We start from the raw sequence: 63776 nt of genomic DNA, 5'->3' as shown, positions 1-63776 counted from the left end.
ACAAGGTATGTTAACATAAAAGCAGATTTCTCTGGAGATAATTCAAACCCTAGAGGCTGATTTAGTCTCAGTGTCTGCTTAGCATACAGTAAACCTTGCCTTTGGTATCAGTTCAAATACTCATGTGGGATTTCTGAGAACTCCTTGGGAGAATGCTGACCACCTTCCTCCTTTGGTAGGTACCTGACTGCCTTATCCAAGCACCTCCATTGCAACTACAAAATTCTTTTGACAGAAAGGCACAATGAAAAAAGCCTGCACTCCAAAGGAAGGGCACTGGCACTCAGGAATCACTAATCATAACATTGGCCAGCCTGTCATTCGTGATAGAAATGCACCCAAAGGCCAGGAAGGGGCTTCAAGAGATGTTGTCTGCAGAGTGCATTGTGCAAGAAACAGTTCACAAAGTGTCTGTTCCTGGTAAAGCATGAAGGAAGTTCCTAAACTGACTTTTGGTTTTGCCACATCAGAATTCCTATATGCCATTCTGGCCTTTAATTTCTGTGCAACATGAGAAAGTGAACAAATAATTTTCATAGAACATCAATGAACTTTTTTCTAACAAAAGTATTGAAAAATGTTGCTATAGGGAACTATAGAACGGCTTGCAAACAGAAGTTGATTATATCCTGAATAGTATTGCTAATTCTAAAAATAATGTTTATGATCTTGAAAATATTAGCAGTGATTGAAGTTACACTCTAACATGTTCAGCTGTTTAAAATACGTAGTTGCTCCAGACACATCTTCAGTGCTATATACCCAATTAAGTCGTGAATTAAAGTGCCTATTTATCACATCCTAAAAGAGCTGTTTTCAGTGCATTTTCTTTCATCTTTCCTCTATTGGGCATTTATTGGTTTTGACTCATTCCAGCATATTATAGCTATCAACACCTGTGCCCATTTAGGAATGAATTCCAGTACAAATCATAGTGAATTGAATAGACATCTCAAAGATGCATCACAATTGTTGCAATATATTTAGAAACTCAAACAAGGAAACAAACAAATTCTGTAAAAGTGATTTAAATAACAAATAAGTTATCTTTATAAACAGCTTATCTCCTTGAGAACAAAGAATAAACAAGGCAACAAGAGCTGGGTTTTCTTCCATTATTAACTCAGATCACAATATGAATGGGTGAAATGTCAAGAATAATTGGAGAAAATGACAGTATAATCTTCAGCAAAAACATCTGATTTATTTAAATTGTCACTGTTTTTTTCTTAACCTTGCTATGCAAGGCAGCATATAAAAACTTCTCATTTGGATCTATTCGGACATCTTCTACTTAAATGAATAAGCCCCCTGCAATGCTGTGAACCTTCTATACACTCACCAGCTGAAATGCCACCATGCACTGGACTGCACATCCCAGGAACTCGCTGTCCTTTGGCTGTAAGGACTTGGCAAAAGTAGGTTTTGGTGTTGACCTAAACAAACAGGACTTTCAAGTACACTTCTGTAGATTACCATGGTTTATGTCCTGTAACAGGCATAGATCCATTCTGTGGTACATTTGTACCCTTCGTTTCCTGTACCTGTGCCTTTGCCCGCCTTCAAAAATGTGGCATTGAAACTGTGTAGAAATTACATTGGCACGTGTTCAACCCTGCTGCATTATTACTCTGCCAGCTAGCCCAAAGTGGCCTGTAACAGGAATAAAAAAGGAATAAAAATAAGAGGTAAAATCAAACCACTCCAGGTGCCTTCTCTGGCCTCTGGTGGTATAACTGCACTGTTTTTAGAAATTTGGATGTGCTTAAACCTGTGGGGATGGATGTGTCCAAGAGTCTTTGGGTCTCTTCCAGAACCATTCTGAGTTTCTGCAGAAGGAGGGATGGGTTTACCTGACTGCAGGGCTCCAAGATATTCCCACCATGGGAAATATCTTTGTTCCCAAACACAAAGGCACTTTTGATATAGAACTGACCATTTAGCCTACTCTGCAAAAATTGATTTTGCCAGTAGTTTTCGTCAATGCAGTTTCCATCAAAAGTCATTTTCCTGGGATTATGTCAAGACACTGGTGGTAGACTTGATATTAACCTCATCTATTTTGAGTTAGTCAAATACGCTGTTAAAACTCCACATTGCTTATAAAGCCTCAGGTTAACAAAGCTGTAAAAACGTTCCCAAAATTATGGACTTACAGCCCTTTTCACTATCTGTTTACCATTTGCATATCAGTCAGCTCAAATAGCTCAATGTGTTAGAAATTTACTGCAGTATTTCAGCTACACAGCATCTCTCAGAATAGGAGTTCACAGTAAATGGATGTATATACAAATGTAGACATTACAAATTATGTTTAGAAGCTTAATATTACTATCTTGCAGGCAGGAGCACAATGCAGACATTCAAACATCGTGTTTCAAAGCACTGGCAGCTACTGCAGGGATCAGGAAGTCATTTTTCCACACAAGGCATTTCACAATTAGTTCAATGCCTTGTGGGTTTTGCCTTATCCTGAGTCAGCATTCCCCACAAGTTCTAACAAAATATGCCTATGCTGTCTAAAATGTGCTAACCTGGGCACTTGTCAGAAAGGCTGGAGAGTCTTAACTGGATAATGGAGAGATTTGGTTCCCTTTCCTGTTAAATGTGACTCTTTCTTTCAAAAAACAAAGAAAGAAACAAAAAACTACTGGAGAAGTATTACTACCCAAAATTCCAGAAGTAATCATCCATTAATATTGCTTGTATCAGTTTGTGCTGTGAGACTCTGGTATCCATTTTGCCACTTGAAGTTATGCCAGACAATCTTTGTGTCGTGGTTTAATAAACAAGGTGTAATAACAAATCACGGAGTACCTGATTGTTAAAGAATTTATGTTCACTAGGATTTTCACTGATATGATAGAATATGCTGACTTGGAAGGGACCCAAAAGGATCATTGAGTCCAGTTCTAAATGCTTGACCTGATCTTTGAACCTACAAACACAGCTGACCTCTCTCCCTTCACATTTGAAATTTGGCCCAAAGTGCATGTCAGAAACAGAATTAAAACTTTATTTTCTGGCTTTATGCCCACCTTCATGCTGAGAAATGAACCTTTCTAGCATGAGGAAACAACTACCTATAGCATAACTCTAGTCTCATGATCACAAAAAAAACCCTGCAAATGATTCAAAGTAAACAAATGCATTTTCTGAGGATTGGAAGGAAACAAAGACGTTTGAAGGACTCTGCTTTTCCCCTACCTTCATTCCTTCCCCCTTGCCTCATTAGCCAGTGTGGCATTTATGCTTTCTTGTGATGTAAAGGGGGCTCTAGTCAAGAAGCTGGGCGTCTTCCCCTTCATCTCCTAGGTTAGGATGTATTTGACTTCAGTGGGAAAACCAGAGATGGGACACCTCATCAAATCACTGCAACCCCTTTATATACCCATGCTGTTGACAAGTGGGGACTAAAACAGTCACTCCCTGTAGCCTCCACAAAGCTCTCCACCACCAGTCATCCCTGACAGGAAAAGCAGACAGAACAGTGGCACTGAGAAGGTGTGCTGTGAGAAAAGCATTCCGCTTAAGCCTCTCTCTTAATAGCTACCCAGCATGAGAACAAATTCTTTATTCAGCACAGACACAACAACTTCCCAAATGTACAGTACCGGACACTTTTTTGTTGCTTTGAACAGATAATGAAACCAGGCTTGGCCAGGAGACAGAAAACATAGTTGAGACAACACCAGTGCTCTGTTTCTATTTCACATTTGCAGTCAGATGGGGCAGCATAGGTTGTGTAACAAACAAAAGCTTTTCCAGATGCATATGTAATCTCAGTAGAGTTAATGAGTTTTTCTTGCCTTGCAGCACGACCAGTTGAATAACTAGTATAACTCAGGTGAATCTCCCCTTCATTCCTGTTTTGTAAAACTCGTGTCAGCCTCATTTCTGTTTATAATTATAAAGTGAATAGTTGGCAACTATTAGTGGGAGAAAGGAAGGCACTCTAGTATGTGGGAGAAATAACTCTGAAGGACTGATGACAAGGAAATTCACAGAAAAGTTACCAAGCAAATCACCCATGGTGTACTGGTTACGGGGATGAACTATTTTTGAACTTTGGGATCATCTCTGCTTTCTGATTACCTTTTTATTAACACAGACAGCTGCTAACTAAACTAGCCTGATGTTAACTTTGTGTCTCTCAGATGTGATTTGTGGGCAGCCTGCCATTTTACCTACTGCCTACATAGATTTTAGGAAAAAATATCACCAGTTTTCACACAGTCTCATTCAACCTGGATAGTAAAGGAACATTACTAGAACTCTTTCATAAGAAAAGATGGAAGGAAAATTATATATGCATTTAATTATTGGAGGGGTACTTTTAACAGGTATTTAAAAAGTCTGAAGTCTTCCAAGATGATAGAAAAATTTAGAAGTAATAGCTGATTGACACAAATTCAATTCACTGACGTTCTAGGTAAACATTGCACTACTTGCGTAAATACTTCTTCTATCATAACATACCACTTACTTAATCAGATAATGAGAAATAAAGACCTTATGTCTTGGAAGGGGACAATTCTGTCAGCTCTGCTTCTCCCTTTCTCTCACTCTCTTTCTTGCTCTTTCAAGTCATTTTAATAACTTACTCTATAAGCACTATTTTCCTTTCCTATCTTTTAACAATTCTTTCGTTTTGCAAGCTCTGAGGACATAAAATCTCATCCCGTTGGTATTATTATTAAATGTGTATAATTTGTTAAAATTGCAGCAAGTTTTAAAAGGTTTAAGGCTACTACAAACAACAGCGTCACGTCGATTGCAGCTCGGGTCAGTGACTAAAGACTTTGTTTTCAACACAAAGCTTTTGGTGGGCATCTCCACCAGCCTACGTTTGCAGCGGGCTGATTCCTTTTGCATAAGACCTTGCATTTACAGCATTTCCCACCCAGTCTTTTCAATCCCCGAAGAATGAGGATGTGCGGGAAGAGCAGAGCCACCCCCATCCCCCTCCCAAATCCCCCGCCTCCGCCACCCGCACCCGGCCGAAGGGGCGGGCGGGCCTGACAAATCAGCGCGCTCAGCCAGCGCGGCGCGCTCCCAGCGCCCGCCGGGACCTGTAGTTCAGAAGGCGCAACGGCCGCGCCAGGACTGAGCAATTGGCGCGCTCCGAGAACTACACCACCCAGCGTGCCTTGCGGACGCCGGGTGCGGGTGCGCGTTGCCGGTCAGTCAGCTGGGCGCAGGGCGGGCGGTCGGGCGGCGCGGGTGGCGGCGGCAGCGGCAGCGGCGCTCGGGGCTCGGTCGCTGGCTCAGGGGAGAAGGCGCCCGCTCCGCCATGGCCGAGACGATCGCAGACACCCGGCGGCTGATCAGCAAGCCGCAGAACCTCAACGACGCCTACGGGCCGCCCAGCAACTTCCTGGAGATCGACGTGGGCAACCCGCAGACGGTGGGGGTGGGCCGCGGCCGCTTCACCACCTACGAGATCCGCGTCAAGGTGAGGCAGCGCCGGCCCGGCCCGGGAGCCGCGTTGGCGGTGTCGGGCTCTCGTCTCGCCCGGGGCTGGCCGGGGTGGCGGTGACGGGCTCCCGCCGCCGTGTCCTTCAGCACCCGTGTCACGGCTCCTGCGGTGCGGGGCGCTGGGGGCGGTGGCAGAGCCGCAGTGGACTCTCCATCCTCGGCGTGGTGTTGATAACTCTGTGACGGGCTCCTGGGAGCTAAGGCGGTGCAGCTCGTTTCAGATAACCGAAGGACAAGTGCTCTTTCGGCTCTGCTGTGTACAGCTACAGCTTGTCCTCAGACTGAAATGTCGCTGTACTGTGAGCAGTTTCTTGTCTGTCTCCAGGTAAATAGAGGCGAGCAAACTCTCCACTCTCTGAGATGGAGTAATATGGGTAGATCTGCCCTGAGAAAGAGGTCAAGTTCAGGATTCCAGCGGCCTCAAAAAGTACATAGAGAAGGTGTAAATAAGTCTAGTGGGCACACGTGCTTAGATCAGAGCCAGCTGAAGTGGTAAGGTGTGTGTGTGTGGAGGAGGGCTTCCTGGTTTTTTGTACCTGAGATAAAATTGTAGTGCCTAATAAATAGGGCTGTTCCTCACGATGTGCTGCTGTCAAATGCTTCTTCCTAGAAACACTAGAATCCTTCCTAGCTGGAAGGGCTGTGTTCAGTGACTTGCCCCAAAGGCTGGTAGTCTAAGCTTCAGAAAAGCTATGTGAAGTCATTACTGTGTTCCCCAGCATTTCTAGTTGCATAAACAGGGCCCAGAGGAATGGTCAAAAAATGCAGTGTCTACAGCACAGTCCTTGCCTGTGTCTGGTAGGGCCTTGAGGCAGGGAACCCTTTCGGTCCACATTGCCAGAAATAAGCTGGATTGAGAAAGCTGGATACTTACAGATGGGGTTTTTTTCTAGTTTGTGGTTGAGTCTGCTACCTTATATAGCTTTGCTCTGTTATAACTGAGCTCCATTATAATTTTGCTGTGTTATATATGATTGAACCTGGTCGGTTGTTACTGTCAGTCAGCAATAAAAGGTGAAGCTTCATTGATTCCCTGCAGACATTCTCTGCAATATGTGTTCTTCACAGCAGAGAAGGATACAGCTGAGGGCTGCTGCCTTGGTCACTAAAATTCACCAGACAAGACTTAACCTTGTGTGAATTTTCTGGTTTTAAAGGTCTAAGTCCCCAGCTTGGTGTAACCTTACTTGAAAAAGAAAAATCACCTGAAATGTAAAGTTACTAGGGAGGATACTTCTTTATTTCTGATGCTTATAATTTGTCGTGTTCAGTAGCTATTTCTGTGTTTCGAGGTGTGTCTGTGGGGCAGGGAGAATAAACTAACCTGCTTGTAGCCTATGTTTGGCCTCAGTGTGAAGTCAAACTAGAACTTGCAGATTTGTGTTGCATTGCACTGCCCTTATGAGAACCCTAGCAATCCACTGAGAAGAAAGATGTAATTCTATCTTGCTGGAAAGTTTCTCCACCTTAAGTTCCTGATGACATTTCTTTCCGTGAGACTGAGCATTTGGAATGGTTGGATCCAGGGAAGATGATCCAAAAGGGACTTGGCCATGATATGGCCTTGGGAATTATGTCAAACTTTGTGTGATTAAAAAAATAACCATTTTTTAAAATACTCAGCTGAAGTTCTTCATCAGAAAGGGAAGCAGAAAAACTTGAGACAGGTTAGTTTTAGCCCACCTGGTGTTTGGGGTAGAAAATTCTGGATTCCTGTTGTAATGAAGCCCAAGAATGATTTGAACAAATGTACACTGTGATAGTACTGTGACCTTCCTCTATTCTTCCTCCCAGACTGACCACTATGTAAACATTGCCTCCTCCACCTTCCTTGCTCACAGCTGTACATGCTGGTATACAGGACTGTCTCTTTGATCGTTCCCTTTCCAGTTGTTCACTGCCATACACATAGTCCATAGCTAGTATGAACTGCAAATTTGAGTTTTATGTCTCTGTGTGCTGGAAGGCTACAGAGCAGGTAATATAAATCATGCGGAATTACGTTCACTGTCTAAACTAGAATCAATTAACTGCTTCTCAGCAGAAAATGGACCATGTTGCTAATACACAAATTTCAGCACAGAGGAAGAATTCAAACACGGATTGCTGTGGTATTGTATTTGTGAAAGATAGGCCTAGTAACATAAGCTGCTCATTGGAGTGTGGCTGATGGTAGTCACCAGTGGCCTCTGTGGTTTGACAAGTGCCTGTGGTCACAGAAAGTAGGAAAGTAGCAGTTGATATGCAGTTTCCTCAACAGTGCTGGTAGCAGCAGCAGAGCAAACCTGAGAAGATGGTGTGAGTTACCTGTATCATATCTGAAGAGCTGTGTCTTCAAGTAACACCAGCAGTAAAACATTAAGTGTGCAGAAATGGGTGGCTTAACTGCTGCCAAATTCTGGTGAAAGCTAAAGGACTGCAGCCTCATGTTACAGCTGGAGAGCATTCTAAGCCAGAAACATTGTCAGAGAGGACGCTGAAATTTAAGTTTGTGTTGAGACAATTACATTTGTACCATTGTCATGGTGTTTACAGACTCTGTAATTCTATCTTTGTCTGAATCTCAAAGCTTCACTTTTGGGGTTTTTTGGAAAGACTGAACTTGCTAGCTGACTCTTGAAGTGATATCTGATAAAAAGTATCTTGCAAAACATATGTGTGTGAAATACTCCAGAGTTTCCCCAAGGCTTTTATTGGCAAGCTTTCTACTGGTACTGCAGTTGAAGCATATCTGTTGACTGGGAAGCGGGAAGTGGAACAACTTCATGCTTTAGTTCTTGTAATGCTGTACTCATCAAGTTCTGGTGGAAGGCAGAAAGCCTGATGGGGAACTCTAAAGATTTGGGTAGACTGCTCAGCAGTACGCTACTGCATAAGTGAGGCAGTAGTGGTTTGGAACTTAGGAAGGTTTCTCACAGTGCCTCTGTGCAGGGTGGCTGTGTGCTGGTGCTTTGACAGGCATTTAAGGAGCCTAGAGAGGAGTGCTGCAGGTAGACCCTATGCAGCACTTCTAGCCGGGCAGCTTACTTCACAGATGGACATTTGGCCAAAGTATTGACTTTCTGAGCCTGAGTCTGTGCATTAAATAACAGTCTGTTCTTGGCAAGCTGGACAAGGTGATGACAGAAAGCTTTCCACTGTAGCAACCACTATAAGGCACACAGTGTGGCAACGTGCCACTACAGAGCAGCCTAGCAATGAAAGTCAAACATCTTGTTCGGAAATAAGTGATAGAAAATGCCATCCTGGTGTGCTAAAATAGCAAATTTGCGTGGGTCGTGTTTTTGACAGCGTACTTGAGAATTTGCTTTCCATCAGCAGCATCAAACAGAGCATTTGTACCATTCTGAGGTGTCCTTTGTGTGTGAAGGCTTAGGGTGAGCTAGACAGGAATAATGCAGCAGGGTATAAAGCTCTAAGTGCTTCATCTAGCGAAATAAAACTTGATAAAGTACTTATCTCATCTGAAGGTATCTGGATGATCGCAATATAGTGATTGTGCAGCATTTAAAACTAACATAATCAATTAGACTGCCTGCTAAAGGAATACAGTAAACTACTTAATTGACTTTCCCTCTGGAGGAAAAATGTGAACCAAGTCAAGTTCTCAGTGTAAATACCCCTGCATGCTGTTTCTCAAAAGTCTTCTCTTCTTATTATTAAACCTTTTCACGGTGGGCTTGTTCAAGTCAACACTCTTGAATGAGGGCATGGGAATACCTTTACTATTTATGGACTAAAAGCCAGTTCTCTCTCAGCATTCCAGGAAGCAAACAGAACAAATTGCAATTATCATATTAGCATCCTACAGCATGTATTTAGTCCTCAGTCCAGTTCCAGGTAACCTTTGTCCTCTACTGTAGTTGAGATGTAGTTTTCTTGATAAGTGGGTCAAAAGGAAGGTCTTTGCTCAAGCAGATTCTGTGCAATAGCTTCAGTTGTTAAATCCTTTAAGGAGACAAGACTTAAGCTTTACAAGCTGACTGATCCAGTGGCTGGTGTCACACGTCACAGCCATACACCCATTGTAAAGCAGTGCCATAGGAGATAAGCACTTTGGTTAGAATACTCCCAATAAAGCATATGGATATCCAGGAACTTGCTGCATTTTGGGAAGTATCCCTTTGGCAGCCCTGAGAATAGCTCAGTTGGTTAGAGCATGGGGCTAAATAATCCCTGTATGGGCTGTTCACTTAAGAGTTGGACTTTATGGTTTTTGTGGATCCCTTCAAACTCAGAGTATTCAGTGATCTGGAAATAAACTGTTAACACTATTTCATCTGGTTTTGTTTCTGTAGAAATTACTTCTGTGCTGCCCATTTTGGTTTGGTTTGTCCCCCAGACTGAAGGGTTAAATCATCTGTTCATGGTTAGTGAGAACTTGCAGAGAAGTCATTGATATTCCAACTGACAGTTAGAAGTATAATAAAATACCTGTTACTGGAGCTATTAGTCCAAATAGTTACTCTTTTTTGTCAAACCAAAGCCAAACTAAAAGCTTTTGTCATCTTAGCTCTGTTCTTTAATGTTCAAAGGCCTCTTGCCTCTAATCAGTATTACTAAATTTGGCCCTAAGGTATACTTTAGCTTTTTGATATTCCATAATGCGGTTGCTTGTCTTATGGCATAGTAAGGGAATGTCTTGGCTGTGCTTCCATTGTGAAATGCAATAGTGGATGCATTTCTACTATTGGAAATGGTGGAAATGCAATAGCTGGATGATTCCAGTGCTCTTTAGGGCACCAGTCAGGTTTCCTGTATGTTCTGCAGACCTGCAGAGGTGCTCAGCTGTGTGGGGAAGGAAATGAATACGCAGGCTGGGAAGTGCCTGCAGTATTAAGAATAGTATTGGTTTCAAGGGATTGGGGAAGTTTATCTGAGTGCTGCTGAACTTGCGTTGCTTTTGAAAATCCTGGTTCTCCCCTTAACCAATTTTTTCAAGACTTAGTTTGCATACAATATTTACGTTTCAGCATGTTTATAGTGGTCTAACTTGTGATTAACTGATTGAAGTCTGACTGCTGTGATCAAGTCAGAGTAAGACAGAAAATGAACTGAAAGTCAAACTTGCTCAGAAAGCACTTGTACCATGCTTTGCTAAGTGGTGTTTTTGAATGTGTTTTTTGAAATGTTTTGTCCTTGAACAGCTCCAAATGTCCTGCCCTTCATGTTTGGCAGGGTTTGAAGCTGCAAATTCTTCCCCCACCACAAAAAGAATCAAATCAGCCATTCCTGTAGTTGACTTCAGCATTGTACAGTTTAGTAGTTGAAGCTTGTGGTGGAGTCATGACTAAAGACTGACTCAGTGGGGATGTGTTTACGGATGCATAATCAGCAGTAATTCTCTGTTTCTCTACTACGACAAATCTTGCGTAACACTGCAAGTCTGCTCTAACTATAGTAAATTGTGCTTTTAAAACCCATTCTAGACACTGCTACCAGTTAGGTATTCTCAGACTCCTCTACAAAGAATAAAAATGCAGTTATTCAGGTGACCATTTTTCTGTTCTACAGCCTGGGTACTGCATTCTCACAAACATTAACTGTTTCTTCAAGCAGTAATTCAGGAGAAGATAACTGGAAGGCTAAGAATTTCCAAGGACACTGATTAGGGAGACAGAGAAGTGGAATGGCTTGGATGAGAGAAACTTCCAAAGCAAGTAAAGGGGATTTACTCTTGAGCAGCTGGTTTTTTGGTTTTTTTTCTGTAGAGGTTTGTAATTAAACTAGGTTCAAGAGGCTGGTCCAAAGGTACTGAACTAGTTTGGCATTGATATCTGTTACTGTGTAAGTGTAATAACCAAGTTTCTGAATACTTCTTCTTATTAATATATTAGTTTAACTGGTGACTTGCACTCCTTTTATTTTAGTGCATACAGTGCAGGCCTTGATTGTCATGTTTTAGGATTGCACTCTAGTACAGTGCAGAACAGACCAAATCAAATGGAACAATGACTAATCTTTATAGGACAGATGGCTGTAGTCCAGGTAGGCATGTGATACCAGGGAGTTTTGATACATGTTTATTTTTAGATGGCTTGCTGAAAGAGTGTCAGCTTGAACTTTAGAGCAGTCTGGTCTCTGCTGCTTTTCTTCTGGGGAAATAAATGATGCAGCAGAGGTTTATGTCCTCTAACAGTAAGGGAAGTGTTTTATTTAAAGTTTTTTCACTTGGTAAAGCAATGCGAGTTGCACTACTGGAAGCTCTTTTAACAAGTGCATAATCCAAATACTCTGTGGAGCTGTAACACTGAGTAAAGGGTCTGAAGTTGCTATTGTTGCTCTAACTTCTAACATAAAAAGGATGGAGAAGCCCTAACCTTCTAGTCAAGATATAAAAACAAGTGTTTTACCAACCGAATACAGGTTCATGAATTGTTCTTTCTATGGTTATTTCTTTAGAATCCAATTCAATATCTGTGTTATACCCCAGAAGATTCTCCCATATGACAGTATAGTTTGTGTTGGCCACAAAGCCTATTTGAAAGTATAACTATAAGCTAGAAGCTAGTGTATAGTAGCTTTACTCTAAAATCCAGGAGAAAATGAAGTTATATATTAAGTGGTTTAGAGCCACCTCGAAACCTGGAAATAAAGCATTAGAGATTATTTCTATAGGCCTAAGCTGTAGCACCCTCTACGTGTTCAGATAGGCTGCAGATAATGAATATGAGTTGGAAGCCTTTCTATGGCTTTTAGAGGCTACTTAAGAGTGTTGTGTTACTGTTCCAGTAAAACTGTAAATATGAAGAGAATTTTTTGCTACTTAGTAGACTCGCTTTTAAGCTAGTTAACTTACTGCTTTTTTTCTTGTGTGTTTGAAGTATAGGCATGCTAGACAGTCTCCAGCTCACAAAGCGTATTAAAGGTTTAGTTTTTGATAAAAAATTAGCAACTTCAGCAATTTACTGAAATTTTTTATCCTCATTTGACTATAGCTGATAAATGTCAGTAATGATGCTAAAGGATCAACTTAATGTGATCCCTTTTCAGTCATTCCTAATGAGGAATGAGTAAGAACATTACAGTAGGTCAAATCAGTAGGTCAGGCTGTTGCACCTTGAATTATGTAAAAGTTGCAATCCCTTCTCTTTCAAATGAATATTTGGTATTTCACAGGAGGCTTTGACTTGCTAACCCCAATCTAGTTACTAGTTCTATCTGGGTGTTGTAAAAGTCTTTGTCCAAATGTGTCCTCAAAGCAGGCTCCAGTTTTTTGTTGGCATACCATAATTCAGCTGTTTATGGTGGTGTTGAACTTGTTCAGGTGATGATAGATGGTTTTTGGCAAAAAATACGGGCATCCCTATGCTCATTTTTCAGAGAGCAACTCTGGACTCGAAGCACTAGATTTGGCAAAGGTTATGATAGTCTCTGTCATTATGTTGCTATTAGGATTTCACTTTCGTAGTCTTCAAGGTAGAAAACCTCCTGGCTCCATAGCTCCCGTACTGCAGAGTGGGAAGCTCAAAAGTTCTTGGTATAGTTTAAGTCAGCATTGTTTAAAACTTGCATGGTCAGATTTTTCAGTGTTCTCTTAACTTTTTTTTTTTTTTTTAATATGACATACCTTTAGTAGATCTGGACACCAAATGGAGAAAAGAGGAGATAGAACTGTTTTAATGAAAAGGACTGAAACTTAAAAAAATAACAGTCTCTAGTCTGGCATTTTGCAGTCAGAAAGAGCTTCCTTCAGTAATATTCCCACCAAAAATCTAAACTTCTAGAAACTGAAGTTTGAAGTATGTTTTCCTTCTTTCTTGCTTTTTATAATTGTAGGAAATTGAGAGGTGGCTGCTTATGTCGAGTCGGGAAGGAAACAAACCACTGGCAAGGTTTCTGCAATAACAGCAGACTGCGGGAGCCAGTTTCTTGTACTAAAGGACAGCAGACTCTTATGTTAAGAAAATCATAATGCTTTTTTTTATCCACCCTGAATGCTATTTATTGTGGTACCTCAGAGCTCCCTTTGACTGTAAATGTAGTCAAAGGGTGTAGGCTCTTGACAAGAGATTACAGCTTGCATGAGACAGTCAAGATGCTTGAATTTAGCTTCTGAGAGTCAAAGCCACAAACTTTTATCAAAAGTGAGCTGTGTGCTTTCTTTCACTCTATTTTAATGGAAATAGAGTTCTCTCAAGGCTACCATAACCTACTTGAAAAGATGACATCAAAGTAGGTGCTGTGGCAACAGTACAGCTTTATTCTCAGTCTGTTGGGAGTGGGAGACATGAGCAATGCAGTGCTGCTGCTGAGTGTTGTGGTGGCACATGAAGAAATTAGCCAAATTTACTTCAAACTGTGCAGAGCAACAACATCTGGGGAGTTTGCTATTGTGGGGGTGGACTGGGTTGCTGTGTCACACAATCTTGTGGAGTGTCAGCATGGTCTTTGAAGGAAACCAAATGCTGTTTGCATTTGATTTATGTCTGGAAACAAATTTTTAGGAGCAAGTCTGACTATTTGCAAGACTTTTTCCACTCAGTGGATAAGCTTGTCTAAAAACTAAGATTTAAAAATACTTAAAATTATTTTATTAATTTAAACTAATTATAAACAAATAAATTAGTGTAGTTTTCCTCCTGCATTTAAGGTAATTTGTTTACCAGAATGGCTGCATTGATGACTGTATCTGAAGCTGAATGGACAGTAATGACTAATACTCAGGCTACTTTCATTCTGCTTGTTAAATTCTCTTCACTTGCATACAGAAGCAATTTTTCACTTTCTAACTGGGCATAGCTTGGGGAGTGACTGTATTAAGAGCTGGAAGACTGTTACCTGGTTATCTAAGCCACTATCTTCGGATTGTCGTTTGCTTCTGAGGTGAACTGGGAATCTCCTGAATTTAGAGTCAGGTTCAAAGTTGAATATGTTATGGTGACATAAATGAAGCTGAAGAAACATGCTTACTGGGAACCTAGATTTTGCCCTGAAGTCTGTTAGTAAGGAACCTCTGCTTCCCATTTCTAGTTTGTCGAGCACTAGCCAAATGACTGTAGAAATTCTGTTTGGCATCTGAGTGGAGAAATGCGGGAGTGACTTAAGGATCTGAGTTTGTCACCTCTTGTTTAATTATGTAATGTAACTTGGCACCAATTTTGACAATATTTATTTTGGTGTACTGGCTGGCCATTAACTGGCCCAGCAGAGTACAGGCTGGGCTGTTTGACAGTTGTCAGAGAAAGCCTGATGGTGTCTACATACAGTCTAATAAAGAGACAGTGCTACACAAAATCTGTCTTGACTTTCTTTGGATTTTGGGCTGTATGTGACTTCCGCAGAACTGGTTTGTTTGTCCTTCTGCAACAATGCTTTATCTGCAGTTCTGACTAGTGTTTTACAGTTGTCTATCATCTTGGGTGATGCATAATCCTTTCAGGTTGAGGGCTTGCATTCAAACTGCTAAGCAGCATGATTTTGGACTAAGAAGCTGTTGAATTTTTAAAATTTTTTTTTCTAGTAAATGGTGTAATTATTACACAGGTGAAGAAAGAATTTTTGCAGAAATTGTGCTGAAATCATTACAGGAATGAGCTGTGCTCCAGGGGCTGTTCCATGTTTCAATGTTTCATGCTGTCATGAGTTTTGTGATAGTAGACTTACCAGCTCAGCAGGCCAGAAAGTTGACATTATAATGCTGAATAAGCATGGGCAGAAATGCTCATAAAAATGAAACTACCCTGACTTCAAGTTTTGTGCCTTACTCTTGTCTCTGTTCTAGCAGACAACCAAAGCACAGGAAGCGCTCAGAATAACTGGTGGCGCCTTAATGACTGAACAAGGATAACTTGACTTAAAATGTCAAGCAGAGAATAACATTTTTGATAGCCTGCATGGTCTTGAAATGACAATTTAATAGAAAATGAAAGTTTCTGTTGGCTCTTTGGGATCGTCTCCTACCAAATTCTTGTCCAGTGAAAGCCCATGCTTCAGGAGGTGTCTGGCTAGCTTAGTGAAAACTGTTGATCCATGGGAGATGGAGGTGGTAGGGCGTGCAGCAGCCCACCCTACTGAAGCAAAGGGTGGTCTGCTCAAACAGGGCAATAATCCTTAGTGATAAAGGCCCATACAGTAACTTCAGATGTGAATATAGCATGAATTAAAAATAGGGACCTAAGATGTGAATAGGTTAAGCAGTATAAAACAGAACTCTCAAATTGCATGTTTAAATAGATTCTTCCTAGCAGCTGTTTACCTTAGGAATACTGTTCTTTCAGTACTTTCTTCTAGAAGAAGGAGAATTGCTGCAGTTTCTGGATTTAAAGAAACTTGAGGTTTAGAAATTGATTTCGGTGGATAGCTCTAGTTCATATCCAGACCAAAGGACAGCAAACATGTACTTTGTTTTACAGTATAGTTGTTAAGTTGTGACTTGCAAGACACTTAATTTGGTCAATGAGTTTTGGCATACTTTTCAATCTGAATATTTATGGTACTTATGATCAAAATTTGAGATGATTTTTCAACTCACAAGGAAAGCAAAGAACTCTGTCCTTTTCTCCAACTTGCTAGCTGTGCTAGCATGTCAAAAGTTGAAAAGGGAATGTAGAAGGTAAAGTGAGCTCAACTGACACTTCTACCCCCACATTGTACTTGTAAGCCTGATATGTTGTTTAGAGATTAACTTTATAGACTTCATGCCTAGAAGCATGAAAAGAGTTCCTGAAGACCTGAGAACTTACATTTTTTAGCTGCTTCCATCCAGTTCTAATCCCTTTTTTAGTAACTTGAAAGGAGAAATGAATGTTTTCTGCAGGTGAGAACCTATATGTTAAATATTTTAAAGGACTTTCTACCTGAGAAACTAACAAAGAGGCGATGTTGTACTATGTAATGGTGAACTTGGTTAAAAAAACAGTAGCTGAAATCAGAGGAGAATAATCCAGTACTTAACTTCTGGGAATCTCTTTCATGCATTCTGGGGAACCTAGCTGTATTCACTCTTGAGTATTCTTACCATCAAGACAAGAGTGTTTATTTATAAAGCCTGATGTCTGACATCAGTCTTAAATGCAATTTTATTATCAGTCCCAAGCACAGTCAACAATATTTTACCTGGGAAAGAGAGCTTGAATGCTTTTAAACATTTAGCAATAAGATACCATAACAAAACATTGTTCCAAACTTTATCAAATGTAAATTATGAACTAACTTGCATTATGTAAAAGTACACAACTAACTTATCAAGTACTATTGTGTGGCAGCCAGTACTGGCTGGCAGCAATACTATGACTCACAGTCATGGACCTGCCTAGTGCAGGAAAATATATCTGCAACTAAACCTGTTTTGAGCAGCCAAAAGTATTCCCTAGTGGTAGCTGAAGCATAACATGCTACAAATGATACTGCACAGGGGTATCTACTCAAACTGTGACCAGATCCTGAGTTAGGTGGCCTACAAGATAAAAACCAAAACATCAAAAAGTAAAAGGCAGTAGCTGAGAATGACTTATGTGCATCTGTCATCAGGAAAGCTGGAGGTAAATGTAGTCCCAAGTGAACATCAGCTTCCTAGAGTGCTCCTCAAGAGGCTTCTTTTAAAGTATACAAAGACTGTTAGTGAATTTGCAGTCTGACAACAGTAGGCATTATTCTGTGACTTCTGGTTGTGTATGGTAATTACAGGCTGATGCTCTTACTTTTAGGAGGTCATAACTCCTAGAAACAATTCTGTAGTGTTCTAGCCAGGACGTCATTAGGAGTGGCTTCTCTTAGTGTCTGCTTTTAAAATAATGTGTGAGTTGGATTGCAAAAGTGGGATAACACTGCACCACAAGAATGAACAGAAGTAATGCAGGCTCTCACACAAATTAGCATAAGGACTTGTAGCAGGGTGCCTGTGTATTTAGCATGGTCTTGTGCAGAATTATAACCTTACTCCCATGTGATGTCCCTTTCAAGGTTGTTAGGTGTGGGTGCTGCCTCCTAGCCTTGCTCAGCAAAGCTCTCCCTAGTCATCCTCTGCTTGGTTTAACTCTGTAGTCAAACAGTCTGATCTCCTCAGCACTGAATGTTGTAATGCATCTGAGCCTTGTTGGCTTCTCTGTAGCTACTCAAACTTGGCAGCTTGTGCTATCAAATCTTCATCAGTCCTGAACAGATTCACTGTAAGACTTACAGGTTTTGCTTTTGAAGATTCTGGAGGCCATGTTGTATCAGGGAGTAGAAAAGCACAGGAAGTTTGGTTAATGTCCTATGCTGAAACATTCCCTTTAATGCAGTAAGAGAAACTTGTCTGGAATAAGAATTTCTTCCCCTTTCCCACCTCCAATTTTGTATATATTGGGAATCCATCTCCTGAGACAGTAAGAATAGCAGATGCTGCTGCAACCTTAGAAACATCTCAAGTGGCCAGAAGATCAGATATTCTGCTTGGTGATATGATGACAGAATACCAGTAATTGGAATACCATATAAATGAGGCTCATAGCTATGCAGTTTGTGGCATAGCTTGCTCATCTAACTTAGAGCCTTATCTCTATTTCTGTATCTTGAATGTTTCTCAGTACAGCTGTTGTTGCTTAAATGGAGCTACTGTGTAACTTAACAGCTTGGTTCTTGCTTCTGCTTATCAAAACTTTTGTCTAATCAATAGCTTGTGTTCTTGTTTTCAGACAAATCTACCTATCTTCAAACTGAAAGAATCTACAGTCAGAAGAAGATATAGTGACTTTGAATGGCTAAGGAATGAACTAGAAAGAGAAAGCAAGGTGAGTAAAGTGAAAAGGAAATACAAGTCTTCATAGACATACAAAGAGTCATGATGCTGAAATGTTTTCATTGTGTTGTAAAGCATGTATCATATAAAGCAGATGCTGTAGTCAAAAATATCAAGAAATAAACCAGTGTGTCAGTCTTTTTATCAAGCCTCAGTGCTGCCAGAGGCTTTTTGTTTTAGTAATTGTGAGTTAATTCAGAGATAAACTACTTGATTTCAGCTTACCTGTGTGGGCAAATACTGTTCTTCTCTGCTCATGTTTTATTACTTCACTAGGAATGTTACCGGTGAGTTGGGTCTTCTAGGAGAAAGAGGTGGATGAACTTGCTTACAGGCTGCACTTAAGGACACTTCTGTAATTCTTTCAGGTTGTGGTACCACCTCTACCAGGAAAAGCTCTTCTCCGCCAGCTCCCCTTCCGAGGAGATGATGGTATATTTGATGATTCCTTCATAGAGGAAAGGAAGCAGGCTCTTGAACAATTCATAAACAAGTAAGTGTTGGATCTAGTTATTTCAAGACAAACCTGGAGCTCAGCCCTGGAAAAACTGAATTGAAGCTGCTAATCCTCCTAAGGATGGTAACTGCACTAGGTTCAGAATATTAACTTTCACATAATCTTGCAGTAGGATGTACTAATGTTACTTAATCCCATGTTTAGTTTGGGTATCTTAGTGCTTACCTGAACAGTTGAAATGACTGTCAGTGTTGTTAATTTATGCAAATTGCTTCTAAAATTATAGTGTTCAAAATAATTCTACTTTATAATTTCTGGATAGATATCTTCCAACTGGGTGAACAGTAGAGCTTACAGTGGACTTACAGCAGTTTACTTTGATTGAAGTTGTGAGGTAGTATCAGTTTGTGTGATGATGCATATTTTCTCTAATCATCTTGAGAATCTTTCTGAAGATTCTGAAGTAAAAACACTACTCAAGGTATGCACACATAGTTTGAAATAGTCACCGTGGATTTTGTCCCTGCCTTTTAAAGGGTGAGCAGAAATTATAGTAACAAAGTCTTATGATTCTTTTTCCACTATCTGACACTGCTAACCACTGTCTGTTCACTGACCTGAGTAGCTGGTTTAGTCTCTTTAACAGTGTAGATCCAAACAGTGGGTAAGGAGTGTTGTCAATTAACCAGCTCTTCTGGTTAATGCTGTTCAGACCAACTGGATTTGGGACTGCTCCCTCAGGGAGTTCAAGCCTGTCCGTTCCCCTGGCATTCTAATCTTGTTCAAATAGTGATGCTGTTTAACAGGAACAGAGGATGCCTGTGAGTTACACCAGAACTTACAAAAATGTACCTCTCTTACTGTTAGTTACTGTTAGTTCAGGCATGGTTCTTGGAGGTGCAAGTAACTAGTTCACTAGAACTGTCTGTCCTGTACAAGTAAGCGTGTCCATATGAAATCCATGAAATTTTTCTTCACATAGTTGCTTCTTAATTCATTTTAGAATGGTTCTGAGCTGGTAAAATGCTTTGGACTGCTCTTTTTGCTGTTCAAAGACAAGTGGCATGAACTTCCAAGGTATCCAGTAGTAAGATGGAATATGTTTGGGTTTGCTGTAAAATCAAGTCAGTCATGACTGCAAAGTACAACCTTTATCCATGCAGACTTGGAACTCTATCTTAAATGGAGAAAAAGCGCACTTACTGAAAGTTCTGTATGCTGAGTCTAGCAATATGCATGGGAGAGGACTATTGGTGTTCTGAAGCAGCTGATGTGAAACAGTATTTTACCCTGTCTCTCTGAAAAACTCTGTATAGCTGACAGAAATGGAATGGCCAGTTTATCAGTATCCATTTTTCAATCCTGCTGCAAGTAATGAATTGATTTTGTGGAAGTGTAAAGCTTCTTGGTTATTTTTTCCTCTTTTGAAACATAAACAGAGATTAATGTAGATACTGATATCATGGCAGTGTTGAGTGCATCTGGAATAAAGCTTTCCAGGCACAAATCATAGCAATTTATCACATCAGTGTATTCTAATGGCATGACTAACTCATTAGGTAAATATTACTAAAGTTTTGAACCATGCTGAAGCTTTAAGGCTTCTGCCAAGTACTCTGGGCACTAGTGAACTTATACCTGAAGGTCCTCTGCATAGTACATTCACATTATTGCATAATCAAAGTTGGTCTTTGCTTCTGGAATTAAAGAGTCCCTCAGATAACTGATACCACTGGAACAAAAAAAATCTTGGTGCACCAATGCTAGTTCTTAATATTCAGGAGTGTGAGATGGATGTTGTTGAGAAGCTTTGTCCCTCTAGATGTAAAATCTGAATCACAACAGTGCAGCTTGAGTCAGTTCTCTTGGCCGGTTGGCTGGCACCACCACCACCACCATACAGTGACATTCACAAGGGTGGTTATGCCTCAACACTCTTGTCTGCCTCAACCTGACTTTGAAACACATGAAAATTCTTGAAGTAGCAGCTATGTGTAAGGGTCACCTTGGTGAAAAATATTGAGGGAAAGCCAATGCAGAGTGAGGTATTCTGAAACCAAGAGCTGAATCAGAGATAGAATCTAGTCTTGCAATTCAGCCACCAATTTTCAAGCCTTCCTGAAAGGAAGAAAGAATTGCTGCTGCCTCATCCTCTCCTATATATATTTTCCTTGAAGTTCAACATCAGTAACTTCATTCTGATGGGGTAAGAAACTCAAACTAGTTACTCTAGACTGTCACCCTTGTGACCTAGTGCTTGAGACTGCTGGCCTTTTTTTAGAACCTGGCAAGATGGATACGTTTTTATAACTGCTCTTGAAATAATCCATCAATACTGACTAGGAGAGCTCAGCTTCCTCATTATAGGTCACCCTCAATGACAAGTGAGTAGTGACAAGTGAGTATGTTCTGTGGTGAAATAAACACTAATAGATAAATTTGGAGAAGATGCACAGAAGTGCTTGAAGTGGTGTTGAGCCACTGGAGCTGAGTATGTTTTGCATGTGTTCAGCCAGATGGGTAGAAATGTTCTGACAGATGTGGAGGCCACAAGGCTTACAGAAGCTGCCCTTGGGACGGTAGGGGACTTTTCTCTCCTAAGAAAGAAGTCTGTCTTGATTGACCAACTGGATGTAGTTTTGTTCAAACCAAACTGCATTAGGTATTCATGTCCATAAATGATGAACTTTCAGCTATCTGATTCTTTTGGATTTTTACCTGCATGGTAAAAATGGTATTTTAAGGGTTCAAGTGCAGTACCTTGTGATTTTCTTCCAAGTTTGTGAGTGTCTCCTAATTCAATTTCAGCTCCTTTACTATTAAAATGATGGTTTTTCAGCTTAAATGAAATCTACGGTGGAGATGCTGGTGTCCCCTAGAACAGTCAAGCTCTGTCTCCTGTGTTTGCAAGCTACCACATGTGCAATGAGCAGAAGGGCCAGTAGCCCCTGGCTGTGTGCAGTGCTGCCCATACAGGCCAGGACATTGGTTAGGGTCCAGTCTCTGGAGCAGTGCCCGAACCATTGGAAAGCCTTCGCACCCCCTGCTGGAGCCAGGCTTCAGCTCTGCTGCAACGAGCTGCTGCTCAGTGACACTGAAAACAGAGGGGATAAGCGGTCTTTAAAAGGCTGTCCCATGGCAAAGGTGTTAAGACCTTTTTTAAAAAAAATCCTCTTGCCTTTCTTAGCTCTAGATTTCCTATTGCTAGAATGAGCACTTACTTGGATAGTCCCATCAATTGCAGGTGACAGATGATGTAACATGCTTCCAGGGGATCAGAGGTAGCTCAGGGTTCCTATGGACTAACTTCGTATGGGGAAGCATGATAAATCTTGCTGCTAGACAGCATTCTAGTTGCCAACAGTGAAGTGAAAGTGGCATCTGTGCCCAAGTGCAGAACAATATGTTATTGGTACAAAACCTTGATCTGTAGGATAGCTGCAAGTAGGCTCAATTGGGTCACACTAATGCTTTTCTTTTTTCTCTCCAGGGTTGCAGGCCACCCACTGGCACAGAATGAGCGTTGTCTTCACATGTTCTTACAAGATGAAGTAATAGATAAAAACTACACACCATCCAAAATAAGACATACTTGAATTTTAAAAGCATCTTCTCAAATATTAGTGGTTCTTATGCTTGGTTTTAAGAGGTTGTAGTTTGTCTTAGCATGCTGAGGATGAACAGGCACGAAGTCTCCACTAACACCAGTACACTGCTTGGTCTTTGCATATGCTTTATAGCATTTAAGAACTCACTTGTCTTCTAGCTAAATCCCTCTGAATCCTTGATTTAAGAGTGTTATACTATGAAACCATCCACCCCCCCCTTGCAATGTCTCACAAACCTTTCCACTATTATTTGCAATGACTTAACAATGTTTACTGACTTGGCCTTACTTGAACTTTCACAACTGTAGTGTCACGTGTTCACTTGTATTTGACTAAACTGCTATGCTGTTTCTGAGGTAGTCACCTGTCTGAATGTCTGTAGAAAGACTGCTTTATTTCTGATATCCTGTATGAGAAACACTTATGCAATTGTCTTCAAGCTTGTAAAACACTTTATACTGAAGTAATGAGGGAATTATCTTTATATTCTGTAAGAGGAAAAAATTGAATTTATATACTAAAGTAACTTGTCTAAAGTTTTGAAATAAAAGTGAAAATGCACTTCAAATGTTTTGTCACTCTTGACCTTGAGTGTGGAGTGTCTCATGCTTTCTGAGGGGGAGGGGCTTGACTATGCTAAGTGAATTGGTGTTACAGCCTCACTGTGATGCTCTTCCACAACTATCACTAACAGCCAGCACTGAATACCCTTAAATGCTGGCACTCACTCTGGAAGTGTTAAAGAACACATAAAGGTATAAAAGGCTGTTCCTGTGTTGTGGAACCAAAGCTGGATTACCTCTCATGAGAGGCAATCAACAGATCTGACTTTAATAACTTTGGGAAAAGAGTACCCTTTCTACCTGGCATGAGAAGCATCAATCCAGCTTCAACTGGGTAGTGAAAACTATGCCATCTTATAGAGAAAGGAATGTTTACATAACTTACATTATGCCATTATTCCTAAATTAAAATAGCTCTGCTCTACAAAGAGAATTAGGAACGTAAAGTCGTACAAGTCTGCTGTAAGATGTGATCGTAGACCGCTTCCCTGAACACTGCAGGAGGGGTGAGCTGTAGCATTGTGCTGGTTGACCGCTGGTGCAATGCAGGTGCTGGATGGCTGAACTGCAGTCACAGGCAGCACTGCTGAAGTTGTCTTTTATACAGGAAGGAAGTGAGCTAGAGAAGCTTCCATAGTCTTCCAAATGTGACATGGAAGTTGCCTATCCAGTTGCTCTGGACAGCAGATTCCAGAATATTCTGGTAGCAATCTGCTCTAGTGTTTCGTGCTATTTAGTAGCTATGTGTTGGCAAAGACTCAGCTCTGCTGCTTTTTTTCCTTCTTATGACACTTATCTCTGTAAAGAGCATCCTACAAACTTTCTGGCAAAATTAGTAGCTTCTTTTAACTAAGACCATTAACCTCATTTATGGAAATCTGAATGTAAAAGACTGAACTGACAAGGCAGTGGTGGCTGGCTGGATTACACATAGTACTAGTGATTAGCTGCACTGAATAGATAGATAGATGTTTGAATAATTGCTCTACATAATTAAAATTTAGGTGGAAACCTCATACTTAACTGAGACTATGCTGATTCTCTCTAACTGTTCTATTCATGAAACCAAGGACCAAAACCGACAGTCCATTTGCAGCCCAGGGCTGTCACTTTTCAAGATGTTTTTGATAATGTAAATAATTTCCAAATTTCCATCTCCTTGTTGAATCACCCCTAAAAGTTGAGTTATTCTTGAAAAGGGGGAAAGAAGGATTAAATATATTGAAGTTTCATTATGTAGGTTTAGGTACAGAGTAAGTAATTTTTCTTTCTCAAATGTTATTTTCTGAGAGAAGCTTCTTTCAGAAATCAAAGTAAATGCCACATCTTAGACCTGAAAGATGATGACACAATCTCTATCATTTGCCATGAAAAAAATGAAAATATTTAGGTTGAGGACAGAAAAACTGCATGCTTGATATGTCAAAGTATTCCTGTTTCCAAAGTGAGGATTTTGGAGCATTAGTCTCTTAGACTGACGAATTTGCCTAGCACTCTGGGATCTCACCTAGCCTTAAGTCCTGCAAGGCTAGCTAGAGACCCTAATTCCAGTGTAGTGTAACTGGTTGTGCTTCAGTGCAATGTGCAGCAGTGGGAGCAAGACACGGTCTGTGATTAGCTGTGCCTAAACCATAGGGATCTGTGCATTGTCCCAGCTTGTGAGTCTGCTCTGCAGCTGGGCCAGATCTTTCAGCTAAGAGGATGAGATAGGGGTGTGGTCCCGTTGCCTTGCCTGCTTTGCCAGTACACTCTGTTTTGTCCTCTAGCCTGGGCCATGTAGGGACTACAGCAAACTGCAGGGTGTGATTGCCTGATTGCCTAGCAGGGTGGGTGTAGTTCATGCTTATTGCTGCTCTGGGACAGCAGCATGAATCTGACTGAAATGAATGTTCTGTGATGGATTCTGTGCAGCACTGGGCTTTACTTCTCTAGCTCATAGACTGATTGTCACAGAGCTGGAGAACCGCAATTGATTTTTCTGCCCTATCAGGATCTTTTTAGTGTAGAGATCAGAAAATAGTTGAAGATTATTACAGGTACTAGAAGAATGGATTATAAACAGTTTGTTGGTTTCTTTCTAAGAATGTGCTCTGCCCTGTGGTAAGTGCATTTTTAAGTGCTCCAAGCTTGTTGGGGTAGAAGATACTTTGAGGTTCCACAGCCTGTGACTCATCTTGTGTATTTATGGTCTGTCTGTCTTGGAAAAGATAGAATGTGAGACACAGCAGACTGCAAATGGAAGAGAGCTGGGGTTAAAACTTTGACCTCTGAAACATGTGAGATTTTTGAGCTTGGAAGTCAGCAGAGCTAGGATTTCACTTGTGACCTGTATTCCTTGACACTGCAAACCAGTGAGCCATCAATGCACACAGGGTATTTCTACCTGTCATTTTAGCATGCATGGTTCTTCAGTTACTCATTGCCATATGAACAATGCATTTCCCTCCTACTATTGCCAAGTTGTTGTGTTGGTTAGGAGGTGTTTCCCTCTTTCTTTGGTGTGATTATGCAGTTAGACACCTTAATAAAACCTCAGTCTTTTTAATTGAAGCAGTGCTTTTGTACTCATCACCTTTTGTTAGCTGCACAGTTCACAGGTACTAAAAGTTGTAATGACATGCAACGGAAGGCACATACTGGGGTAGACCTCTGATGCACTTAGTGTTATATCCTAGAAAAAGCTACCTGTCACCTTCCTGAGAAAGACACCTTGCAGTTGGTATTGATTTGGATTACAGAAAATAGCTGTGTGTAGGATCTCACAAGGCAGGATCACCTAAGCTACTCCTTTAATGTTTGTCTAATCTGTTTTTTAAAAACCTCTGATGATGGAAACTCCACAGGATCTAGGGCAATCCATTTTAGCAAAGAATACTTCTATTCCCTGGTAAGTAGGGGACAGTGAAAGAAGCTGATTAAGGACAACGGTTGAAAGAATAGTGGAAATTAATTTAAATTCAATATATTTTTATTCTTTGTAAATACAATGAGTACAACTTTTTAACTTCACAAATCGGTTAATCCACTTTGTACAGGAAAAGTTTTACTCATTCTATGATAGTTCAAGTGCTGATCTTTCTCAGTGCTAGTTCCTAATAACAAATCAAATTTTGAAAAGTACAGCAGCTATCTTTAAATGTTTTTTTTTCTACATTATTCGTACATCAAATAAGCAGCTTATAACGTTTTTGTGTGTGAGAGGGTATAGGCGAACAAGGCTTCAAAATTAGAACCTGGAGTTTTCTAAAAAGGCATTGGAGACTTTTGGAAATTGTTAGCATTGTATCAGTCAACAACCTTTATTTCTTGGAAATAAAATTCCTTCCACTGATTTTTTTATAGTCATTTCATTTCTCTGCACATCTCATTGACAAAGAGTTTGGCCACCGTTGCCTTTGGTTTCAGCACTGTGCCAACGGGACAGCCAGCAGATCACTGAAGCGGTCATCTCCATTGTATTTGGTTTTGCTGTTTTAGTCTTCCTTTCTTGTGTTGTCTCTTTTCAGGTGTGTATGTGTGTGTCTGTGTGTGTGTGTCAATGTATGTCTGTGTGTGGAAGAAGAAGGAGGGAAGGTCGGGGAGGAAATGTATAAAGCTCTTCTGTCTTTGAGATGTTAACCGAACAAATTGTGGTGACATCTGCATCAAAGATCACCAGTTCATTTTGTAGGAAGAATGGAGCTGCCGTCATAAGCTACCTTTTAATCAGTTCTGAAGGCCACTTCATGATGCATTATAGCAGAAGCAATGTTTTGGTAACTTGGTCTCAAATGTTGCCTATCATATTAAAAATATTTTCCCAACATAGGCTACTTTTAAAACAATTCTGAAGGCCACCACATCTTGTGTTACAACAGAAGCCAAGTTTGGTCACCCGGTTCCAAATACTGAACAAGCTAAAGTACCTTCTTTCACATTTTGTCTCAGATCTGCCAGTTGAATGAGAGAATAGCAGAGTCTTTGTTAACTATGACTGGCATCTGAATTGCCTCCATCCTGTAGTAACAGGAATAGCAGCCAAATTCCAACCACTTTCACTTTTTCTGTAGAACAAAGCATTCTCTCCATGATCTAAATCACTCTGTTCAGAGCAGCAGAATCATATCTACTGGGGTATTTTTTGTCAATGAGTTTAAGGACTAAACATTCCCAGGCTTATGCTTCCTGTAGATTTTGTTAGTTGAGGCTTATTCTCCATAGATAAAAGTTCTTCTCAAACTGTCCATCCTGATTGTTTATTTTAAGGTAATTTATATGTCACTGGATTTATACATATCTGAAAGCAGTCTTGTAATTGGTACATTCCCAATGGTCTTTTTGAAAAACACTTCTTCTATTGTAGATGGACTAATTGAACGTAAAGCTGGTAAAAGCAATAGAAGTTTTCCAAAACGACAGGGTTGTGTGGGATACCTGGAGATAAAGAGAAAAATAATTTCGTTGAAGTTTTAAATTATTTTTTCAAAGGAAGGACTTTATTTTATAGAAAAAGACCAATATTTACTAAATTGCACAGATGATGCTACCTATGTGTCCCAGTTTGAGACAAATTTGGGAGGAAACCCCATAACCTCCACCTGAGTGCAGTCTGCATGGTCTAGAATGACTCAGAATCTAGTGGGATACTATTGTCACCCCAGGACACTGTGCCAAAACCCTGTGTTTTGTACTTGTGTGAGCAAGAAGGCTGACTCCAAGGAAAACTCTCTGTGGCAGTCAGCAGAACATAGGACAAGGTCTCTGAGTTTTGTTTAGCTCCTTTGTTCATTCCCCTGGAGCAGAAGGAATACAAAAACTGGACCTGCTCTGATGTGTCCCTCATACAGCAATGTTCTCAATGCAGTACAGGGAAGAGCTTGACTTGTAGTAACTGCCCCTTCTCCAGACTGCCCTCCCTTGCATCCTCTTGAGAGCGACTCCACTGGGATCAAAGGGCTGATACTGCAGTGACATTGGCGGGAGGGTAAATTCAAGCCCGAGGATGAAACACACAGGCTGAAAGCCCTCTCACGGTGGAGTCTGAGTGAGAGTCCTGTCTGTGGACTGCACTTTTCCCTTGTAAAAGGATATTGTTTACAACATACTATGGGTAGCACAGTATCTAAGTACTTCCAGCAACACAGAAATGCTGTGGAAAAGTTGTTCCCTTGGGAAGGGAAGATGTGGCTGTATATTCCTCCCTGGCTTCTCTCTCCAACAGGCCCTGTCTCAGTTAAGGTCTCCAGGGAACAATCTTCATGGAAAAGGCCTTCCTTAAGAAGAGGAAGAGATTGCTATGCAGTAGTTACTCTTTTTGCTCTGAAGCAGCCATAACTGGATGGAATTTGCCTTTTTACTTCCATCCCCAGTGCAGGCCATTCCCTGTAGACTAAAAGAAGTGCTTCAGAGACTGCTACCATCTCATCTCTGGTACTGATAGGGCTTCTGCCTGCAAGAGCTACTATGACAGCAAATCAAAGTCTCAGAGGGAAAAAAATGTATAAAAGTTCCTCTTCCACTGCTCCATCTCCAACTGTTTTAGTCTCGTGGACTTCCGCTGCAACTAAAGGACTTTGCTGTGGCACCACAATGGGATTCAAAAATTCTGGGATTTTCATTTGAACCTGATCACAAATGGTGGCGGCAGATCACAAATGATCTGAGCTGCTTAAGCTCCTTGTGTCCTGATTTCTGTGTCTGCAAAATGGAGGAGGTTATATGGGAACTGGAGATCATGTGTGAAAGGCACTCAAACTGACTGAGATGCAATGTTTTGAGTATCACTTTTGGTGGTATTTGATTGAATCAAATGTGGAGGAAATTTAGCCCTCTGAACTCCAAAGTGTTGCACAGCCATTATCACTTCCCAGAGGAAGAGCTCTCCTTTTAACACCTTTCTGTTTGTTTAGAAACACTCATGTGCTAGAGCTCAATTGAAGATGAGCAACAAAGGTGGTTAAGGGTCTAGAGCAACAGCTAAGGGAGTTGCAGTTGTTTAGTCTGAAGAAAAGGAGGGTAAGGGGAGGCTTTATCACTCTCTACCTTAAAGGAAATTGTAGTGACGTGGGTTTTGGTCCCTGCTCCCAGTCACAAACAATAGGACAAGAGGAAGTGGCTTCAAGTTGCACCAATGGAGGTTTAGTTTGGATATTAGGAAAAATTTCTTTCCTAAAAGGTTGTCAAGCATTGGTACAGGCTGCACAGGGAAATGGTGGAGTCATCATCCCTAAAGGTATTTAAAACCTGTAGATGTGGCACTTGGGAACATGATTTGGTGATGGACTTGGCAGCATTCGTGGTTGAACTGGATGATTTTAAGGATCCTTTCCAACATTTTCTGTGGTTCTATTTCAGAAATCCCAGCAGGCTGACAGCCAATGTATACTCCCTGTAGCAGCCTGGTCCCCATTTCAGTCAGTGCAAATGCCACCTTCCATGCAATGAGGGCAAGATTTCACCCTACACCTGCCAGAAGCATTGGCAGAAGACGCCACTGACCTGGTGTGAATGTAGCTGTTCAGGGTGAGCTGGGCTTCGTCTTGAAGGGCTGCTATGGCGGCAGCATTTCGGAAACTCCTCAGTTCAGAACCACTGTGTGTGGGCACTGGAAAGCAGATCAGTTACTAGTTCAGCTTGACTCTTGGGTGGATCAAAACAGTTCAGTTAGCGCTACCAATGGAAATTAAATGTTCCCATTAGTTCCCCAGCACTCCACTGTCAGCCCTTTCAAAATGCAGCAATGACTATTGGAATTCAATACAGGGAAACCTGCTGGGTGATTCAAAGCTATGCCTGGTTTAAAGCATCACTTTAAAGCAGCAACCTCGTAGTTATCAGACCAGACAAGCGAGAGATCCTTTCTGCTTACCAGCTTTAAAAGTGACAATGCATTTGAGACAGGCAAATTCAGTAGCATCTAGCCGAAGTTGTCTAAATCTAGCCACAACCTCCTGTAAGGCCTGTATTTCTGAAATAATTTTATTCAGCTTCTGAGAATCTGTATTGTCACCGTTCATGCCTGAAACAGAAACAGATGAAATAAATAATATTAAAGGCATTTGCTTTATTTCATATTGATTTCTGACAAAATCCTCTGTATCAATGTCCTCTCTATTGTCACACTTGTCTATCTGGTTCCATGTAAACTGACTATATTGTATGAAAGTTAATATAAAATCTTCTCTTGGATGATAACAAACACAGTAATTTGCATTTAAATGACAATGCAAGCAGTCATGAATACAACAAAACAACATTATTTGCATTTAAATATAGATTTATAAATGACAGGTATGCTCTATTGTTCAGTAGGAATTTGTTATTCTTTACATGTTGTTCTTTTTTCAGTAATGTATTTTTATGGTAATTTTTGTAACAAAGTCATTAAATTGTGCAATTCTTACCAGATACAGCCAGTAGAGTGTTAGCATCAACTGGAATGGCCCATTGTGCTATTCCTAGAACAAACAGTTCTCTCCAAGCATCTTCCAAAAGCATCAGCTGTCATACAATAGATGTACAATATAACATAGTGTATAATTTATAGATTTATAAACAATTTAAATATGTAAATTTCTGTTATTTTAAAAACTACTTTAAATGCCTGTCATGGTATTTCCCCCACAGCATTCATTAGCTCTTCTCTTAGCCTTTTGAGAAGGTGTCTAGAAAAAAGTCTATGCATTGTAGAAAAACACTGAGGGTTGGCTCACTGTGCACCACGTTGTGAACCAAAAGGGAAGAGAAAGAAAGAGAGAACTCTTTTCCCAGAGCATTTGCTCACAACATGAACAGACCTGCTTTCTCAGCATGGTATGGGTTCTCTTCTCCTCCCCCTCAGCACTTACACAGCTGTTCTAGGACAGGTCTTTCCTCTTGCTCTCAGGGGATTACACTCCTTTCCCTCGGGAAGGCAGAATTTTGTGAAGAAAAGCCTGGATAAGATCCCTGTATCAGTGTAGGGAACAGTGCTTTAGAGCACACATCCATCTTATAACCCCCTCCTTACTAAGCCACTCTCTATATCTGTCAAGCACAGCATCTGAACACACAAACAATTTCTCAGTGTCACTTGTTTTTCTGCTTTTTTGCTTAAAATCACTCAGAAATTCCAGGCATTAAGAGCTGTTTCTGTTCAGAGATGTGAATATCCAGGCACCTATGCTGACAGTATGGCTAGTTCTCTGCAGTTTTTGCACATTGCATGTCTGTATGGAGGATGTGTTTTTCTCTGTTTTCTCTGAGGCAATGCTTGTGATTTCCCTGAAGAGGCAGGGGTGCATCTGAAGAGGAGACAAGACTTCTGGAAATGCAGACTGGCAAAGCCAGAACAGAAATGTTTAGTCTTGAGGGCATCTATGGATTATTAGCCCAGACAGACGAGTTCTGAAGAGAGGATTGGAGGACCTCTGGTTCAGCTGAAGTGCATGGCCAAAGGACACGTGGTGGTGTGTACATGTTGCCAAGACCTTGTGTCACAAAATAGGGTGACAGAGATTTGAAGGGGTGAGAACTGTAGTGGGCTCAGAAGATGCCTTCTAGCAGCTCCATGCAGAGAAAGCAGATTGCCCACAACTCAAGCAGAAAAAAAAAAAAAATGAAGCCACCAAAACAAAACCTCAAAATCTGCAATCATTGATGTTGCTATGGTTCCTGAAACTATCAGCAGCTTAGCTTCATAGGAAAAGAGGAACAAGGATATTTTAAGTATGTAAAGAGTCTGTAAAGAAGAACAAAGTAAAAAAAAGATGCTGTACCAAATTAATGATGATATCCTTGGAATCAGATGTGTGATTGTAGTAGGTGATACAGAAAGCATCAGTAAAAGTGAATCCTTCATCTATGTGCAAACTCTTAACAATACTGCTGTTCAGGACAGTGCTACTTGTTGCCAGCCACTAGGACACCAGGGAATGGGCAGAAACTGCACAGGAAATTCTACCTGAATATGAGGAAAAACTTCAAGCATTGGAACAGGTTACCCAAAGTGGTTGTAGAGTCTTTCTCACTGGAGATGTTTAAGAACTGCCTGGACACAATCCTGTGCCATGTGCTCTGCAATGACCCTGCTTGAGCAGGGAGGTTGGATCAGATGTGATCCCTTCCAACCTGACACCTCCTGTGATTCCATGATTACATGGAATGGTATTGGATGGTATTAAACCATCATGTTCCAATCTGAATTATCAGAGTCTCTGCTCTCAACTTGTCACTGCCGGGTTATGTCCATTTTATGCCTTTTTGCCGTGTGCTCTGCAGAACTTCTCCATAACCTAAGGGAATTGTGACAGGAAGGTACTCATGTCTCTATATACAGTTGCTGTTTGAAACACACTGGATTTTACAGTACCAAAAACTGCCCAGATTATTGTCTGTAATGGAGACAGGGAGTGGGTGCTGTGTCTAGAGTGGGGTGCCCATCTCCACTTTCTTCTGAGAGCAGATGAATCTGCTCTAAAGTTTCCTAACCACTGCAGCCTGCAAACCCAGTCTCTCCTCTGGATAACCCCACCTGATGGATGTGCAGGTGTCTGTATGACATAGAAAATTATTCACCAGCCTTTCATTTGCTTTTGTCATTTCTTTTCATTTGTTTTGTTCTTTTTTTTTTTTTTTTTTTTGTCATTCATTCATGCAGATACAATGGCAAAGAATGGTGGTCTCTGGAAGATATCAATTTCATATTTTCTTTCCTACTAAGCCTTTAAAGTCAGAAGACTTTAGAAATAAGAGACTATTCCAATAGTTAAAGCTTTCTTCATGCCTATGCATAAGTCTGTAAAACCACCAATTAAAATAATTCATGCTGAAGTCATACTCGGCCCTCTTTCTTCAAAGAAACAACAAATACCAGGCTTTCTGAACAACTGGTTTTGCTTCTTAATCAACCTCATCCTTGGTGTGACCTTTTGTTAGGGACCTGCATTGGGCCACCCTGTCTCACAGATAACGTGGGCAGGTGTGCAGGCCAGCAGCACTGAAAGCATGACATTTTTTGTTGTGTGGTTTCCAGTTCGAGATGGACTTATCTGAATGAATCTAGGCAAGGGACACAGCCTCTGTTTTACCAGAGGTAAGAATGCAGCAATGCTCAGACTTGTGTTTTATCAGCAAATTAGTTTCTATTTATTTCCCTGCCTTCAAGATAAAACTGCCCTAGAGTCCTGAAATTACAGTGCACTTGCCTTTTTTAGAAGAGCACCAAAAAAAAGCAAAATTCAAGAAAATATTTTAGTTTCTCCTCAGCCAGATGTGAGGGATACCAAAAGAGAAATGCAGACACTTACAGCTGGGCCATTGCCAAATTAAATAAAGCAATGGCAATGTTATAAAAATCAATCATGATTATTCATGAAATAAGGTGATTAAAATCAGAATGATTTCTTCTCCAGCTCTCCTAAGTATGACAGGGGAATCATGCAGGAAGAGGCCCAAATCAAAGCTTTTCTGCTGCTGGGCAGCTCTGAGTTTTGAGGAAGCTGACTTGCAATGAGCTACAGCAAGTGAGAGTGATGTTAAGGAAGGGCTGCATTTTTAATATGTTACTCACTAAGATTAGTCCCTGCTATGAAAGTGAAAGAGGTAGTGGGTTATTTAATGGGAGCACTGTGGTGCCTATGGTAGATAAGCAGGCCGTGCTGTTTGAGGCGTGCTTGGTCACATGCCATGGAGATCTCCCTGCTTCCAGATCCTGCTGCCTCCTCCTCTGCACACTGACAGAGGTGATGGTGTGGGAAATGCCTCCCTATTATGTCAGATAAACCCTTTGCCTTGGGAGCCTCCTGTGGACATCACTGGTCCAGAGAGGGACGCAGTCTGCTCCTGTGTGCTGGGGCTGCTGCTGGAGCAGCACACCTGCTTCTTGTCCCTGACACTTGAGCCTGTTTCTTTGGTTGCTCGCTGTGACTGACCCAGTGCTCCACGGGATTAGTGGCAGCAGAAGACACGGTTAGAGAGCGGCAGGATGCCACGCTGGGATTGTTGTCTTCCTGTTGGCATGCGTGACCTCCCAGGCCCCATCTCATCTCTCCCCTCATCCTCGCTGCATAGCAGGACTGCAAGTGGAGCTGAGCAGCATTCCTCTTTGACTAATTTCACAGTAAGCATTTTAAGATGTGGGTTTGATGCTAGAAAATGAGCATTTTTATACACCTTAGCTTTAGAACACATTGTGACCATCATTATTTACCTTTAGATTGAAAACATTATTGGTTTCCTAGGAAGCTCTTTTCTTGTAGTTCAAAATATATATTTGCATATCAACTACAACACTTTTAATGTGCTTCTGGGGAGAGGAACTAGTTCCTCTGATGACTGCTATGTAACATCTATGGCACAGTTTTTCTAGTTACCATTTTGGTAAATTAGCTCAATCATATCAAAGTAATAGATGTCTTTTATGATTGGAGCTTTGTGTAGATTTCCACCCTTCCATTTTACAATTATCTGATTACTTTTTTAAAAAATTGGTGCATTATACAAGGCACACTGAGTCCTCATCAAGAATCAAGTCATTAAGAAATTGTTTCATCTTGTATGGTTCACCTATGATTTACTTGAGGCAAAGGGAAATTATCATAGAGGAAAACAAAACATATTAGGGAACATATTTTAATTAATGGTAAAAAATGTTGGGGGCTGGCCAAATACTGCTTCCACCATATTGATGTAATTGTAAGCCAAGGTGAATAAGGAAAAAATTTTGTCTGTATAAACAGTTGGGAGGAGAGGAGAAGAGGAGGAGCAGGAGAAGGAGGATGAGGAGAGGAGGGGGAGGAGGAAGAGGAAGAACTGGTAGAGGAGGAGGAAGAGGAGGAGACTTGATCTTCAGAAACAACCTCAGTCATATCCTGAGACCATAAACTTAACTAAGCATTTCTCATCCCTAAATATTAAAGTAAGATGCTATTCCCCATTTTATGGAAGGAAAAGTCGTCCTACAAGTAGAAAAGCAGTTTGGGCACACCAAGTTTGGTCTGCAGCCTGGTGATTTCTCCTCTAGCACTTGTCCTTCCACAATACTAGTTTTATGCTAGATTTCTTTTTCCTGGCTTGGTTCTTCACTTGCTTTACAAGATAAAAGTTAGAGGAAAGCAGTTTCTAAATCACTGCCTGGTTTTCAGGGACAGACTGAAATGCTGCACTGAACTTCAGAGCTGCTGAAGTCCATTACAGATTTCAAAGTCTAGGGCTGAAGGTCCAGGACCCAATGTGAAGCCTGAGCCTTCTTTAACAGGCAGGCCAGGCCGTTGCCACTCCCGCTGCCACTGCCTTACCTGGTCTTGTAAGGACAAGGTGGAGAAGGCTGGGACACTTTTGGCCCACTTGATGCTCATGAACAGAAGTCTGGCTGCTGACTCGCAGACGGATTCAGTGGCCACTTCGTAGAGATACATAGGGGTGCCATTGACTTCGTGTGGGTACTAATGTCAAAGAGAAAATAAAGCCATTTCATACAGTGTCACCAAGGCAGCCTGGTCTTCCTCTCCCCTGCATTCAGTGCTCCTGCTCATGCCCAATACAGAGTGTGCACTCTCGTGTTCTGCAAGCAGAGGGCATTGCTTGCAATGGGCTCACTCCAAACTGCTCCTTGCTGCTTATCCATGTGGATGAGCTGTGCTAAAGAAACTGTTCAGAGCAGGAGGTTGAAAGGAGAATGAAATTATTGCATCAGAAGGGGAAAAGTACCAAAATTATGTGCCTTGCTTTACTCTGTTACACAATAGAACCCCTCTGATAGCAGAGTCAGAAGAATAAAAATTTGATTAACAACATGTAGTTTGTAACCTTGCTTCAGAAGCTGATTTAGCATTCCAGCCCATCTCAGCAAAGCAGTAAATATTAATTTAGCCAAAACCTTCATCTTGCTCCCTGACTGCAGCAGGTTGTAAGAAGATGCACAGAGCCAAGCATAACTATCTAGAGGCTGTGTAGGGTTTGAATGGAGTTATGTTTTCCAATGCGTGCTACATTTTCTTGCCAAATAAATTCTGATTCAGCATTTTTCAAAATTACCACGTAAAACTGTATGCTGTGACCACGTTTATGATGGGTTCTGCCAAGCTCTGTACCAGCTCTGAAAATGCAGAACTATTTAAGCAGTTTCTTCTGTGATTTTCTAGATGCTGCGAAGACACAAAATGCCATTGCAAATGGTCTAGTGAAAAACATCACCTTTCAGCTAATTCCTGTGCAGTTGAGGCCACAGCAGTGCTTCCACTGGGCTGCTTAGGAAATGTCACAACCAAGAAGTGCAGAGAGCCAGCTTAGCCAAGTTTGGGTTTTGTGTCTGTGGGGACAAGCTGCAGGCTTTGGTCAGTACACAAAGTACTTTCTGAACTACACCACCATGGAGATTGGCATTTCTCTGAAGAAAACTCATTCACAGGGATTGCATTCCTTGTGAAACAAGGTTTAAAACTGACTTGTGGATGGGCTCCAGGCAGGAGGAGCGTTTCTGCATCCATCAAGGTATAAGAATGCATGAGACAGGGTTTGTATGGAACAGGTTATCCGTTGTTCCTGCTGCATACCGCTTCTCCAGAGGCTGTTGCACCTCATCTCCTCACAGCCTTTAGGGGTGTAATGGAAGTCCCCACACAACCCACAAAGCTTGAAGCCTTTCTGTTTGCCATGTCTACCCCAGAGGCAGGAAGGAGCCGACAGGTTGCAGGCACCTCAGCGGCAAGGTTTGCAGCCCGCCAGGGGCCAGGGTAGTGGCTGACCTTTGGGGTGGGCTGTGCCAGGCCCACCAGAGCCTGTCTCTCCGGGGTGCCAGTGACAGCGGCCAGCTCCAGGCCGTGGGGCTCCAGCTGGGAGACGGCGGTGAAGAAGGCGGGTGCCGGCAGGGCGGCAGCGGGGAAGTGCGGGGCTCCGCCGCTCTCCTCCTTGTGCCCGCGGAAGTAGAGGGCCACCTGCTTCCGTATCGTCGACGTCCGGGGGCCCCGCTCGTGCTGCACCGCTGTGGGACATCAAAGAGGGACGAGGGAGTCACCTCGGGGGTCCGCACTGGGTGCCCTGGGCTGCTCGACCGGGCTTCCCTCCCTCCCTGCAATTTTCTGAGGCCAGCCCTGTGCCCCCCGCCGCCCGAGGGGCGTCTGGGGAGAAGTGTCTGAGAGCTGCCGCAAGATGGGAGGGTCATTCGTGGCCGGGCTAAGGAGACACCGAAGTGACACAGCTCTCCTCAGTTCAGAGCAGCTCCCTGCTGCCGCCCCGCCACCCCAGCCCCGGGAGAGGGGGAGCAGGTACCATCTTTGTTCATGTTGACCTCCAAGCACTTCTTCAGCCGGCAGGCTCGGCACTGGTTCCTGTGCGTCTTGTCCACCGGGCAACCTCCCTGCAACACAGCCAGCCGTCGGGCCGGGGGCAGCAGCGCGCCCACCCCGCCGGCCCTGGCGCCGGCCCCGCGGCGGCGGGGGGCGCGGAGGGGCCGGCCCTGCGTGCGCCGTGCCGGGCCGTGCCAGGTGCTCGGCTCGGGACGGGGCGGGCCGGGCGGGGCGGGCCGGGCCGCCTTCAGCACCCGAGACAGCGACGGCGGCGCCGCCCCCTCGGGGCTCCTCGCAGCACCGCGCATCCCTCCGCGATCCCGGCCTCGCATCCCCGCGGACACGCTCCCGGAGTGGCAAGGAGAGCGGGCGGAGCAGAAGGGGAAAAACGGGGCTGCCTCCGCCTGGGCGCGGGCACGGCACGCCGGCGCGTAAACCCATGTTTGTCCATCGCCTGGCTGTGCTGAGGCTTACCCGGAGGCCGCCCCTCCCTGTCCTCTCACACCCAGGCGATGCGCTGGCTGTGCCTTCCCCCTGCCCGCATCCCTCCTTCTCCCTGCACATCTCCCCCATCCCCTCCGGTGGGCTGGGGCGGGGGGACGTGCAGGGGGGAGGCGGGCTGGGGCACCCAGCGCCCGGCCTCGGCCCGGGACCCCCTGGCAGGAGAGGGCGAGGCTGCGCGGCCGCTGCATTTTGCTGCGGGAGCCTCTCTGTTGGTGGGGCAAGGACAATGCGGGCCCCTGGGGAAATGCAGGGTAGGGGGTGCAGGCGGTGAGGGGGCTAGGCTGCTGCTGGTACCTGATTTCCTGATTTGCAAACATAGGTCCTATTCCTCCTGATGCTCCTCTTGAAAAATCCCGAGCACCCATCGCAGGCGTAAACCCCATAGTGCTTTCCGGAGCTGCGGTCCCCACACACTTTGCAAGGGATGTCTAAAATGCGACCTGAAAGCAGAGAAGGGAAAGAGGGAGAGAGAGAGCTCTCAGCAATCTGACCTCCGGAGGGATTAGCCCCAGAGCCGCAGTACAAGCAAATAATGAAGTGATTTTATAGCCAACTTTCTTTTCCTTGAGCAAGTGTCAGTTTTCTACAATGAGCATTATTCATGCCCCGCTACGTTTATTTGGATCTTCTATAATCGCCAAGACCCATTTTGGAAGGGAAGATTACAGCAGCGGGAGCAGCAGTCTTGCCTGCGAGAAGTGAGGATGAGGGGGGAGGGAAGGGAATTCGGGGGGTTTGGTGAGGGAGGTGTGTGTTTCTCTGGCTTTCTGGCGCTCGGCAAACAGGACGGCACTTTCCCTGGGCAGGAGAGCAGTCAGGAGACCGATACACAGAATAAACCAAACCAAAATAAAATGATCGGGAAACCAAGCAACCTCCTCTCCCCGCAAGCAACCCTGGCGAAAGGGAGCTGATTTCCACGGCAGAGAAGGCGTGCCATTTTCTTCACCCCAAAACCTGCAGCAAAACTTTCCGTCTCTGTTTTGTGTTCGGAGGAGTCAGCGGACCTGTGAGCCTGGCGGGCGGGCAGTGTCCCTCCGTCCCGCTCCGCCCGCAGCCCCCGCTCCGCCGGGTGCTGCTTTCGCACCGGCTTCGACTAGAATTACAAATACTCTCAGGGAGATGTAAAAACTCGTACAGAGACGATTGCAGCCCGGTTTAAGAAACCCGCCAAAACCCCCCTCGGCTTCTGCCTTTTCTCCGGTGTTATTTTTCTTTTCCTCCTTCTCTCTTCTGCTCTTTCTCTTTCTTTTTCTTTTTCCTTTTCTTTTTCATTTATTTTTCTTTTTCCTTTATTTTTTCTTTTCCTTTAATTTTTTCTTTTCCTTTAATTTTTTTCTTTTTATTTATTTTTTAAATTTCAATTTCTTTTCATTTTCATGTTTCTTTTCCTTTTCCTTGCTCTCTTTCTCTTTTTCCTTTAGTTTTTTTCTTTTCTTTTTATTTAATTTTCCTTTCCCTTGTTTTCTTTTTTCTTATTCTCTTCCTGTTCCTTGTTTACTTATTCTTTTTCCTTTAATATTTTTCTTTTTCTTTTCATTTTCCTTGCCCTTGTTTTCTTTCTCTTCTCTTCTCTTCTCTTCTCTTCTCTTCTCTTCTCTTCTCTTCTCTTCTCTTCTCTTCTCTTCTCTTCTCTTCTCTTCTCTTCTCTTCCTCTGCCTCAAACAGCCTTCTTCCCTCTTACCAGAACTTGAATTAGAAATTCAGTCCCTCTCCCCAAACCTTGGTCTCCAAACTCTACTGGAGGGCTCTCGGGGCCGCTATATTTATTTGGAAGTAGTTCAGGGATAGCCCCGGCTACGGCTGGGTGAAGATGCAGGGGAAAAGCGGCAGCGTGCGGAGCAGTGCTGGGGGCGGGAGGGGGGCAATGGAAACAGGCCGCAGGGGCTCCTCTCGCTCCCTAGAGAATTTAGGAGTCCGAGATACTTTCAGACATGTCTGCGCTAAGGTTCTAAGACAATGCCTGCTGGCAGACAATAGGGACATTAGATAAAGTGTTAACTTAATGATTTTGCCCATTGAAACTCGTTTGACTGCCTCCAATGAGCACAAGCTGCCAGCTTCTCCCCTAAATGAAACCCGACAGCTGCTATACACAACACGGCGAGAGGGACGGGGATTAGGTTAGGGACTGCGAGAGGGAGGGGTGGCGGAGGGAGGGAAGGTGGGAGGGGGGAGAGAGAGGTTAAAGAATAGAAAACTTTTGCGCAATTAATAAGGAGCGCAGCTGAAGGATGCCCCCCCGCACACCACTGCCTGCGAGCAAACCGCGGCTTTGGAGCTGCAGGTAGGCGCCCGTGAGGAGGGCTGAGGCCAAGGCACGGTTTCTGGGAGTGTGTAATTACAAGCCCTCCTTGCCACCTGCCTATTGGGGCACCAGTGACCCGTCAAAAAGTGTAGCATGGGAATTCGGATATCGCACAATGCAAACGGGGGAAAGTGCCCGACTTCCCTCTCCAGTCCTTAGCATCCACGGGGAGAGAGACGATCCACACGCACGCACACAAAGGAGGAGGAGGAGGGGCAGGCTGGGGGTGGGGGGAGAGACACTGAAGCGGTACGTGCGGCGGTGGTGTATCCCGGTGCCGAGCCCGGCAGCGCTGCTCTGCCCCCGCGCACCCCGTCCCACCGCCGCTCCCCTTCCCGCGGCAGCGGGCCCCGGCCTCGGTCGCGCACCCGGGCCCGCCGTGTGACCGCCACCCACCCCGGGACACCGGGCAGCCACGGGGTCCCCGCTTCCCCGGCCGGCCTGCGGTGTGGGGCGGCCGGCTCCTCTGCCGGCGCTCAAGTCGGCCAGTGGAGATGGAAGAAACTTGTGTTAGTTTTCCCCACATAGATTTTGAGTTTGGGAGCTGCTTTGGGGAAAAAAAAAATCCTATGCACTATGTACATGCATATCCACACCACGCATATAAACACACGGCCCGTATATTCCTTACACACCCCCGTACTCCTGCCATAGATGGCGAGCACCTGGAGCGCCTCACCAAACCCATATAAACATTTTTTTCCAGCGGCCGGAGCAGCGTGGCCGGTCTGCCCAGCTCCGTGGCCCCCGGCGAGGCGGTGGACGGGGTGGGGGGCACGGCGGAGGCAGCGGCTGGAGCCCCCCGCGTTTGCGGGGCCGCCCCGTCCCGCCGCCCGCCCGGCCGCGCTCTGCCCACCCCCTCCACCCCTCCAAACCCCCGGCCCTGCCCCGCGGGGGCTGTTATGAGAAAACTTTCTTGCTGGGCAAAATATGAAATAAATAGACGGGTAAGAGGCAGGGCGGGGGGTGGGAAGGGAAAAATGTAAGCTTGACACGGGGTCATGCGATAACTGATTAACTCTGTTTAAAAGCGCTCCGGTTCCCCGAGGTACCGCTTCGTCTCAGAAGTTTTAGCGTTAAGAAAATGGGATTTCTGTTCAGCAGGGAAACCGTTTTGAACATCCCACGACAGGGGGTCCTTGGGGGCTTTTTTTGTGTGTCATAATTGCTTAAAGGATATATGGCAGCCCCGATTACTGTAATTACCATCAGAGGCTGTTGAAAGAAGTTAGTCTGGGCTCGGGGGACGGCGGGATGGGGTCTTGTTACCACCCAGGCAGACATCGCAGTTGACATCGCCGGGCGCCCACCGGCGGGCAGAAGAGCCAAGACGCAGCCCCCTCGCCCGAGAGCCCCTCAGGACCCCCGGGACGATCGCCCAGGCCCTGGGACAGCTGGTCGGGCTTTTGCATGCGCTGCCGAGGCCGGCTGGGCCGGGGCCCCGGCGCTGAGGAGACCCAGCGTGTCCCCATTCCCGTGGGGTTTGACTGAGTCGGGCCTCGGGGTCCCTTTCGGGAGGTCCCCAGGGGTCAGGGGGTCATCAGTGAAAGCGGCGGCGGTGGCCGGGGCGTCGCTCGGCGCCGTGGGGCCGAAGGAGCGATCCAGCCCGGCAGGTTTTCACCTCCGCAAAATGTCTCCGGCAGAAGCTCCGCCGCCCTTTGGGGACAAGACTCCCCGGTGCTTCCTGCCCCTTCCTCATCGCTCAGAAACCTGCCAGGAGCCCCGGCAGGACCCAGCGAGGCTGCCCACGGGCCCGATCCCCCTCCGGCTGCCTCGCACGACCCGGGCAGCCCGGGGAACGCAGTCGGCCGAAGCAGCCCCGGCCGCCGCAGGTTTTTTTAGCTCCCGTCCCCTTCCCCGGCTGGTAGTACCTTAGTACCTCGACTACAATTTTATTTCCTTTCTCGCGGGGCTGGGGCAAAAAGATGCCGCGCTCAGCTCCGCGGAGGAAGGGGACAAGGCAGCTCCGCCGAGGCGGCGGCAGCTCGGCCGCAGCGCCGGGGGCTCCGCGCCGCCCGCCTCCTCCACGCGCGCCCTCCGCCCGCGGCCCCCGACTGCCCCCGGCCCCGCCGCCGCGCCCCCTCCCTCCTCCCCGGCTTCCCGGCCCCCGCGGACAAAGGGCGGACTCGGGTCAAAATAATGGAGGGCAGCGGCGAGGAGAAGGCCGCGGGGCTGGCGGGGGGCGGCCGGTGGCAGGTACCGCGGCGGGAGGGAGATTTGCCTCCCTCGGCCGCCACTCCGCAATCCCGGGAGCCTGTCGGAGCGCAGAGGAAATAGCTGTCCGATCCATCACTTGTCAGACATTAAATTGGATTGGGTATTTTCCCCCCCTTTGTTACTGACTCCATCCATATTACAAACTCCGAAAGTCCCATTGGGATTATACGAATTGAGCCATTCTGTAAGAGCGGTTAGTCATGCTTTAAATTCCCCAGTTATGAGGTGCATGGATTTAGGATTAAGGAAAATGTGACTTTTAAGTTGTTTCTGCTTTCCTCGTTGCAGGATTATTTGCTGTAACTGGGAATGGTGTGCAAAGTATTGCATTTAAATCCTCCTTCGACCGAGTTGCTTACGCGATTCCGTGTAATTGAGTGACCGGAGTTTCAAACTCTTAAAAAGAAATCATTATGTCGCAGAAGATTGCATAAAGTCCGTGAGAAAACCAGCACGTTTGAACGCCGAAACGCCTTTTAAACCCAAACCTTCCCCCCTTCACCCCTGTGCCGGAGACCCGCACGTAACCGGCCGCGTCCCGGCGGGACCAGCCCCTTCCCCGCCGTCGGCGGGGTCGCCTTCCCGGGTGCTCGCTGCCCACGGGCTTCTGCCCCGGCTCCCAGCCCGGAAAGCCGGGACACGCAGCTGGAAAACGGCTTTTTGTAAGCCCCAGGCCCAAACTCCATCGGGGCAGCCCCGAGCCTATATATTCGTTGCCACTCCGGTCGGAAATATACACTTCTTTTTCAATTGGGCGCGGGGTGTGGGGGGGTGCAAACCCAAGCCACAACCCCCCCTCCCCTTCCTCTCCCTCCCCTCCACCTCCCGCCCCCCAGGCCAGGCTGCAGCCGGCCTCGGAAAGGCTGCTCGAAGCCTCCACCGCGTTATTACCCACTTGTTGATCCCGCCGGCTTGCTCATGCTCGAAGCCCCCGTGAGCCGCTAAACTCGGGGCGAAGTGTCGGCGCCGGGGCGAGGCGGTGCGGCCCCCCCGGGGGCCCCCCTGCTCCGCGGGGCAGGTGCCTCCCTTGGGTGCTCACTGCTGGCTCCGCCGCGGGGGCCGGCACATCCTCGCCGCAGCCCCGCTCCCCCAGCGATGTCCTCCCGAGGGAAGGGGACACGCTGCGGGGACGCGGAAAGGGGGTGGGGGGCGCGGAAAGAAAAGTGAAGCAAAACAGGGAAAAAAAAAAAAAGAAAAAAAAAAAAGGGAAAAAAAAAAAAAAGAAAAAGAACAACGAAGTGACCCAAAGTCGGCGGCCGCTGGCTGCCCCTCTCCGAGTAGATGCTCTCGGGACCCTGGGAGGGTGCTGGGGGTGCGACTGTGCTCGCCACCGCGCTCCTGGAAGGCAAGCGAGAGCCACAGCAGCCAGGACAACAATGAGGCGAAGGAGAAGGTAGGATAGGGAGCGGGGCTCTGCGCCGAGCGCCTCGGTGCAGCAAGCAGGGAGATCAGAGCCTGGAAAAATAATGGAAGGGGGGAAAAGGCGTCAGAGGAGGCAGTCTCTGCCTCTCAGAAACTGAATGGTATAAAAAGGGAAAGGTTTCCAGAAGTTCATTACACTGGCTGACTTCGCGCTTTGAGCTCCAGGCTTCGGCCCCTATAATATCAGCAGAGAGGCTGTGACAGGCAGCGGCGGGGAGGGGAGAGGGACGCCCCTTGCCCACTGAGCTTCCCTCGCTTTCCCCCCAACTCCTGCCGCCGCGTGACGTCACCCCGCGCTGGCAAGGGGAGGGGGCAGGGAGGGGGTTAAATGCTAATGATATTAATGAACCCCCGAGCGGCTTCCACACAAAATGCAGCGGCTGCCGAGACGATTCCTCCTCCTCACTCGCCTTGTGCCCTCGCTGTCATAAAAAGCGACAACTCCCCACCCCCCCCACACCCCGCAAAAAAAACACTCCCAAAAAACAACAAAAAAACCCAACAAAACCCCAGGAAAAACCACAACACAAGACAAAAGGAAAGCAGAAAGAACGGATCAAGATCCCGTTTCTTTTGCATTTTCCCGTGCTGAGGTGGAGCCCGCCCGCGGTTCGCCCCTGCCCTTGCCCTTGCCCCGGCCCGGGCAGCGGCTGTGCTGGCAGCCGGCGGCGTCGGGCGGGGAGCGGGCCGGGGCTGTGAGCCGGGCCGGGCCGGGGCTGTGAGCCGGGCCGGGCCTCCAGCCTTCCCTCAGGGCAGCCGGACCGCCGGGAGGCTGGCCAGGGGAGAGCAGGGCCGGCCGGCTCCCGGAGGCGCACGGCGGGCTGTGCTACCGCTGCCCGGGACTTGTTGCACGGCGGCCGTGCGAGGAGCCCGCCCTTGCCCGGGGGGGTTGCTCCGACCCCCGGCACCGCCGCCCTGGATGCCCTCAGCAGCTCGCCGACCCCGAGCGTCCCAGGAGCGCTGCCAGAGCCGCGGGGCAGGGAGGCGGCGAGGGGCCAGAGGTGGGACCCCTTCTCAACTCCGGCTTCACGGAGAGGCTGCCGAGCTCTCCCGCTCCTGTTGGGAGCTGAGAGGTGAGAGCTGCTAGAGCAGCCGAAGGATGGTGAGAGGTGCGCGTCTGAGGAGGAAGGGAAGACTGTTTCTCCTGCCGGTGCAAGCTGGGGCGGGCATCGGCACCAGAGAGCAGGGGCGGCAGGTGCTGCCCCTCGGTCCCTTCTTTCTCATCCCTGTCAATCGTGTGAGGTGTTGATGCCCCACAACTGACTTCCCCCTTGTTGGTTGTGATCCTGGGGGAATGTGGTGACCAGCCCAGTCTCAAACACACTATCCCCGTCCTCCTGCACTTCATATTTCATCCTTGTGTCTTTCTGTCTCAGGTTATGGGTGATTCCTCTTGTGCTGATACTGTAAGTGTGTCACAGGGCTGCATGACTCCGGGCAGCGCTGGGATCCCAGTGACTTTCTGCTCTTTGCCCCCCACCAGACCAGTGCATCCACGACACAGAAGGAAGCCTTGAACCAGGACAAGCCTGGTCCTGCCTAACACTGAGGGACACAGTCCAGAGGACTGGGAGGTTGCTCAGGGAGATCTCAGAAAGCAAAGAAACTGGTGGATCAGGGAATGCAGACAAATTCACTCCAAATCTGCTTCCAGGGAGGCAGGGAAACTTCACCTGCTTGAGCAATGTGAAAAGCAACAGGGAAGGAGATGCTGCATTAGCAAGGTCCGAAGGCCAAAATAAAGAGGATTAAATGGCAGCAGGGCTCAAATCTGGCCCTGGGCATCCCCTGCTCTAGAGAGACAGATCTCTGGCCTTATAGCAGCCACAGGTGTTTGTGTTATAAACTCAAAGCCACCTCAAAAACACTGCAAAGGCTGATCAGACCATGTCCATAGGTTTCAGATGCACCTGAGAGAGGCTGCTCTGAATGCAGACAGGGCTTTCCCTCCCATGCACAGGCTCTGCCAAGAAAAAAAAAAAAAAAAAAAGAGCTCAAACATCCAACCTCTCCACCCAAAACTGCACCAACATAACCCAGACACCCAAAGCTGGCTCTGCGTGTGGGCTGGGGTTGCAGTTGCTGTTGAGAGAGCAAACCATCAGCCCTTCCCTGCTCCCTGGGCTGTGCCTGGCATTGCTTTGTAAACCTGTACCGGCTGAGGTTTGTCCTTTGTCTCTTCAGAGCTTTTCCTGTGGTTTCTGTGATGGACAGAGATATCTCAGCCCTGAAAATGAAGGCGAGAGTACTTTCAAGAGCACATGGAAGAGCTCTCTCCCACCTCCAGCTTTTTGCTGCTGATTCTATCAAAGCTATTTCCAGGGCCATTTGGACAAAAAGTATTTCAGTTTCCAAAAGGTGAGAAATTACAGTTAACATTTAGTACTTGTAATGATTACCATTATTGCCATTTAACATTTACCATATTGTCCCGGTTTTTGATGGAGTAGTAGTTAATTTTCTTCATAGTAGCTGGCATAGGGCTGTGTTTGGGATTTAGGGTGAGAATAACGTCGATAACACACTGATGTTTTAGTTGTTGCTGAGCAGTGCTTACACTGAGTCAAGGATTTTTCAGCTTCTCATACTGCCCTGCCAGAGAGTAGGCTGGGATGTGCAAGAAGATGGGAGGGGATGCTGCTGGGACAACTGCCCCAAGCTGGCCATCGGTATATCCCATATTATGCAGCATCACGCTGAACAGAAAAGCTGGGTGGAGATGGCAAGGGGACTGGCTGAGCAATTGTCCATCACTTTCACTACATGTCCTTTTACCATTATATTATTTTCCCTTCCTTTTCTGTTTCCTTAAGCTGCCTTTATCTCAGCCCACAAATTTTACCTTTTATTTTGATTCTCTTCCTCATCCCACTGTGCTGGCAGTAAATGAACAGCAGTATTGAGTGAATTAGCTGTCTGTTGCGTTAAACAGATTTTGTTTATTAAGCAGGCCTACATGTACAGAAGATACTAACACGGCAATGAAATACAGTCTCCTTGTACTGCCTTAGAAGTACAAATAATTGTCAAGCCTGCGACAGGTAACAGCATGTGTTCCCTTCCAAGTGTATCCCCTTCAGGACCCTGGACTCTGAGTACTGCTGCATGATGGTATTTCTCAGCATTATGCCATGGTCTTTTGCCAGGTATCTTTTCTTTTCTTGGAGTATTAGCAGCAATAAAAATCCGATGCGTGACCTATCTTCAAGTACAGCACTCCTTCTGCCTTTATCTTGCTTTCCTCCTCTGGTCTTTGGATGGGGAGCCAAAAGGTCTTCAGTGAATAAAAGGAAAAAAAGGAAAAAGTGAAGGAGGTCAGGTGAGGAAAAAATTTTAGATGCCAGAGGTGTGTGGATATAGCAGCAGAATATATGGAAGTGCAGTTTTCATCTGTTTCTGTCAACAGGATGCAGGTGGGTAAGATCAGGCAAATCTAACATACCTGTTTTCTTGGAAAGGTGATAAGGAGGGAAAGGAGGAGGAGCTGCTCTTGCTTTGGGATACTTGAGAAGCTATCTCCACTCCCCTCCTTTGGTGCATGTGCCAGGTGATATCCAGAGATGCCCCTTGGTGCCCCAGGCAGCCCTGTGCAGGGAGCTGAGTACAGCCTTGCGGCATAAATACCTTCGGGGTTTAGTTCTTTCAAATCACCCCAGAAATCTAAGGTGCCTTCCCTTCTTTGTAGGTCACAGTCTGTGTTTTTGTGGCACCACCACAAATCCCTTCTCTGTATCCCTCTGCAGGCAGATGGACGGGCAGCATCACTGTGAAAGTTGCTGAAGGGACCATGCTGCTCCTTGGCTGTCCCACCACGCTCCTGGTCTGTGACATGGCTTTGCTTGGTGCCCAGCTCAGGCTGCTCCCTGTGTGTAAATGCACTTAACAAGCTCTTTTGTGGTATTGAGTTTTTCTTGCAAAACCCCTGCCCCACGGATGCGTTCCTGGGAAGGCCCTTCACTGTACAACCAGCAGTGGTGGCATTGGCCTTCCTCTTGTCCTTCCTGGGCCATCTCACTGTGCTGGTTTTTGCCAAGGTAGGAGATTTTCTTCACGGGAGCTGGCGTAGAGCTGTGTTTTGGATTTGTGCTGGAAACAGTGTTGATAACACAGCGATGTTTTCATTACTGGTGAGCAGCGTTTACACAAAGTCAAGGCCTTTTCAGCCTCTCCCCCCCATCCCACCAGAGAGGGGGTGAGGGTGTGTGAGGAGCTGGGAGAGGATACAGGACCCCAACAAACTAAAGGAATATTCCAGACCATATGGCATCATATAAAACTGGGGAGGAGGGAGAAAGGGGAAGATGTTTGGAGTGATGGCATTTGCCTTCCCAACTTACTGTCATATATGATGCAGCCCTGCTTTCCTGGGGATGGCTGAACACCTGCCTGCCCATGGGAAGCAGTGAATGAATCCCTTGTTTTGCTTTGCTCACATGCGTGGCTTTTCTTCATCTATTAAACTGTCTTTATCTCAGCCCATGAATTTTCTCAATTTTATCCTTCCCATTCCCTCCTCTGCTCCACTGTATGGGAGTGGGCTGGCGGCTGTGTGGGGCTGAGATGCCAGCTGCGGCTAAGCCTCACCATACACCCAAAGTAGCTGATCCCGGTGGCTGAGGATGCTGTGTGGCAGCTGCCCTGGCAGCCACCATGGGTGCCCTGGGGCCAAGTGCCTTCCAGGGCTGCGGGATCATGCTGAGAGCCCCAGCTAACTAACAAATCCACGACAAAACGAAAATATATCACAGTTTGGCGCTGTGAATTTTCTCCAGGTGAATCAAGAAAAGGCTTTTTTCCCAAAATGTGAAAATCCAAAGCACAGAAAGATGACTTAGTGAAGTCTGTCCTGTGAGCACTCCCTCTCTCCTGGTGCAAGATGGATTTCCCTGTTCTCATGTACCCTCTGTAAAGCAAAACCCCCTTCTGGCTGCAGCTGGGGATGACTTTCCCTGAGCTGGTGGCACCATATGTTCTATCTCTGCACGCTGAGGTGTCCCACAGTGAATATACCAGTTACCTCTGGCAGGTTTGGGCTTGAACAAATCCCAGCCCATCCTCCAATTTATCCAGCAAAGCTCTGGGGAAGACCCATGCTCCCTGTAGATGCCAGTGAAAAAATGGCAAGTTTCTCCCTTGTGCATGTGTGCACTCGGTTAAGTAAAATAATGGCTGCAAGCAACAGCGACTGTGCAGCTCAATTTTCACACGCATATCTAGTAAGTGCACAGCAGCGTTGTGCAGAATAGCAGGGAAATTTATACCTCAGAAAGATAACTGGAGAAAGAGTATCGCTGTAAGTCATGGCACTTCTCCTCAATACTTGTATTCAGGGGTGGAACAAGCCTGAGTTCACTTGCAGCAATGAAATGCCCCATTAATCACGTATGCCTTTGAAAGGGATATGTCAGGCTTGGCTTATACGCCTACATTGGTACCTGATCCCATCTAGACAATGCCAGACAAGCGCTTAACAAAGCGGCTCTAGTTAGTAACTTGACTTATTTGTTAGTTTGCTAGTTAGATATAAATCAAAGTGTCGTAATAAGCCAATGATGTAGCAACAGCTGCAATCTAATTTAGAGAGAAACGGCCTCATTTTAGTTTCCCTGACATGAACACAAAAGACAGTATCAATACTGAAGCTGGCAGAGACACAGCTGTATAAAAGAAGTGAAAGGTCCAAATAAGAGGGCAAATAAATATATTATAAACCCAATAAAAGAAAACTTAAAATAAGATTGGTCTTTAACAGTTTTAATTTGTCAGCAAAAGAATTCTACAAGGAATAAATACATCTTGGAGCTATGCTGTAACATTTAAAAATCATTTTGTCAGTATAGCAAACAAATAGCTCTGGCTTCATCTTAAGTACTTGGGTGTGCATAGGAGAGACTTGCCTCAGCTATGACCCTGATTGATTGTCCTTTCAATGTAATAATTTCTGTGGTAGACTGGCCTCCCAAAATTTGCTGTAGAAGCCTATTAACCAGCTGACCTTTGAGGCAATTGCAAAAAATACTGTTAGTGGCAGCAAAGAATGCTCTTAGGAAGGGCTGTATTTCTGGGTGCGGATGTAATGGCTCAGATCCATTGATTTCAATTTATCTATATGTCTTGATTTTGGCTGGAGACCAGATCTGTGGTATCTATTTTGGGAAATGAATTTAAAAACAACAACAATAAATACTTCCAGATGCAGCATTGAATCAGCATATCATATTCAGTGCTGCTTGAAACTATTGAGTCAGTTGGTGCCGAGAGATTTTTAAGAAGACATGTACAGTTTAATGACTGACTAAGAAATTTGTAGACAGCCTTACTTTATCTCTTGCTTCATAAAATATAGGTCACAGAAGTATCCTTGCAGGTAGAGCAATTAGTGGCAAGTCCAAGCAGAGGAGAGCACAATATGCATCACTCTGCAATTAGCTAAATCTATTATGAGGCCGGCTGGTGCTTTCTGCCTTTTGAGATTTCAGACATTGATGAGAGCAAGATGGTGAGCTTGCAAAACCAGTGGCCTGAGCTTGTGTAGTATCTGGCACTCTCACCTCTAAGAAAAGTGGAAAGCAGAGATCTGCCATTTTCCTCTGTAAATTGATTGAATTAATCCTGCAGCTATTTACTCTTGTCCTTCCTGAATGAAAATGTAGTCCAGTGCAAATACAGCACTGAGGCAGATTCTGATCCCACAGTCTTCCCTCATATATATGGAATAAGTAGTATTTTAATCAACTTCGTCAGGATTGCTAGGGTGCATGAGAGCTGAAAATGTGATGTGATCAAAGTTTTAGGCAGCCTAACAAAGTTTTTCCAGCCTGGCTGGAAGAGTCCTGTCAGTCCTCAACTAAGATTTCACCATTAAAATTCAATGCATATCCTTGAACTTGCGATATATTTTGTGGTTTTCAAACCCCAGTGTATGGAGTGCTTTCTCCAGTGGGACACTCAGATGCTACCAACCGAGGGATTCTGAGCTCTACGTGCTCTTAAAAGAGACTTCAGATATTTTTACTCATGCCTGCACATAATTTTGCCAGATACAGTTCTGCTGCAATTGTCACAAAAACATTTTATCACCATAAATATCAGGGAATTACAGGTGCATGTACGTAGGAGATGATATGTCTCTGGTGAGGTGGGATCCACTATCTTTGTGTCCCTCTTTTTTGTGAAGCATGGCTCTATTAAATGAATATAAATCAGGGGAATGTGTTATGAAAATGCCAGGACAGGGTTTTACCTTGTGACTTCGTTTTTCATGCTGCAACACAGAGCACAAAGTGTTGAAGCACTGAATCAAAAACTTCGAGGATTGGCATGGATGCCAATCCATTAACTAGTAATACCTTAACTGCTTTTCATAATTACTCTGTTCTGTGACACTGCTGACACTGGTAAGCAAAGCTGTGTGGCAGATCACTCAGCAAAATCCGTAGAAATCCAGGGTACAGATCATTGCCCAACAATGGTTTTATTCCAACTACATGTGCAGAGATTATGCTCCATAGTAAATCATGATGTTTAAGAAACCCCAAGAGTGATCCAAGTCCTGTAGTTTTGCTGCCAATACACATGGGAAGTTGTTGCAAACCTACTGTGTGGCTGGTCAACCAGTTTTGTACTGTCAGGAACATTTGTTTGATTCCTATTTAAATTTTCTATATATTGCCATTGCAGTCAGTGTTGGCTGATGTTGCTAAAATCCAGGCAGCCCTTTTGCTGGCATGAGGTTGCTGTGATTCAGAACCTGACAGACCAATGGAGGAAACGTGTTCTTCTGTTCTTTTTATTATGCACATGGTAAGCACACTGCAGCTAGTCTCATATTTTCTGTCATATCCAGTAGTCTTTATTTTCTTTTATTGAAAATCACAAGCAAAATTACTACTAAAGAAAGAAGAGTTTTGGCTTGGAATCCCATCAATCATGCTAAGGGAATAAAGGGTAGGACAGCTAAGCTTCCTCCTTCCTGGTAAGGAGTACTATTGTCCCTGGTAACAGTGTTCCTCCCATGCCAGGAAAGAACAAATGGTAATTTACGTGTGCATTTCCAGGACAGTTGAAGGAGTGAGGCCTCCACTGGAGAGATGCCATATGGAGAAAGTTGTGTTTGCATGTATTTGCCATTGTACTGCTTGACTTTCAGCTCATCTCAGTGCACTGTGCCATTGCAAGTTGTGTCTGTCCTTACTCACCTGCCCTTATGGTCTCTTAAAATTCCTCTGCAAATAGGGAAGGTCTTAGCTCCTACATCTGCCTTCTGGGACTGAGGATGCTGCTGCTCTGCAGGTCTTCGTCCCCTGTGGTGAGAACCTAGAACATGTGACTCCCACTGGTGTGGATGTATCTTGTTTCAGTTTTAACTCAGAGCATTCTAGATCTCTTGGAAACCAAATCACTTGGAATAGTCCTAACCTAATAGTGAAAAAACCCTTCTTCAGGCTGAGTTATAATTAGGTTACAGCCACTTGTGCCTTTTTTCCTTTCCAAGAGCAGGTGTAGGCAGGCTTAGGGGAACTTGCTGGGTAACAAGCAGGCTGGTGACATTTTTGATGTCAGTTTAAACTCAGTCTCCATATCTTTGTCTTTTAGGAAATGCCTTGGCAAGGCCATCAAATAAACAACAGTGGGCTGGGCTATACTCAAACAATAAGGTCCTTTGAGTAACATAGACAAACCCCATTTTAGATACAGTGAGACAAAATATTCTGACAGAAGTTCTGGACTGCGTGTCACCCAGCAATGGAGTTTCCAGAGTTTGTTTCAAAGTTTTTGGGCTACATAGCTGCCTTGCATCCATTTCTCATGCTCTCCATTTGGTCAGATGGTTGCAGCAGATCTACATGAGCAAACTGGATTTCTTCAGCTCAGTTTGGGCAGCCAAACTGCCAGAGTGGCAGCAGATAAACACTAAGACTGCAGTAGAACCACTTGTTCTCCCATGAATTTAGCTCCTTTGCCATGCAAAGACCTCTGGGGAGGAGCAGGCTATACTTTCTGTGTAGGTGATTAGATGATGGTTTCCTCATATGCAAAAGGCAACTTGTGTCAGGCTGAACAACCTTTCCCAACACTTACTAGGGAAAAACAGGGCACTAGATTACAGCACCATGGTGCTCACAGGAATGTGCTAGCCCCTCACCTCCCCACCTGCACAGGTGTAACAGAAGGTGGAGTCACGGGTGAGAGTTGGCTTATTTTTTTTTTTTTTCCCAAATTTTGTGCTATTAGAGAGCTTGGGAATGCCCTCTTGCTGCTCTCCAGTGTGAGAGCAAGGCTGGAAGAGTCTGTCTGTCCATGGATGTGGATCTGCTGGAACCCACACTGTGGGGAGAGTTTCCTGCATGTTTTCCTGTTCTGGTTTTGGAGTATGGGAGGTAGTTTTGTGGGGAAGAGCAGGTTCCATGTGTAAGCCAGGGATATTGGGCAGCACAATGCTCTGAGGTTGGGAGCAGGAGCAGTGCCTGTGAATAGCTGCAGTTTGCAACAGAGCAGGTTTGACTCTGTCCATGCAAACAGACCTTGAAGTACAAAGGGTGTACCCATAAGGAGCACAGCAGCATCAGTGTGGGGAAACATACATGTGTTTGGTTCCCATTTTCCTGCCTGGAATATGAGCCCCACGGCACTGTGCATTGGAAAAGGTTCACAAGCCTATTTGCGAAAGAATTCTTGCATGGGCTTAAATGCAGTTTTCGGTGGTAAGACCATAGAGAACGGAGCCTGCTCCTCTCAGGATTGAGCTGCTGTTGGAGTATGTGAGGCTGAGAAACCCTGGCCAGCCTAGCACATTGCTGTGTAGCAGGCATGACAATGCCATGTAAAAGGAGTTCCCTGAAAGGCTTTCAGAAGTCAGAGCTGCTATACAACAGCCTGGGAGCTTGTTAGCTCCCTTGCTACATCTGCCTTGAGATGAACAAGAGCCCCCATCAATGCCATTTTGCCCTTCTGTACCTCAGGCCTGGCACCCACCCCACCTGCTCAGGACAGGCTTCCAGACAGACAGACAGACGGACAAGGATGCACTTGCTCTTCCCCCCACACTTCTTTTTCTCCCCTTTTTCCTCCATGGCTTTTTGCTTTTAAAGGTTGCTGCTGACAAATCTATCTATTTGGGGCAAATTGTCAGTGAGAAACTTCCGCTCGAACTCTTTGGGACAAAACTGCCTCTTTGAAAGGGTAAATCCCGTTGCATGAAGGTCTGAACAATGGCCAAATGTGTTGCTGCTACTGCTGCCGCTGCTGCTGAGGCCGGGGCTGTGACAAAGAGCGGATTAATTGGTGCCGCGGCTGACTGGTTCGAGATGGCTCCACTCAGCCCGCGCCGCGGGGAGCCCCATTGACTGGGCCCCGAGTCCCACTTTTCACAAACTCCAAACAAAAGTCAATTTCTTTTTTATAAGGCGAGGGAAGAAAAAAAAAATCAGTTCATGTTTGAGCTCGGGAAGTTGACTTGTTGGATTATAGGGCGTCATGCTCTCTCTGTCTGTCTCTCCCATGCTTTAAAGTTGCTTCTCCCACTAAGAGAAGAGTGAAGAGGGGAAAATGGAAGCAAAAGGGAGACGTTCTCATCAGTGTGAGAATGGGAGCGGGCTCTGGGAATAGAAAGCTACCAAGGACCCTGAACTATGCAACTGTGCTGGGAACCAAGCAGGGGCTCTTCTTTGGGGGTTTAAACTTCTTCAGCCATCTGGTGCTGCTCTGAAAGGTGTCTGCAGGACATTCAGTCCTTAGGCAGATAGTCCTGTCAGGGAATGAAACTGAGTCAACATGGTCAAAGTCAGCACATCCATGTAGTACTTCATGACCAGCAGTGTCTCCTGGCTTTTTCCATCAGGGAAGGTTTTCTCATGTGGGAGTGGGCAGCACAAATAGATGTCTCATGTCCTTCTTGAATAACCTTGACTTCCTCTGACTCTAAGCAGGTCAAACAAGGAAATGTAGAATGAGGCTCCCAGGAGGTATATTGCATGCACTCAGAAAAACAACAATATATATAGGAGCAATCAGAGAAAGAGAGAGGAAAAAAGAAAGAAAACTAGGGGATTGCTCTTGTTCATACAGATGTTAATAGCCATTACCAAGTTGGCACAGTTTCGCAGCTGAGGTTATACTGGAGCATTTTGGGGAGTTAATCCCTGTAATTGCTTTGATAATCTTGTGGTATTTAAGGTATCACTTAATCAATATTTACCTTTTCTTTTAGGAAATAGTGATCCCCAATAAAAGAGAGAGGCTATTATCAGATGTAACTGCTGACCCTCTCCTCCTGGAGGTGGTATAGTATCAGATCTCCAGGTTACCTGCAATTTATTTGCATACATTCTGTCTTTGCGGGGGGATATTTCACACTGGATTCTATTTCTCCTTTTTCTGCAGAGTGGATCCTTTGATCTAACTCTCACTAATTGTTTTGACACACAGGGGAGGGAGTAGGGCATCCAACAGTTAAAGTTGATTCCCTTGATTTTTTAAACACTGTTTTCTGCAACTTATTCTTACTCTAATGGAAAACACTGTGATTTATCATCCACAGCTTTGCTGCAGACTATAAGGAGAAAAACAGTTTGAAGTTAGAGTAGAAGAGTACATGAGTGCAGCATTTTTATCTGAAGTCAATGATAATTCTTATGTGTTATATCTCTGTCCACTTTGCTCGTGAACTTTTGGTATTTTAAGGTCCACATAAGGTAATTACAGGTTACATTCCATTTATGTTTTAAGTAGAGCTATCTTTGTAAAAATGGGTACAGCAAGAGGCAAACAGTAGGAACATCTGTTCACGTTATCCATATAGCTCTGCAAGTATAGCTTAACTTGAAAAGAGCCTCTGGCTTCACTACTGAGCTGGAGGATTTAACACCACACCACACACCCCCCTCCCCCGAACCTTTGACTGTGACCTTCGCTACGCCACTGCATTTGCTTTTGCCCTCTGCATGTTCTTTGACTTTTGGCTAACCTGACACTGGAAAGACTCAACTATCCTCCCAGTCGGATCCTCTTTTTGTCTGTTTTATATATCTGTATATAGTTCTGAATTAATCCATCTCTGACTTTATCAGTGAACAGAGAAAAACGGGAATCAACAGATCTGTAGAAAGGTGAAATGATTAGTTTATTTTCCTTTTTCTTCTCCTTATGAAACTCCATCAAGGAAACTCCAAAGATATGAAAGTGAAATTTCCTTTATTATACATTAAGTCTGGCACAGAGGTCTATAGGAAGCAAAGAGATCCTGTGCTGGAGTTTTCCCTACTGTTGGGTATGCCCTTAAAATTTTCATGGTTTCCTAAGAGGAGCTTCATTAGTGTGCCGAAGACAATACAAAGAATTATCGTTTTCATTGTGCCCCCATTCTGGCTGTCAGCTACCAAGCTCTTAAACGAAGGGAGGTGATTTTCAGCACAGCAGCTGAGTTGTGGGGAACTCCAAGGGAAGGAATGGTCTGATACGTCAAAGGTGTTGGAAAAATCAAAGGGAAAGGGACTGGAGAAGAGGTGGTTAGAATTGACTAGAAGGACATCATTAGTGATTTTAGAGAGAGCAATTCCTGCAGAGTGAAGTGGCTGGAAACCAGACTGCTGAGTGTCAGAGAGGTGAGTTCAAGAGAATGGGAGTAAACTGGTCATTTGAAAGGATAAGAGGTAAGGAGATGAGAAAGGCATAATGGTATGTAGAGGAGGGTTGTTTTTGCAGAGACTTCAGAGGCTTTTTTGAAAACAGACGAAGAGCGTGATCCATAGAAAGAGTCTGCTGGTGAGTCTGGAGAAAGAAAGTGCTAATGAAAGAATGAGTAGCAATGGGGGAGGCTGAAGGGACCTTAGCAGGGAGTGGGTGAAGAAAGGATTTTTTTCCAAGCATAAATGCAAAGATGCAGAGGACGAACACAAGGGTCTGGAGAAATTCACTAGACCACATGCCTGGATGAAATAAGGGAAGATAGAGGCTGGAAGAGTTAGCAGTTAGTGCATGAGGAAGGGCAACAATGGAAGCTAAGAGAAGAGCTGGGGCTAACTGTCGCCAGGAGCAACAAAAAGGAGGGGGAAAAAAAGACAATCAGAGCAACCAAAAAGTAACTGGGCAATGCACAAGGTGTAAAAGGCAGAAACAGCTATGCAGTGAGGTCAGTGACTCTCTGTTGAGCTGGCAGCTGAAACTGGAGTTCTAAATATAAGACTTAAGCTGCAAAAATCAGCAAGAGAAACCAAATCAGTGACAGTGAGGATGAAAAGGAATGGTTACCAGGATCACACTGTAAGGCAGCAGGTAAAAGAACAGAAGAAAGAGACTGGCACCACCGCTGGCAGACATAATGGAGGCCACATTGGGGCAAGGAGAACTGGGGACACAGCAGTGCCATTATGTACAAGGGATTTTGACATATTAATCTAGTTTAGGCATGGCCATAAAGGCTTCCAAAGCCCATGGTCCTGATTCAGTTGGAATAGTTGGGAAGTATAAAGGACGCTCTTAAAATGAAATTATGGCATACAGGGAAGAATCTGTGGATTCCCTTTTGTATTTTTCATCCATATAAACCCCTTGGAACCCTCAGAACTTGTCAGGTATTTGGAATTGGTTCTTGGACAGATGGATCTGTCTTCTGAGCCTGTCATTTTTTCTTCCTATCTAGAGAGTCTAGCGCTCAGCAATGGCTCTTGCAGTAGGACTGAACAAAGTGCTTTCCTTTCAGTCCACATTTTCTCTTCAGTGCCCAAGATCAACACACAGGTGCCTATATCAACCAGGAGGCACTTAAAAAGCATTCTTTTGGGGATAAAGTATTTACTTTTCTTCCTGTCTACTATAGGACAATGCTGAGCAGCTCAGTCACCCTTCCTGTGTCTCAGACTGTAACTCTAGTGCAGCTCATACACAAAGTTCCATGCTGTACAGAGGCCTATGGAGAAACAAAAAGGAGAGTTATGCTTTTTTTCTATCTTTAGGAAAAAAGTATAGGTGGTTTTGGACTTCTAAGAGAAGCAGACCTACTGTATTGAAACATTACAAGGGTGATCTGTGCATGGTCACTAAGCTTGCTGGCATCAGGCAACAAGGTAGAGTTGATCTTTAATACCTTTTTCAAGCCTTCTGCCTCTCAGAGCCAAGGCTGCTTCTGCCAGAGCACCAAGCAGGGAAAGAAACACTGTATTTTTCCTGCAAATGAAACATATTTGGTATGAAAACCACGATATTTGGTATGAAATTGGTAAGAAGCAGCAAATGTGCAGCCCTGCTGTGCTTTGTGTGAGGTCACGTTTGAGAGTTGACCTCACCCTAAAGTTGCAGAGGACAAGGACTGTCATCTCTCTTTCTGCTGAGTCCACGGGCTTCTCACCCACAGGAAAGTTCAGAGGACAGAGAAAGCCCATTCAGACCTCCTGGGCTGGGAAGCCAGCTCATCACACCCTTCAGGGCTGAGAAGGGGGCAAGGTGGAATTTCTAGTTCCGGCAATAATACTGGAGTTGGAACATTTACAGTATCTCAGGTCCAACTCCAGTCTTGCCAAGGCAGTGCATTCAATGAGCTGGGTTGGACCTCACTCGAGTTTGACCTAAAAAAGGATCATGTTTCTGTGGTGACAAGACAAATTAAATGCATTTTAGGTGGCCCGGTTTACATTCTCTGCCCATAAATCCTTTCTATGGTTATTTGTATGACATTGTTATTTCTAGATGATATCTGAGCATAATTTGATTTAACTGCACACTACCAGGATCTACACTGTCTGGTAAAAATAATTTACTTCCTCTGGAAAAGGAACTGCAAGGAGGTATCTTTCACAAACTGTGAAAAATTGCTTTAATGTCAGAGTCAGACAGGTAATTCCAGTTCTGGGTACACACAACCCCGTATGTTGTGTCAAGAAGGCAAATAATGAGTGTCCTAGCTGCTGTGAAATATTTCCACTGATCATTCATTTAGCTTGAAATAACAAGTTTTAAATTGTTGTGTTCATTACTGAGTCTCCTGGGGGTTTTTTTGGCTGTTAGAGAGTTAATTTCCTTCCTAGTAGCTGGTGCAGCACTGTGTTTTGGATTCAGTTTGAGAACAATGTCGATAACACACTGATGTTTTAGTTGTTGCTAAGTAGTGTTTACCCAAAGTCAAGGACTTTTCAGTTTCTCATGCTCTGCCAAGAGGAGATGCACTAGAAGCCAGGAGGGAGCACAGCCAGGACAGGGGACTTGAACCAGCCAAAGGGATATTCCACGTCATAGAACGTCATGCTCAGTATACAAACCAGTGGAGGAATTGTCTGGGAGGGGCTGGTAGTAGTTCCAGAATGGGTTGGGATTCGGTCCACAGCAGTAAACAAGTATATTGTGCATCACTTGTCTTTCTTGGGTTTTATCTTTTTCTCTCTTTTCATTGTCTCTATTTTCTTTACAATTATTATCATAGTGTTATTATTATATTTTATTTCAATCATTAAACTGCTCTTACCTCAACCCATGGGTTTTAGCTTCTTTCTGATTCTGCTTTCCAATCCCACTGATGGAAGGTATCTGCGTGTGAAAGCAGCTGTGCGGTTGTCAACTGAGGTTAAACTATGACACTGAGAAAAACGTTTTACATTTTATTCTACTGAGTATTAACTAGGTTTTCCCAATTAATTAGTCATTGGATTACTTAAGATGCAAAGAGCAGTTAAATGAGTATTACAAGAAATTGAAACAATTTTTATCAGAGCCCTCTGTTGTGATTGGTACTGTATAAACAAACAGAGAAGATTAATTTTACTTGACTTTAAAAATCTAAATTGCAGACTTGGTTATGTTCACCCCCTTTGTACTGAGAAAAAAAAGTACTGTGATGCACTTCTCAGATTTATTTTAGATTTTGAATTTGGATGAAATTAATTACTTCATAAAAATACCAATTTAATAGATGCCCTAAAAGTAACTGTCCACTTCCTGTCAGGTGAATTCTAGACAGCTCATTGAGGGCCTTGCTGTTTAGGAGGGAAAAAAGGGCTGAAAATGGAAGAACGGAAAAATTATCGTCTCCTTACAAATGGGAAACCAAGGCGTAGGGGGACTGAAGGTGGGATTCATCTGCCCTCAGACAGCCATTATCATTGTAACTGCAAATGTTCAAGTTTTGTATGTGGATTTTTCATAGTCAATCGTGGGAAAACTCTCCTGGAGCACAGTTCATTCTTGCTGTACCAGACATCCAATATAAGCACTCCTTGGTTAGTAGTTGTATGATGTCTTACCTTCTATTGATTCTCTAGGCATTCAGTCTCACAAGGCTCAGGTGCAGAAAACATCACATGGATATTAAAGGTTAGGTGAGATGAATCCCTCTGGCTCTATGTCACATGGGAGGTTTGTCTTGTGTCTGAGAATGAGCTCGGTTTTCCTGAGAATTTAACAGCGATTCCCTTCTCTGAAGATCCCTGGCTTTAGTACCAGTACTCCTGAGGGAGAGCCCATTGATGGGGGCCCTGGAAGTTTCCAGAAACTATAAAGGACAATACATAACCACTGATGTGCGATCTCTTTCTGAATGATCAGGAAAATCATCGGCCGGCTGTGGTGTTCAGTGGGGGCAAGGTGGAGTCCTGGGCCTCCATTAGTCCTCTAGCTGTCCAGAGACGAGACTTCCAGAGGGAGGGAGGGTGAATTGCTTCTTTACTGTCTATTGATCCTATACCTGTAACTTGACTGGTTTTCCCCATCAATGTCTTACTTGATGCCAAACATCCTTCAGGACACTGCAGGCAGAAACATACAAGGCGTGTCCAACTGAGGACATTTTTGATAGGTGACATCAAATCTCCTCAGAAATTTGGGTCTTTTTTATTCACAGCCAAGACATTTGTAGGGCAACCAAGGGACCCTTGGGAGTATGATTAGTATACTTTGTGCACTTGTTTGGAGGGTAAAGAGCCATAGATGTCAATGTACTTGCCAATTATTCTACTAGAAAATATGTACATGGTGGCCGAATCAAACCATCAAAATAAGAATTTCAAGAACTCTGACTCTTGGTCAGGCATGTTGCATTTTGCATGACTGCAGCTTTCATACCTGATTAGTTCAAGGCCTTTTGTTGTTTTTTTTAAGTGCTGTTTCACTGACATATAACTTCTCTAAAGAGGGAGAAACTGCTCCAAGGGCAAAGCTGACATATTCCAATGTAAACCAATGGCACTGAAGGATAAGTCTGGAGAAAGCCTGATTTTCAGGCCTGTTTTAATTACTATGACATGCTTCTTCCTCAGTTAATAAAAAAATTTCTCCAAACCATACTGTTTCAGACTTTTTTCAATGTAGATTTTAGGCTCAGTTCATTCTGTCCAAGAATGGCTTGCGTAGTCAGATATTTGTGCAGGGATGTATGTTTATATTGGGGAACAATTATTAGTCTCTTCCACTCCTCTCTGTTGTCCTCTGCTGAGTTGAAAAAACTCGGAACAATTAATTTCATGTCTCTTCTGTAAGCCAAAGAAGCACTCTAAATCTTTACTTTCAAGAAGCAATTAACTTCAGGTTTATTAGTCAAGTTATGCTATGAAGTTTCAATCTTTCATTGTACACTGTGAATTTTAATTACAATTTATTAAAATAATTTAATTGACTTCAGTCAATGGGCGTGAATGAGGGCAGAATTTCCCTGAGAAAGCTGTAGACAGAAGAAAAGGCCACCCATCCTAAATGCCTTCTGCCTGCCCTTTTTTGGGTTGCATCAGACTGTTTGAAAGAGGGCTGCATTTATCATCTTTGATGCCTCCAGCTCAATGGTCAATTCATATTAGATTCCACAAAAGGCAGTGAACCAAATTCATCTCTGATACAATTCCATTGACTTCAATGGTCCTACCACAGGGATTAATCTGGCCTAATATTATAGTGTTAGAATGCATGTGTGTGTATTATTAGCCCAGGCTCTTTGCTGGAGATCATGCCGTGTAAAAGCTGGTGGCTGTTGCAGTTGCAATTTGCTCAAGAAATCCAATTCCTTTTGTTGACCCACTGAAGTTCTCATTCCAAAAAAAAAAAAAAAAAAAAAAAAAAAGACAACCAAAAACCCCTCCTCCAAATCTCTCATCAATTTGGAACTGCAGCTGAATTTAGATGTATATTTGCTAATTTGGTGTATTATGCATGCAAATATTGGTATAAAAGGTGTTTCAATTATTTTCTAAGGCAGGGACCTATGTATTCTGCGCAGTCACAAAGAGTTTAAATGGAGTTATTTTTCCCTGCCTATAATCGTTCTCCCTTTTAAGTACCCAGGCAGAAAAAGTAAGTTTACTGCTTCTAGCACAATGGCTCTCTTCACTTTTAGGTTTGGGAGACCTGGGTGACCTACGAAAGTTAATTAGAAGGTTAACAAAGACTAAGGCAGAGTAGAATACAGCGCCTCTCCTCCAGCCAAAGATGTCATCCATTAATTAGGGAAATCGTTAAGGTGGCCTTCATTGAATCCATAGAAAATTGTCAGCTTGCCGTCGACAGTTTTGATCAGATTTTCTTCTCCCCAATAACACTACCCTTAATCGTAGGAGCCGCGGAGGGTTCGGGATGGGCCGGGAGGGGTGCGGGGGAAAGTGTGCGCGCATAGGGGGAGTGTGTGTTTCAGCGACATTACAGTTAAACAGCCGCCAATTGTGACGGCTTTGATTCTCAGGCTTACATGGCATACTTATTCCATGATGTAATCTTTATTGAACCTGGAAGCTTGGGGGTGGGGGGCAGGGGGCAAGTGAAACTCGCTGCTGCCGCTGCCGCCGCTGCCTCTCAGCCGCAGGAAGCCCTGGGAGTTAATATTGCAGTCATCATAGGCAGAGCTCGCTGCTTTTGCATGGTAATACCCTATCTGACTCCCCTCTCCTCCTCACTGAAGAGTGTCTGCTCCCAGCGATGAGAGCAAACAGCCATCTGCACAACAGACCCTCCACTTCTCCAAGAATACTTTCACTTTAAAGTTGAAGGGCCTTTTTTGTAGATCTTGGATTTTTTTACACTCTCTTTCACAACTACAGTACCAAATTGGTGTTGCTATGGAGAATTTCAAGTGAAATGTTGGACAGTCCTGGAATTTTAACATGCATATTTTTTAACCTGCTGGGAGAACTGGCTAGCTGGAGTTTTTACTGGTTTAGTTGTGGCACCTTTCCCTGACACACTGAAGGAAGCTGTGTCAAGGACAGTGGCTACAGCCTGTTCAATACTGAGACCAAGAAAGGGACCTGGCATTGAAGAAGTGTTTTGTTTGAACATGGGAAGCCATCACTTTCCAGGGGAGGAAGGCAAAGACAAGGGCTACTGCAATCTAGGATGTTTACATTTAAACAATGCTGTCCTAGCTCTAATGTGCTGGAAACTCTTGCCTGGAGCCATTGGTTTGAGGGTTTTAAACATGAGGAACCAAGAGCTGTTTGGAGACATAGAGGTCTATATCCTATTCAGCATGTGGCACATAATGTCTCAGAAAGATTTTAAAATAAAACAATTATATTAAATATTATTAATTATATTAAAGAATAATACTTTAACTGACTGGTTTTCAGGATAAATGAAGCACAATTCCAGGCCGTTAAAGACCAACGTGCCATTAAAAATATCTTGCATATATTCTTTTACCTCAAATTCTGATAAAAATCTTCTTCACGTTAGCATGAATTTCTCTACCAAAAAGAATTTGCATGTAAAATACCAGGAAAAAACAAGTTTTTATATTTACAGGGCACACATCTGGCTCATTGCCTATATATTTCTATACGATGTATTATTTATACGTATATATAGTATATGTACATTGTAATTCTAGATCACTTATAAACTAATTCAAGTTTGTGTTTTTAGAATGCAAAAGATGTCATAAGCATCAGCAAAACAGTAGCAAAGAAATGCTGAGTTGCTTCTGGTGCGCTCCATGTGACTCTCAGCTTTTCTGCATCCTCCCTGTGCCTAAAGGGAGTGTCCTGGTTTGGGTTGGGACAGAGTTAGTTTTCTTCCTGGTATCTTGTACAACGCTGTGGTTTGGATTCAGCCTGAGAGCAATGTGGTATCACACTGATGTTTTAGTTGTTGCTAAGTAGTGATTACCCAAAATCAAGGACTTTTCCAGTTTCTCATGCTCTGCCAGCAAGGAGGTGCAGAAGAAGCCAGGAGGGAGCACAGCCAGGACAGCTGACCTGAACTAGCCAAAGGGATATTCCATGCCATAAATCATCATGCTCAGTATATGAGCTGGGGGAGTAGTCTGGGAGAGGCTGATTGCGCTTTGGGGG

At 44.4% G+C, this 63776-nt stretch overlaps 2 protein-coding genes across 2 annotated transcripts; one reads left to right on the top strand and one right to left on the bottom strand.

The window, feature by feature from the left end:
- Positions 1–5163: 5163 nt before the first annotated feature.
- SNX3 (sorting nexin 3) lies at positions 5164–22849 on the top strand. The gene is made up of 4 exons (XM_038132763.1): positions 5164–5455; positions 18096–18191; positions 18568–18692; positions 22147–22849. Exons 1-4 carry the CDS (start codon positions 5294–5296, stop codon positions 22250–22252), a joined length of 489 nt encoding a protein of 162 aa, XP_037988691.1. The 5' UTR covers positions 5164–5293; the 3' UTR covers positions 22253–22849.
- On the bottom strand, positions 22613–43762 carry NR2E1 (nuclear receptor subfamily 2 group E member 1). The gene is made up of 9 exons (XM_038132762.1): positions 42995–43762; positions 37869–38014; positions 37054–37141; positions 36531–36766; positions 35082–35228; positions 30210–30306; positions 29675–29824; positions 29305–29410; positions 22613–27240 (listed from the first exon to the last, which is right to left on the bottom strand). The coding sequence occupies exons 1-9, from the start codon at positions 43017–43019 to the stop codon at positions 27078–27080; spliced, it is 1158 nt and encodes a 385-aa protein (XP_037988690.1). The 5' UTR covers positions 43020–43762; the 3' UTR covers positions 22613–27077.
- Between the last annotated feature and the right edge of the window lie 20014 nt (positions 43763–63776).

The sequence above is a fragment of the Motacilla alba genome, chromosome 3, assembly GCF_015832195.1.
Source record: "Motacilla alba alba isolate MOTALB_02 chromosome 3, Motacilla_alba_V1.0_pri, whole genome shotgun sequence".
In the NCBI taxonomy this organism is placed as follows: Eukaryota; Metazoa; Chordata; class Aves; order Passeriformes; family Motacillidae; genus Motacilla; species Motacilla alba.
Note: the sequence above shows the minus strand (reverse complement) of the source record. Positions and strands in the feature narration are given on the sequence as shown.

Coding starts and splice junctions, on each gene's coding strand:
- NR2E1 (XM_038132762.1), bottom strand. CDS start 43,019: ATGAGCAAGCCGGCGGGATCAACAA. Junction 35,229..36,530: donor TGGCACAGCCCACCCCAAAG/GTCAGCCACTAC, acceptor CTTTGACATTAG/TACCCACACGAAGTCAATGG. Junction 29,411..29,674: donor CATTGTCACTTTTAAAGCTG/GTAAGCAGAAAG, acceptor TCTGCTTTCCAG/TGCCCACACACAGTGGTTCT.
- SNX3 (XM_038132763.1), top strand. CDS start 5,294: ATGGCCGAGACGATCGCAGACACCCGGCGGCTGATCAGCAAGCCGCAG. Junction 18,192..18,567: donor AACTAGAAAGAGAAAGCAAG/GTGAGTAAAGTG, acceptor TAATTCTTTCAG/GTTGTGGTACCACCTCTACC. Junction 18,693..22,146: donor CTTGAACAATTCATAAACAA/GTAAGTGTTGGA, acceptor TTTTCTCTCCAG/GGTTGCAGGCCACCCACTGG.